General features: G+C 38.2%; 6 protein-coding genes across 7 annotated transcripts in view; 4 read left to right on the forward strand and 2 right to left on the reverse strand.

Moving 5' to 3' along the window:
* The first annotated feature begins 31,126 nt into the window (after nucleotides 1-31,126).
* On the forward strand, nucleotides 31,127-33,842 carry LOC104443656. The gene is made up of 3 exons (XM_010057158.3): nucleotides 31,127-31,643; nucleotides 31,734-32,060; nucleotides 32,720-33,842. The coding sequence occupies exons 1-3, from the start codon at nucleotides 31,263-31,265 to the stop codon at nucleotides 33,566-33,568; spliced, it is 1,557 nt and encodes a 518-aa protein (XP_010055460.3). The 5' UTR covers nucleotides 31,127-31,262; the 3' UTR covers nucleotides 33,569-33,842.
* A 2,645-nt stretch (nucleotides 33,843-36,487) lies between these two features.
* On the forward strand, nucleotides 36,488-40,301 carry LOC120293556. The gene is made up of 2 exons (XM_039313226.1): nucleotides 36,488-38,989; nucleotides 39,384-40,301. The coding sequence occupies exons 1-2, from the start codon at nucleotides 36,488-36,490 to the stop codon at nucleotides 40,299-40,301; spliced, it is 3,420 nt and encodes a 1,139-aa protein (XP_039169160.1).
* Nucleotides 40,302-42,636: 2,335 nt separating this feature from the next.
* On the forward strand, nucleotides 42,637-48,583 carry LOC104443658 (palmitoyl-protein thioesterase 1). The gene is made up of 12 exons (XM_010057160.3): nucleotides 42,637-43,003; nucleotides 43,640-43,724; nucleotides 44,692-44,743; nucleotides 44,834-44,854; nucleotides 44,945-44,998; nucleotides 45,536-45,586; nucleotides 45,974-46,036; nucleotides 46,213-46,278; nucleotides 46,444-46,482; nucleotides 47,558-47,680; nucleotides 47,792-47,884; nucleotides 48,022-48,583. The coding sequence occupies exons 1-12, from the start codon at nucleotides 42,916-42,918 to the stop codon at nucleotides 48,307-48,309; spliced, it is 1,023 nt and encodes a 340-aa protein (XP_010055462.2). The 5' UTR covers nucleotides 42,637-42,915; the 3' UTR covers nucleotides 48,310-48,583.
* Nucleotides 48,584-49,666: 1,083 nt separating this feature from the next.
* On the reverse strand, nucleotides 49,667-53,377 carry LOC104443659 (phosphatidylglycerophosphate phosphatase PTPMT1). Its single transcript, XM_039313216.1, has 6 exons — nucleotides 52,485-53,377; nucleotides 51,745-51,867; nucleotides 51,477-51,570; nucleotides 50,971-51,053; nucleotides 50,760-50,849; nucleotides 49,667-50,309 (listed from the first exon to the last, which is right to left on the reverse strand). Exons 1-6 carry the CDS (start codon nucleotides 52,773-52,775, stop codon nucleotides 49,923-49,925), a joined length of 1,068 nt encoding a protein of 355 aa, XP_039169150.1. The 5' UTR covers nucleotides 52,776-53,377; the 3' UTR covers nucleotides 49,667-49,922.
* A 3,694-nt stretch (nucleotides 53,378-57,071) lies between these two features.
* Nucleotides 57,072-62,878, reverse strand: LOC104443660 (pentatricopeptide repeat-containing protein At5g47360). 2 transcript variants are annotated; one of them, XM_010057163.3, is made up of 3 exons: nucleotides 61,096-62,878; nucleotides 60,834-60,971; nucleotides 57,072-57,489 (listed from the first exon to the last, which is right to left on the reverse strand). In XM_010057163.3, exon 1 carries the CDS (start codon nucleotides 62,578-62,580, stop codon nucleotides 61,153-61,155), a length of 1,428 nt encoding a protein of 475 aa, XP_010055465.2. In that variant the 5' UTR covers nucleotides 62,581-62,878; the 3' UTR covers nucleotides 57,072-57,489; nucleotides 60,834-60,971; nucleotides 61,096-61,152. The 2 variants fall into 2 exon arrangements, with proteins under 2 accessions (XP_010055465.2, XP_010055464.2); XM_010057162.3 differs by having other exon boundaries at nucleotides 60,834-62,878.
* A 7,211-nt stretch (nucleotides 62,879-70,089) lies between these two features.
* LOC104443661 (uncharacterized protein DDB_G0284459) overlaps nucleotides 70,090-71,148 on the forward strand; it is a 2,464-nt gene continuing 1,405 nt past the window's right edge. The window contains exon 1 of the mRNA XM_010057164.3: nucleotides 70,090-71,148. This exon is cut by the window's right edge and continues 1,405 nt beyond it. Coding sequence (XP_010055466.1) covers nucleotides 70,617-71,148 — 532 coding nt within the window. The 5' untranslated portion in view covers nucleotides 70,090-70,616.

Below are 71,148 nucleotides of genomic sequence, written 5' to 3' on the forward strand. Positions count from 1 at the left end.
GATTATGAATAAAAAATTTTCTCTTGTAATGAGATTTACCTCAATTAGCCTTATTCTAGTAATAGTGGCAAATATTGATCTTGAATTACATTAAATGGATGTAAAAACTGTTTTTCTCAATGGAGAACTAGAAGAAGAAATTTACATGGAACAACCCGACGGTTTCATTTCAAAAAGTCAAAAACAAAAGGCATATCAACTTCTAAGATCGATATATGGCCTTAAGCAATCTTTAAGACAATGGTATATACATTTATAATGCCATGGTGGCATATGATTTTACAATGATTGATAAAGATCATGGTGTATATATATCAAAAGATCCAAAAATTAATTTGTGATCTCATCATTATATGTGGATGATTTACTAATTGCTAAAAGCAATATGGAATTTACAAATACTTTTGAAAATGGTTATCTTCCAACGTCGAGATAAAATATATGGGTGAAGCTGTATATATACTTAGAGTTAAGATTTCAAAGATCGTTCAAAGAGGTCATTGTCTCTTCTCTTTCGCAAGAGACGTATATAAAGAAAATTCTTAGACGATTTCATATGCAAGACTATAAATCCATAGATACTCATATTGCAAAAGGTGAAGGATTGAGCTATAGACTATGTCCCAAGAATCCACAAGAAAATAAATAAATAAAACGTGTTCCTTATGCTAATGTTATTGAAAGCTTAATGTACGTTATGATATGTATAAAACCTGACATATGTTTTACAATCAGAATGATAAGTAGATACCATCAAATCCAAGTCAAGCACATTGGATTACCATTAAAAGTGATAGTGCTAGTAAGAACACCTAGAGGGGGGTGAATAGGTGTTAAAAGTAATTTTCGCAGGACTTAATAAATTAGCTCATCTTTAGATGATAATAGACTGAAGATGTAAACAACTATAAGCAGTTATATAAAGCTACGAGTTAAAGTAAAGAGTTTAGGGAAAGAAAATAGAAACACAAAGTGTATAGTGGTTCGGCTTAGATCAAGCCTACGTCCACTTTCCCACACTGACAGCCCACTGGCTAGATTTCACTAAGAACTAAAAGAGATTTTACAATCTCACGTTGTTGACCCCACAGTGTAAAAACTCTACTACACTTCCTCAAGATCTCACAAGTGTTTGTTATCTCTTTTGAGTACAAAATAAGCTCAACAATTGAAATAACAAAGAATTAAAAGTTTCAGACTTTAGAATTTTTCTTTCACGCACACACTCGAATAACTTAAGCATCTTCCCTATATACTCATTCATGCCTCTACAACCGTTGGCACTTTCCAAATGAGTTCTTCCAATCATTGGACAGAATCAATCAATGAGATCTCGAGTCATTTAAGAAATGTGATGATAGCTCACCAGTCCTGCTCGCCTATACAATCAGGATTTAGGTTTTCATAAGTAGAACCTTCCAAGTATACTTCGCCTTTCAAAAGATCTGATTATCCAAACTGATTCCAATAAGAATAATTGATCACTATGTGCTATCTCCAATCGTAAGATCTTCTTCAACCGTACGAATCAAATCCTTGAAAGATAAACTTGCATCTGGATAAGTCTTCTCTTCGATGGTCTGGAATCTGTCAGTGAGGTCAGACTTTATGAATAAAGTCTAATCAGTCTTCAGACTTTGACAGATGATTCTTGAATTCTTCAGACTATAACACTTGAGTCTACAAGTCTTCAGACTAGACTTTTGGAAAGGTTTTGTCAACTTCAAAAAAATTAAGAGTTTTCTTTAACAGTCTCCCCCTTTTTTTTATGGTAACAAAACTTTCCTGCAGATTTGCAAAATTTTAACTTGCAATACTTAAAAAAATTGTGATATCTTATAAAGACAAATTAAGGCCTAGATAGTATTGATTCTACAACCATAGAAAACATGTTAATACTGCATAATAAATAACTATCCATCCATAGTCAAAATCACAATCTTAGTTGCTACAAGAAAATTCAAATCCAAATAACAGTCAAATATCTCAAGTCCATCAGTCCAAAAGCAAACCAATCAAACCAAGTTGTTAAAAGAAAGTCCTCAAAAGATAATTTAAATTTGTACAAACTTTCTCCCCCTTTTTGTCAACAGCAAAAAGTGGAGAACATGAAAAAGGTTTGAATAAAATCAAGGTTGCTTGGGGATGCGAACGAGCTGGAAATCCCCCATAGACTTGACATTCTCCTCTAGTTTCCTCAAATCCTCCTTCAGTTGTCTAATATCTTCACCCTTTGCAGTTGCTTAAACTTGAAGATTAAGGGCTTGTACTTGGTCGTGCAAAGAAATTGAAGTGGCTTGATGAGTGGACTGCATGTTCTTAAATTCACACTTTAATCCATAAACCTGAGCTTTGATATCCACAAGAAGCTCAAGCAATATCTTAAAGTCTGCTGTATTACCGGTTTAAGTACTTGCTTCAGCACGATCGGTTTGAGGAGTGTTGATTGATGATGGAACTTCAGCACGATCATCCAGACTTGGAGATGAAGCCTCATTACCATCTTTAGGAAATTGAGAGGCATACACATCCTCTAGATTGGCAGGAGATCGACTAACATCATCACTAGTAAAGGCAAGTGAAGAAGTACCTCTTTTTTCAGCAGTTCCCTATGTTTCAGTGCCTTCGGGTGAAGAAAAGTATTTTTCTTCTTGCTCTTCCTCTTCTTCATTATCTTAGGGATGTTGTCATTCTTCCTCTGCATGAGAATCACCATGATCCTCTTCTGCGGCTTGTTCTCTTCCTCGCTCTTCTTCTTTTGTTCTTCCTTCCTCTTCCTCTATCCTCATTGCTTCTCTTTCTTCATCTCTCTGCTTTGTCTCTTCCCTATCTTGGTTCTCTCGATCCCTTGTCTTTGGAAAGTTAACAAAACCCTGTAAATTCTTCAAGGCAAAAGCGGAGAGAGTGATGTCATCCTCATCTTCTTCATCCTGCAAGATGAGTGCTCTCCTCTTTTTAGATGATTCTGTCATGGGCTCTTTGCATTTCCTTTTTCCTACTATAGAGTCTTGTCTTGCCTTGACAGGGGTCTTCACCTTAATGCTCTCCAAAACCTTGTTTAGCTCCTTCAGACGCATCTTGGAAACCATCTTCAGTCCCACTACCATTAGATCAATCGTTCGAACACATAGAATTTTGGGAGGCTGAATGTTAAAGTGTCTAAACAACCAAGTGACTAGAGCAAAATAAGGTAGTTGCCCCTTGTCCTTCACCATAGTCCTATACATGTGCATAAGGATAGTGTGAGACAGAGAGAACTTGTAACCAATGTTAATGGTGTACATCAGTTTCACTTCAGAGTTTGAGACATCAGTCTTTGATGTGGATTTGGGTCTGAGACAATTAATCACAATCTTATGGAGCAAGATGTTGGAGGCATTCATTCTGGAGTAAGAAATTCGGCCTTCAGCAATTCTATCTTGAATAAGCTTCAAAGTAATGTGAGCAACAGACACACTGATCGATCAGAAACTCCCTCTTTCCACTCCAATCACATCAACTAGAGTATCCATATTGACCACAAAATCCTTATCTCTAATAGTAAACGAAAATCTATTCACATCTTAAAAAGATAGATTGGAATAGAAATAAGTTGTAAGTTCTGGGTGAGCAACAGTCGTCTCAAAGCAAAAACGTTCAAGTTGAAGGAGTGCAAACTTCTCCCTCAGTTTCACGTTCAACGAATCAAGAAAGTCAAAATCTACACTCTTAGGGTTCATCACCCCTCACTTCAATAGTTTAGAATAAGTTCTCTTGTGATCCTTAGAATGAAAAAGATCCGTCCTTTCACCACGAATGTTCGCTGTGACACCCATCTTAGGCTTAAAATGTGTGAACATTCTCTCATCGTCATCTTTCCCTTCAGGTTGATTAAATTATCCATACCGTGGTTCACTTGGGAAATTCGCAAAGGCCCTTTCTACCGAACCAGCAGATGCAATACCCATACTTTCCATCGTCCTCAAAAAATGAGTTTCATTTCTATACCCTTTCTCGCTCAAGAACTCATCTATGAAGGACATTGCAATACCACCTTCCTTCAAAGCGGTGTACAGTTTGAAAAGAAATTCGGGCTTAAGAGTCCTTACAGGTTCCACATTTTCGATGATTTCTTCCTCTGCTTGTTGTTGCGGAGGCACTTGAGTTCTAGGTTGAGAGGAATGGTGCGATTGAGAATGTTGTTGTTGACTTTGCTGCTGCTACTGTGGAGAGTCTTTTTTCTCGGTTAGATCAAAGTGCGTAGGACCCTCATGAATATGCCGTGGTCCCCTGCTTGCAATTCTAGAGGACTTTCTTTGGGAAGACATTGTCACAGTCTTTAAGCAATTTATCGAACTCGATTCGCAAAAAAGATGAGAACTTTATGGATTAAACTAGAGAGAAAAAGTAAGAAAGTGAAGTTCTGTATTCTAGGATTTTTTAGTGAAAACGAAAAAGAAAAACAGCAGTATATAAAGCAGATGAAACAAAGTATACAGATCGTCGTAAAGGAAAAATAAAAACTGCCTTTTTGAAAATTTTTATAAAAAAAAACTTCCATTTATTTAAGATAATTGCTAAAAATAAGTAACGATTCAAAAAGGTAAACATACATTTTCAAATTTTCACCTAGAAACTTAAATTACTAACACAGGATTAGCTTACAGTCGCCACTTTTGGCTGATCTAAGTTTGATCATCTTCATACTTTAACTGATAAAGAAATAATGTTCAGTTTGGTACAAATAGACTCAAATAGATTTTTCTCCAGCGGCTTTGTAAATATGTCTACCAATTGATTCTTCGAGTCGATGAACTGTATCATGACTTCTCCATTCTGAACATGATCTCTGATGAAATGATGTCGAATTTCTATGTGTTTTGCTTTTAAATGAAGAATTGGATTCTTTTTTAGATTGATTACACTAGTGTTGTTGCATTTGATCTCAGTGCATGAGTCTTCGATTACAAAGTCTCTCAGCCGTTGCTTTATCCACAAGATTTGAGAACAACAACTTCCAAGAGCCACGTACTCAGCTTCTGCTGTTGAAAGAGCTACAGTACTCTGCTTTCTTGAAAACCAAGATACTGTCCTGTTTCCCAGCAATTGACAAGTGCCAGAGGTACTTTTTCTATAAACTCTGTAACCTGCTAAATCTGCATTTGAATATCCAATGAGAGTATAGTCTCCTTTTTTAAGATACCACAGACCTAACTTTAAGAAGTTGCAACGTATTTGATAATACGTTTTGCAACACTTAAATGAGATTCTTTGGGATCTTATTGAAATCTAGCACAAATGTAAATACTAAACAAAATGTCAGGTCTAGAAATAGTAAGATAAAGAAGTGAGCCAATAATACTCCTGCAGAGCTTCTGGTCAACTTTCTTTTCTCCTTCGTCTTTGTCCAGCTTTGAAGAACTTGACATTGGTATCTTAGTCTTTTTACAATTCTGTAATCCAAACTTCTTGACAAGGTCTTTTGCATATTTTTCTTGGTGAATGAAAATTCCTTCCTTCAATTGTTTCACTTGTAATCCGAGAAAAAAAGATAATTCACCCATCATGCTCATCTCAAATTCATCCTGCATAGACTTAGAAAACTTCTTACACAGGTTTTCATTAGATGATCAAAATATGATATCATCAACATAGATTTGAACGAGTAGAAAATGTTTACCCTATCTTTTAATAAACAAAGTAGTATCCACTTTTCCTTTAACAAAATCATTTTGAATTAGAAACTTACTTAACATGCCGTACCATACTCGAGGTGCTTGCTTTAATCCATATAAAGCATTTTTCAGTCTGAAAAACTGAGTCTGGTCTTTTTGGATCTTCAAATCCAGGTGGTTGTTCCACATAGACTTCTTCTTGAATAAATCCATTTGGGAATGCACTTTTGACGTCCATTTGAAATAACCTGAAATTTTTATAGCAGGCAAAAGCAAGTAATAATCTAATTGTTTTTAACCTTGCCACTGTTGCATAGATCTCATCATAGTCTATCCCTTCTTCTTGCATATATCATTTGGCCACGAGTCTTGCTTTGTTTCTGACCACTTTTCCTTTCTCATCCATCTTGTTCCTGAAAACCCATTTAGCTCCAATAATGGATTTACCATTTGGTTTAGGAATTAGTTCTCAAACATCGTTAATGCTGAACTGTCTAAGTTCTTCTTGCATAGCTTCAATCCAACTTTCGTCAGCTAAGGCTTCTTCTATGCTTTTGGGTTCTATTTCATAAATAAGTGCCAGAGCACTAGACTCTTCTCGCATTTTGGATCTGGTGCGAATCCCCTCATCAATATTGCCGATGATGAGTTCCTTGAGATGACTAGACTTATGCTTCCAGTTACTGATCGGTTTGACAATCTGCTGATCTTCTACTTCAGTTGAGTCTTCAATTTCTATTCGTTGTTGTTCTTCAAAAGTCTGAACCACTTTAGGGGAGGTAGACTTTGTAAAGTTTGGAGCAGGTTCCGGTTCTTTGAGTTGAGTCTAATTCAATTGATTCTGCATAGAGTCTTTGAATTTGACGTTCACAGATTCTTTCACAGATTCTTCCACAGATTGAGTCTTTTTGTTAAACATCATGTAGGCTTTGCGTGTGGTTGAATATCCAATAAAGATTCCTTCATATGATTTCTCCTCAAACTTACCAGTTCGATCATTTGCATTTTTCAAAACAAAACATTTACAACCAAATACATGAAAATACGAGACATTTGGCTTTTTCCCTTTAAATGCCTCATAAGGAGTTTTCTCTATAATAGGTCTTAAAAATACTCTATTGTTAATATAGCAAGCTGTAGAAACTGCTTCAGCCTAAAAACGAGAAGAAACATTACTTTCAATTAAAAGAGTTATTGCTATTTCCTGCAAAGTTCTATTCTTTCTTTCCACAACCCCATTATGGTCTAGAGTGTATGAAGAGGAGAAAACATGCTAAAAACCATATTCATCATAGAATTTGGCAAAGTCTTGATTTTCAAACTCACCTTCATGGTATGTACGTATGCTTGAAATAGCATATCCTTTTTCATTCTGAACTTTCTTGGTGAACTTTGAAAAGTGAGAAAATGTTTTAGATTTACTTGCCAGAAAATAAACCCAGGTAAATTGAGAATAATCATCCACGATTACTATGTAGTATCTCTTTCCTCCAATGCTTTGAGTTCTAGTTGGTCTAAAGAGATCCATATGCAGAAGCTGCAGAACACGATTAGTAGAAACTTAACTTATAGGTTTATAAGAACTTCTAACATGTTTTCCCAAAACACATGGTGTGCATAGATCAAACTTTTGATAAGTCAGACTGGGAGGTCCATGAACAAGTTTCTTAGAAGAGAACTTGGCAATCTGCTTCATATTAACATGGTCAAGCTTTCGATGCCAAAGGCTCACTTCATCTTGAATGGATATTAGACACTGAGAACTCTTTGGTTTTATATCCAGAAGATAAATATTTCCATATCTTCGTCCAATGAAGGATTAAGACAAATCCTTACTAATTCCCGAACAAATACCTTCTTGGAAATTAATTTTGAATCCAGTGTCACATAATTGACTAATGCTGAATAGATTGTAATTTAATCCTTCCACCAAAGAGACGTTATTGATTGTGAGACTTCCAATTTTTACAGTTCCACACCCAACAATTCTTCCTTTGTTGTTTCCACCAAAAGAGACTTTTCCACCATTTAATTGCGCAAGCTTTATAAAATAATTTGAATCTCTTGTCATGTACCTCGAGTAGCCACTATCCAAATACCATTTGATCTTTTTCTTGATAGTGACCTCAATTTCATTGTCTGAGTTTAAGTATAAATATGTTCCAAAGTCTGAGTCTGATTCCAAGTTTGCCATTAGACATATGTTGGCATTCTCCTCATCACTTTCCTCACATTTTGTATCACTCCATGTTTCTACTTTGAGAGCCTTTTTGAATTTTTCAGTTCTTGTTTTCTTCTTCTTCAAGAAAGGGCAGTTAGGTCTGATGTGTCATTTTCTCGTACATTCAAAACAGACTACATCTTTGATGACCCCGTCATCCTCAGTTGATTTGTTCTAGAATTTCTGAGTGCCTTGCTTCTTCCAATTAAATATTCTTCCCTTTCTATTCAGTTTACTGAATCTCCTTATCATGAGTGCTAGCTCTTCATCATCCATGTCATCTTCAGAATCTGTATCATCAGAATCATCGTTAGTTTTTAAAACAATTGACTTCTTACCTTTGGGATCTTCTTCCTCATTGAGTTGCTCCACTTCGTATGACTAAAGTATGCCTACAAGTTCATCAACTGTAAGAGGCATTATCCTTTGGGTTTCTTTTATTGAAGTCTTTACATGATTCCAATCTTTGGAGAGTCCTCGCAGCAGTTTATTGACCTTCATTGGTCTTGAGATTAGATGTCCCTAATATGATAGACCATTTACAATTTCTGTAAAACGACTAACATTTACAATTTCTATAAAACGACTAAACATGTCAGTGATAGATTCCCCTAGCTTCATCTTGAAGGCTTCATACTATCCAAGTAAAATATTGATTTTTGTTTCTTTAACTCGATCAGTTCCTTTATAGGTAACGTGCAACCTATCCCAGATTTCTTTGGCTATTTCACAAGATTAAATTATGTTATACTTAGTAGGAGATAAAGCATAATATAAAGAGTAGATAGCTTTAGCATCAAGAGCTTGTCTCTTGGTTCTTTCTTCTTGTCCTATTTCGCCAGCATCTACAACTTCTTTTCCTCTTTCTGAGGTTGATGTAGCTTTAGGAATGATCCATTTATCTACTACATCCCATTCCAGGGGATCTTTCGATCTCAGGAATGCCTTCATCTTGTTTTTCCACACATTGTATTCTTTCCCATCAAAGTAAGGAGGTCTGGTGTTGCTCTGGCCTTCAACCAAACCTAGAGTCAAAATACTAATTATAAATCTTTAACTCATAAGAAAAACACTTCAATAAAATGAGCACACGAGCTCTGATACCAATTGATAATGCTAGTAAAAACACATAGAGAGGGTAAATAAGTGTTAAAAGAAATTTTCGCAAGACTTAAAAAATTAGCTCATCTTTAGAGGATAATAGACTGAAGATGTAAACAACTATAAGCAGTTATATAAAGCTACGAATTAAAGTAAGGAGTTTAGGGAAAGATAATAGAAACACAAAGTTTATAGTGGTTCGGCTTAGATCAAGCCTACGTCCACTCTCCCGCACTAACAGCACACTGGCTGGATTCACTAAGAACCAAAAGAGATTTTACAGTCTCACGTTCTTGACCCACAATGTAGAAACTCTACTATACTTCATCAAGGTCTCACAAGTGTTTAATCTCTCTTTTGAGTACAAAATAAGCTCAATGATTGAAATAGCAAAGAACTAAAAGCTTCAGACTTTGGAATTTTTCGTTCACGCACACACTCGAATAACTTGAGCGTCTTCATTATATACTCCTTCATGCCTCTACAACCATTGGCACTTTCCAAAGAAATTCTTCCAATCTACCCGTTGCACAAAATCAATCAAGGAGATCTCGAGTTATTTAAGAAATGTGATGATAGCCCACCAATCATGCTCACACATACAATCAAGATCTAGGTTTCCATAAGTAGAACCTTCCAAGTATACTTCGCCTTTCAAAAGATCTGATTATCCAAATTGATTCCCATAAGAATAATTGATCACTAGGTATTATCTCCAGCCGTAAGATCTTCTTCAACCGTACGAACCAAATCCTTGAAAGATAAACTTGCATCTAGATAAGCCTTCTCTTCGATGGTCTAAAATCTGTCAGTGAGGTCAGACTTTGTGAATAAAGTCTAATCAGTCTTCAGACTTTGACAGATGAGTCTAGAATTCTTCAAACTATAACACTTGAGTCTACAAGTCTTCAAACTAGACTTTTGGAAAGGTTTTGTCAGCTTCAAAATAATGAAGGAGTTTTCTCTAACAAAAAGAACCTTAAGATATATGAAGGGTACTACTAAATATACACTAAGTTATCAAGAAAGGGATTTACGGCTTGAAGGCTATTCAAATACTAACTGGGGAAGAAATTTAGATGAAAGGAAATTTATCTATGGATTTGTATTCTTAATTAATAACGGCACCATATCTTGGAAGAGTAAGAAACAAACATGTATAACCTTATCCACGTTGGAAGTCAAGTTCATAGCATTATCAGCAGCAGTACAAGAAAGTGTTTGGTTTAAGAGATTTTAGGATTATTTTGGTGTTGTTAAGAATGATGCAAGCTCATTGTTGTTTAATTGTGATAATCAAATAGGGATAATTCACACCAAGGATCTAAAATGTCATTGCAAAATCAAACATATAGATACCAAATACAACGTTATCAAAGATATGATTGCACTAAAAGATGTGGACTTGCAGTATATATCTACGCATAGAATGATAGCAGATCATCTAACGAAGCCAATTCCTAAAGATATTATTATGGTCATGTGAAATCTCTAGAACTACATAAAGTTTGATCTACTTAATATTTTAATTTCCCTAAGTGTTCACCATTGATGAAGTCTTCTGTCATCATTAATGCCTAGCAGTTTATTGATATTTACACATCTTGATGCTTAGTGCATTTATATTGAGAAAGTATATTGGACAAATAGGAGATCAGATCACTCACACGGATAATCGTATATATTTACTATGTGATAAATAGAGATAAGACAACTTTAAGCTTTATATATAGGAGATAATTGAGAGCTCAAGCTTAAAATATAGATGTCTCATTAACTTAGTGTTGAGATGATGTCATAAAATTTATTATGTCCAAATGTAAAATGACCCACATATTTTATTTTATCCTTCTTTAATGCTAGATGTGAGTTCCGGTGGATTCTTTAAAGAGAGTAGATTTGTGAGCTCAAGTTAGATATTTGGTATATTTGAACTATAATTTGTACTAGTATTTAATGCAAAGACATACGCTCTTTGGGAAAAACGTTAATGCCGTAATGCGTTCCTCATACTACATATGCATAAGACAACCATTAACAGTTGGGAAAAGTTTTGATCTCAACTTTCAAACCGTGTGAGACTCTTGAGAATAAAAGTTCCTCAATTAAGTGCCCTTAGGACTCTTACTTATTCTCAAAATTTCTATTCAATGTTTGTTATCTTAGAATATTGCTAATGATCATGGATTGATTCAATAAAATAAAACAATTCTAGAAAAGCAAATTGAACTGAAATTGAGAGTTTTAAAGGAAGAGAAAATTTAGTTTATTGTTGGTGTCACATTCTGTTTTGTATTTTGTTTAATTGTACAATTTATGTATATAAGAGATCAAGAGAGATATAAATGTGACTGATTGATCTAGAGTACAACATACAATATCTACTTTTAATGATTATGCGTAATTTGAGCTACTATATATTCCTAATAAATGTATGACAATGAGCTCTCATAATATGCTGGTCATATGGATTATTTAGTAGTATGAATATTGCAAAGAAGATAGAGCAATTTTTAGCCCATCATGGGTGAGTGGAAGATGACAGGTTTTATTATTATTATTGGACCGCCCACATTAGCCCATAACTCAAAAGGGCCCATAGCCCACAATTCAAAGAAAATAACTATCAAGGAAATTATTTTGAGGGTTACTTCTTTAAAAGATTAAAAAAAATGTATTTTTTCTCTAAGTGTGGAAGTATAGAATTGTGTATTCTAAAAGTAAAAGAAGAAGAAGAAGAATGAAAAGGCCCTCTTCCAATGAAGAAAATTGTTTCCACTCGATCTCTTTCACAACTTTACAATAGGTGCATTTAATCCGTGAAAAACAAAGTACATTCCGTTGCATGATATACTTTCCAATCAGTGATTCAAGGCCCCTTTTTGTATGCAATTTGACTCAATAGTTCGAGTTTAGAATTTTGGAATTCCTTTCCTTCACTAACTTATAAATAATAAAAGCTACTGACGATTTCCAAAATTTGCCCTTCACCTTAACCTGTCACTAAAGTCAACAAAAAAATTTAACAATGAAAGCATTGAAGTAGAAGTTTTGTCATAAAAATAGCTACTTAAAAATGTGGAAAACTTACTATTTTAATATATTGCAATTTACTTTTTTCACGTGGAAAAAATACTGACGACATTTAAGAGTCACTAGCTATATATAATAGTTGTAAAAGTAACTCGAGACTTTGAGAAGTTACCAAACACCAATTACTTCGCCCGCATTATGTGCGAGCATAACTGTACGCAAACTTTTTTTATCATTAGTAATCCATCAATGTGAAATGTGACATAAGAGAAAAAGATGAGATTTCATATAAAATTCCAGCCAAGTGAATATGGGATCATAGAAATGCCCCCATTTGAAAGGTACACTCTATAATGACCCTTTACAAGGTGTATGAATTCTAAAACTTTTGTGCATAAAAGAAACATTAAACAAAGACATTTTAATTAACAAGGCATTTCCCCAATTAGATCTCTCTTTATCAAAATGCACAATTTATTTATTAACTTTATTATATTCTAGGACAATTCAAATTCCATTTTAAAGGGGAAAAGCATGGCATCATTCACTTTTAGGAAATATCTAGGGCAAGTGATGAAGACCGTTGTATGGAGAGGCAGGAGATTGTGAAATAATTGATCAACATTTGTGGGATTAGGTTTCTATATTCAAGTGCAAGTGGCTTGAACCCGAATCATCTAAACATGCGAGGCACGATATGCATCAGAATCCAATGTCTATGCTATAGTAGGTCACGGAAATTGAACCCAACTGAAAGGACAATGCACCCATTTGAGCTTGATGACGACTTCATGGTACCTCAGTGAAAAGGATGCAGATATCTCGGGAAAACACGGTTGCTTGTGTTGACTTTGATAAGTCATGCAAATATCACATAGTTAAGACCCCAAAATATTTTGTGATACCTCATTTGATTAAAGCTGAATTTATTTCTCGATGATAATTTTTGTTGAAATGAGAAATTCTTGATACAGTGAATGTGAAATTGCATATGCAGTTGTAAATTTCCCTAACGATCACACTTCATAGGCGTTATCTAATGGATGTAACCACATTTTCCGCTGAATAATTCGTCATCCTCCATTTAAAAAAGTATTGGGTGCTTCGAGAGAATCTTTTAATATTTTGGTTCTTTCGATAAAATGAAGCATCTTCTTGAAGATAAAAATTGGAAAAGTTGAATAACTTGACAAATCATTAAAAAAAATTGATGAATTAGATTCTTCAAGAGAATCTTTTTAATTTTTAATGTCTTTCGATCAGATGAAGCATTTTCTTGAAGATAAAATATGGTGAATTTGAATAATTTGATAGACCGGTTAAAAATGATAAATTAGAGCTTCAACAGAATTTTTTAATCTTTAGTCTCTTACGAAAAGATGAAGCATTTTCTTGAAGATAAATTGACACAATGGCTTATGTGTTGAATAACTTGAAAAAATGTATAAAAAAAAAATAACGAATTAAATGCTTCAAGAAAAAGAAAATAGTATTTAATCTTTTTTGATAAGATGAAGCGTTTTCTTGAAGATTAAAAAAATGGAAAACTTAAATAACTTGACAAACCAGTTAAAAAATGACGAATTAGATGCTTCAAGAGAATCTTTTTAATCTTTAGTCTCTTTTGAAAAGATGAAGCATTTTCTTGAAGATAAAAAGTGGAAAACTTGAATAACTTAACAGACTAGCTTATGCGTTGAATAATGGTCAGATCGTTAAAAAATGACGAATTAGATGCTTCAAGAGAATCTGTGTAATTTTTAATCTCTTTCAATAAGATAAAGCAATTTCTTGAAGATAAAAAGTGGAAAGCTTGAATAACTTGACTAACCGGTTGAAAAGGACAAATTAGGGCTTCAAGATGAAGCATTTTTTATTTTTTTTGGTGAAGTTCAAGATGAAGCATTTTCTTGAAGATAAAAAGTGGAAAACTTGAATAACTTGATAGACTAGCTTATGCATGAATAACTTGACATATTGTTAAAAAAAATGACGAATGATGCTTCAAGAGAATATTTTCAATTTTTAATCTCTTTAAATAAGATGAAGCATTTTCTTGAAGATAAAAAAAATGGAAAATTTGAATAACTTGACAAACCAATTAAAAATGATACATTAGATGCTTCAAGAGAATCTTTTTAACCTTTAGTCTCTTTCAAAAAGATGAAACATTTTCTTAAAGATAAAAAGTGGAAAACTTGAATAACTTGACAGATTGGCTTATGCATTAAACAACTTGACAAATCTTTAAAAAATGACAATTTAGATGCTCTAAGAGAATCTTTTTAATTTTTAATTTCTTTCGATAAGATGAAGCATTTTCTTGAAGATAAAAAATGGAAAACTTGAATAACTTGACAGACCGATTAAAAATGACAAATTAGATGCTTCACGAGAATCATTTTAATCTTTAGCCTCTTTTGAAAAGATTAAACTTTTTCTTGAAGATAAAAGGTGGAAAACTTGAATAACTTGATAAGCTGGCTTATGCATTGAATAACTTGACAGATCGTTAAAAAATGATGAACTGAATGCTTCAAGAGAATCTTTTTAATTTTTAACCTGTTTCAACAAGAAGAAGCATTTTCTTGAAGATAAAAAAATGGAAAACTTGAATAACTTAATAGACTGGTTAAAAATGACAAATTAGAGCTTCAAGAGAATCTTTTTAATATTTAGTCTCTTTCGAAAAGATGAAGCGTTTTCTTGAAGATAAAAAGTGGAAAACTTGGATAACTTGACAAACTGGCTTATTCAATAAATAAATCAACAAACCATTAAAAAATGACAAATTAGATGTTTCAAGAGAATCTTTTTAATTTTTAATATCTTTAGATAAGATGAAGCATTTTCTTGAAGATAAAAATGGAAAACTTGAATAACTTGATAGTCCGGTTAAAGATGACAAATTGGATTCTTCAACAGAATCTCTTTAATCTTTAGTGTCTTTTGAAAAGATTGAGGCATTTTCTAGGAGATAAAAAGTGGAAAACTTGAATAAATTGACAAACTAGCTTATGTGTTTGAATAATTTGACAGATTGTTAAAAAATGACGAATTAAATGCTTCAAGAGAATATTGTTAATGTTTAATCTTTTTCCATAAGATGAAGCATATTCTTGAAGATAAAAAAAAAAATGGAAAACTTATCTTACCAAAAAAAAATGGAAAACTTAAATAACTTGACAGACCGGTTAAAAATGACGAATTATATGCCTCAAGAGAATCTTTTCAATCTTTATTCTCTTTCAAAAAGATGAAGCATTTTGTTGAAGATAAAAAGTGGCAAACTTAAATAACTTGACAGACCAGTTTATGCGTTGAATAGTTTGATAAATCGTTAAAAAACGAAGAATTAGATGCTTCAAGAGAATCTTCTTAATTTTTATTTTTTTACTCTCTTTTGATAAGATGAAGCTTTTTTTTAAGATAAAAAATGGAAAAGTTGAATAACTTGACAAACCGGTTTAAAAATGACAAATTAGATGATTCAAGAGAATCTCTTTAAGCTTTAGTCTCTTTCGAAAAATGAAGCATTTTCTTGAAGATAAAAAGTGAAAAAATTGAATAACTTGACAGACTTACTTACGTTTAAAATGGCTTATGCTATTATTATTCATAACCCAAGAAGACATTCTGGATGCCATTATTAGCCGACGGGTATCTGTAAGGTATCGAGATCAGCCTTGATCATGACTGAAAGATTAATAGTGATGGGAGCTTGTTTTGTAAGCATAATCTCATTAAAAGTTTAGTCCAATATGTGGCATGAGCTTCTCTTCATTACCAATTTTCTCAGAATGAGGTCACCTGGATTCCCTTTTTACCTTCTAGCTCCAGTGTCTTCTTTCCTTTTCATCACAACAGTCCACTTACTTACACTAAAGTTTGCAGCATTCATAGCTTTCAAAAGCTTCCGGCCACAAAATAGGCGGCCGATGAGTCTATGACTCACCCCGAAACACCTCTTGCATGGACCGAGTGTGCAATCCCATCAATTGTTTATTTAAAGCCACTTATACATTGTGTATGTTCTCAAATGTATTATTTAGATTACCAAAAATGATCGCATTCTTAACGCAGTTATTCTATTTTGGAAAACAAAGAAGAAATTGCTTGACCTTTTACCAAAGCTCGTGATTGAGGTTGTTGGGCCGACAACATCGATTCCTTGTCCCACTTTCTTATTTGGGCCTTTCAGATGTCACGACCCGACCTTGGTGCCACGGCCCGTCTATTAAAGGAAACTGGGCATAAGATGAGTTTAGAGATATTTGTCCAAGTGACAGTCCTCGCACAAAGAAAGCTCGATCACATCATCTTTGATGCTTGTCCAAGATGTCCATTATTCAAGGACATGAGCTCTCCCAAACTCATACCTCACACGATAATGGGTTTATTTTAAGGCACATACCTCACTTGTGTTCAAAAGCAGTGGTCATATCAATAGATCCTTAAATTGGGGTCTAAAGTTTTCCTAAGGCTTCCCACGTACATGCATTGGCCCTAACATCCATCTAATAATCACACACATGAAAAATAAAATAGGCATTCAGACCAAATGGTCTTGTTTCTCAAGCAATCAAGCCAAGTGAGTGAACCCAAAATAGGATCACTTATTCGTTAAGTTGGAAATTCGGGTCAATTAGTTTTGAAATTAATTGACCAAGCAAACGATCATCAATGAAGTCATTCAGGAATGGATAGAAAGCTTAAGATGTCCTCTTCAAAAGTCATGAAGACCATTTAAACCAATTCTGAACCGAAAGACCCGAATTCGAACGAATCAACCTGGCGGTCTAGATCTGGACCCAGTTTTGACCCTTGAAATCAAAAAATGCTGGAAAAATAGTAAAAAAAGTATATAAAAAAAAAGCACAAAAAATTTTGTGTAGTTAGAAAAAAGCGTTTAGAACAAGTTTCATCTTTGAGCTTTCACTGATTCGCGACGGAACATTCTGGAAAAATCGGTTAATTTCTAGTTGTCACAACTGAATCAGTTTCAGGGCCAGCTCAGACCTTATCCGAATTGTTTGCAATTAACCCCTCCAAAACTTGCAACTAGGTGCCGAAATTTTGCATATTTCTAAATAAGACCCTGATGAAAACTTCTAAATTTTGACAATTTGCAAATAAGGACCTCAACTTCATCAAAATTGCAAAATAAGCCCGAACGTTCTTGGGAGACAACTCCAGGATCTGGGCGCAGATTGGTCAGACGCCTTGATGAGATCCTTTGAACGACCAAACTCACTTCGATTCGAATGAAATTGAGGTCAAGTTAAAGCTTGAAATGTGAGCTTGAACTTTTTTGAAGAAATTGTTTTAAAAAATTTTAGCACAAAATTTTATAAAAATAATGGAACGTGCAAAGATTAGTCTGGAAAACGATTTTCGAAACTTAAATTGGAACTTGTGAGATTGACGAAAAATATTAAATGAAGTCCTTTCAAACTGAAAATTTGATATGCTATAGATCTAGCGTGATCTACAAATTTCATGAAGAAAGTTTTGCAAAATTTTAAACGTATGAATTTATGAAAATCGTGAACAACAGAACATTCCTCAAAAACAAAGCAACATGCAGAACAACGTCAGTTTTCTTGATCTGTACAGGAGATTACAACTTGATATTGACATAGCAAACGATATCATATCAAAGCTCGTAATATGTCCAAAAAAAAAAAAAAGCTTAAGATGTCTCCTCAAACTCTCTAGAACATGCTTTTACGAAATAACATCATCTAGCAGCTCATATCATCATACTAAAAATATCGGGCTGATGAACATCCAAAATTCCAGAATCACGGAATCATTCATTATTGATCCTCAGCCCACCATCTCAGGCCATTCAAGCAAACATTCCAACCATTTATAACTAAGTCCTAGCCCTGATCACGATATCGCTTCATCAGACCAAAGTAAAAGAGTTCTATGCAACCTACCTTAGTTGCTAGTTCGGCCACCGGAAATGTTTTTGGCTGCACCAAGAATAGCTCTCCAAATCTCTTAATCAAAATCACGGGGATCAACGTGAGAAAATGACCAAATCAGCTTAAAACGAGCACTAGTCAAAAAAAATCAGCAAGTTAGAGGGAATCGGCAAAGTGCTGGCTAAGCTCCGATTGTAATGGCCTCGAAGACTAGTCAGAGATCGGTGTTGCAAGGATCGGAGCAGTTAGGGGGACCGTCGGATTGGCCAGCCAAAGTCGCCAGTTGAATCTGTAATAGTGGGACATTTTTTTACCAAGTCAAAAAGTGGTGGGGCCCACTTATTTTTTTTATTAAAAAGGGAAAAGAGGGTTGAAAAGTCAAATTGAAAGAGAAAAAGAAGAGAGCAAGTGCACGCTCACTCTTTTATAGTAGCCAAAGCAGTTCGGAGAAAGAGAGAGAAAAGGGAGACAAAGGAAAAGAAGGAGAAGAGGAGGAGGAGGAGGAAAGGAAAGGGTGTTTTATATATGCACGTTAATGGGATCTTGCCAAGTCAAATCGACTACGTAACGCAACACACGGTAAGTGCTCGCACCCCTCATTCGTCCAATCAGAGTAATTTTTGGATTTTTGGCTTAAATTCAAAATTTTAGGAAATTTGAGCTCCGTAATCTAATCTTTGAGTTGTGGAGTTTCAGGATCTCATTGAATTGGTGGTTTATGGTGTTGTGGAGTCATGAGATTTGATGAGAGTCATTTACAAGCAACAATTTGTTTCAGTGAGAATATTAGGATTTTGCATGCAATCTCCACAGTGCGAACAGCTTGAATAATTACTTTGAGTATGCAATAGTTTAGCATGATGAAGTCATGTTGTTAATGTTTAGGCATAATATAGCCACTTCATAGTTATTGTAGCGTCACTCAATTTTAACATTATTTCTCACTTATTTAATAGGATCACGAGATCGGCAGTTCGAGTAACATTTGTTATTTTGTTTTGGGGCTTCCCCAAGTAAGTGGTATTGATATCTTCCTTGGTTTTGGTAAAACTCATGTACTGAGGTAATGGTAACTCGATATATATGAAAGTAAGAACATACTTGTTGTATAAAGCTGGATAGAGTGTTTGGTACTTTTGAGTTATTGTGTGATGGTTTACCTAACTTGAAGGGCTATGCATACTACTTTGTGCAGTTGGTTTACGAGGTAACTCTTGGAAGATTATATGTTTTGAGTTAGGAAACCAATGGTGATGTGTGTAATAAAGGACTAAGTGTTACGCGATAACATAATTTCGTGGGAATCACCTCTAAAGCCTTATACTATCAATATGTGTTGGCTAAGGATTAAGTGCTACACGATAACATAACTTTGTGGGAACCACCTCTAAAGCATTGTACTATTGATATGTGTTAGTTAAGGACTAAGTGCTACAAGAATTAAGTGTTACACGATAACATCACTTCGTGGGACCCACCTCTAAGGCCTTATAGTCAAGAACTAAGTACTACATGTTAACATAATTTCATGAAAGCCACTTCTAATGCCTTGTACTATTAATATGTGTTGGTCAAGAGCTAAGTGCTACACAGTAATATGATCATGTGGGAGCCACCTCTACAACCTTGATATGTAAGTGGTACTATATCTTTTTTGAATTTGTAAAACTCATGTTCCGAAAATATTATTGATTATATAATATGAATTATGAAATGGCATTGTTGTTACATAAAAAGCTGGATCAAGTATTTACTTGTGATATCCTGATTTTTCGCTTTTGTTTTCAATTGAGTGAGTCGGGCTTTTCATCAACGCGCCTATAGCCATTTTCTCTAAGTTGGCCACTCACGAGTTAACTAATCTATCAGGTGAAGCCGTTAAGGAATTTTAACGCTACAAACTCGAGAATTCGACTAGAAACCGACTACTCGACCGTGCTAACCTACAATGGTCAATACAGCACTATCAAAATCGATCAGAGATTAGAGATATGTCGATTCAACTGAGATATGTGATCGGTGTGTGGATGATTCCACCTAATTGCAAAATTCTCGTCAAACGACACTGGACTGATTATTCTATCTTTTCTATACCCTATGTCTGTATTTGAAACCTCAATATCTCAACGACAACCAAGAGTCACCAATGTGTCAAAGATGTACATTGTGGCTCGAAAATAACCAACCACAGGTCAAATGCACTAAAAATTCCCAAAAATTACCTAGTAGATTAAGACATGCTAAAATCGCGCTAGATTGAAATTAACCGCGAATTTAAACCCGATTTCAGAAATTGAAAGTTCCATAATGTCACATTCATTTTAAGAATGTCGACTCATCCTCAGAAGATTTTTCTACAAAACGAGATTTTCGGCGAAAAATCAAAGTATGGGTATTTTGGATCGGGAAATTCGTAGGCCCGCATTTGGTCGCGTTTTTGGGATACAAGTTGGTTCAATGGACAAGGAAAAATGTGGATTTAAGTGAGGACACCTTGGATGGATTTATAGGCTTTGATTTGAGCTCAATTGGATGAGAATTAAAGGGGAATTGATGAAATTGGAGGGGAATGTTACAAAATTCGTATGACATGGGGGGAGCAACCTTTTGGACTACTTCAATGGCTTCTTGAGGAAGATTGAGGAGATAGAATGGCTGAGGATGAAGGTTGATGGCTAGTGGGGGTAGCTCTCAAGTGTTTTGGCCAAATGTTGAAGGTTTAAGAGGCCAAAGGGGACCCTTCTATCTTCATCAACTTCTTCTTCATTTGGCTTCACTTTATACATTGTTGAGGAGTTGAGAGAGCTTGAGAGAACCAGAGGAAGCCAGCTAAGCCAGCCCCACCGTCACACACCCGCCGAACCAGCCGAGCCCGCTGTTTCCCTCTCTATTTTCTCTTCTGCCTGTTTCTACTCCAACTAACCTTCCTGTGAAAACCTGAGTTAAAATTTATCTTCCCATGCGAATCGGCTCTCGTACCACCCACCATCATCTTCAGGACATCCAAACCGTACAGGAGCACCTTGCCGTTCGCTAAATGGAGCCGCCGGCCAACCCGTTCGCCGGCCCAAAGCCATCGCTCGCCGGACTACCTAGAGCGCACTCTTTCGCGTTTTCAGCATGTTTCCTCCCATTTCAACCCTACCTCCACCCATACCAACCACCAACAAGTCCCCCTTGACCCCCGAGTGTCGTCGGTTGCCGGCCACCCGCTCGCCAGAGCTCTGATCAGCCTTTCCTCGCCGTTTCAGCCACTGATTCTTTCTCTCGGTCCAGCCAAGAACAAAAGCATAAAACCAGCAAGGCTTTGAGACTTCAAGGCTCATTTTCAAGCCCTTCCCGGCCTTGGTTGGTGTCGCCGCTTGGAGGTTTGTCGCCCGCCTCAGTGTTGCCGTCGCCAAGGACTCACCGAAACGCTAAACCGGTAAGTTTACTCACTAAACCTTGCTTAGGAGGTTAATTATGCTTAAGGGATGTTTAGATTAAGCTAAGTATGGTTATGTGGTTAGATTATTTTATTTAATTTTTAATTAGACTAAGGGATGTAATTAGTTTAGTGGATAATTAATTAAGGCTAATTAGGTTATTAATTTAGTGTAATCTTGATTATGCCATTAATTAATTATTTTAAGTTAATTAATTATTTCGAATTTATAAATATTATTTTATTAAATTATATTATATTAATATAATACATTATTTATTTATTTATTTTCGGAATATATTTAATTATTTATTATTTTCCGAAAATTAGACCAGGGATAGCTTCAGTGACCGGAATTTCATGCTGACTGATGTGGTATGTTCAGATTATACATTTGATGGTTGGATTGTGCAAATTGAGTGATGATTGTGAAAGTATGGAAATTATTCAAAAAATCCCAGGTGTTGGGTTTTAACACCGAAAATGAATTTTAAATACTATATCTAATAGTGGGGTTTGAAAAAGGAAAGGTGTCAGTTTTTTTGGTTTGAATTGACCGTGTACCCGCGCATGACTACTTTCCAAATGTTTTTAATACGAAGAAAATAAGCCAGGATTACTATTTTGATTGAGGCATTTGAGTGTAATACACGGTGTCATGGGCCGAGATTGAATGGTCGTGTGTTGGTTAAGAGAACCCGTCCCCGAATCGAGTCAAATGGACGTTACCCTATATGGGTTACTCACTCATTAGGTTTCGAGTCGCAGTAGATTATGGACCTATGCTCCTTCGCGAAAGCCATCTTTGAGATACGCAGCCATGCTCAATGGAGAAAAGACGATGCCTGGCTACGCCAGTAGACCGCCGAACATAGGAGTCAGCAATACCCTATAGGGGTTTAATTAACAATTGGAACGCATGACTAGTTGAGTTTAATATACCTGATTATAAGACAAAACTATGTGGCATGGTATGGGACGTGTCATAATGGTTTGGCCTTATAATCTAGACCCTTGTGATCAATTGAGTTGTTGAGGCATTTCAATTTTTATATGCATTAATTATATGCATTGTGTTATGAACTGTGCCGACATGCAGGAAGAAACTGAGGCGAGGTAAGCCCTATGTTCTAATTGTGTGGATGTGTGGCTAGAGCACCTTGATGGCATATTTTCTTCCTAATAGGAGTTTAGGGGGTGGACTTGCTAAGACATTGTCTCGCCCCATCATGGGCTAAATTTTCAGGTCCTTAGATGGTGGTTGTGGAGGACCAATAGCACCAGAGTCTATGGAGGTGGAGTCCAAAGGATCGGCATATGTGTTCGACTAGTGTATCGTAGGACAGCTTCTTTTTTAGAGCTGACCTTTTTGTAGACTTTTGACCAGACTCATATTTGTATCTAAACCCATTGTTATAAAAGTTGGCTTTTGTGAAATGTGTCTTGCTTTCCTATCCCATGCTGTTTGTTGTCAGGGGTATTTAGACGCTACCGCATGTATATTAAAATGAATGGGTCAGCGACACGTCCTGGGAACATCGCATTTGTATCAACCGCAAAGGGATGTGTGCGCACTCGAGGTTCGAGGCATTGACATTACTACTGTTTAGAAATGGCATTTGGTTGTTTACAAATGATTAGAAAGTATGTGCGCGCGCTCGAGGTTCGGGGCATTGACATTACTACTATTTAGAAATGGCATTTGGTTGTTTACAAATGGTTAGAAAGTGTGCTATGCAAAGTATTGTGAAGTGTGTGTGTGTGCGCACTCGAGGTTCGAGGCATTGACATTACTACTGTTTAGAAATGGCATTTGGTTGTTTACAAATGATTAGAAAGTATGTGCGCGCGCTCGAGGTTCGGGGCATTGACATTACTACTATTTAGAAATGGCATTTGGTTGTTTACAAATGGTTAGAAAGTGTGCTATGCAAAGTATTGTGAAGTGTGTGTGTGTGTGTGTGTGTGTGTGTGTGTGTGTGTGTGTGTGTGTGTTGAAAAATGGATGAGAAGTGATGGATGGGCTATGTTGCTAAAAGTATTTGCTTAGTTTTTGAGATTATTTTCTAGATTGGATAATGGTATAGATGATAGTTATTTATACTCAATATGACCGTGAACTCGATTAGAGGTTTGTGGAAATATATACGGGGCTTAGGATATATCTTTCTAAGTCGAGCCACCGGCTCTGTAAGTAGAGGTCTTGTCAAAGAGGGAATCTTGATCTCATTGTCACCAAGTATTATGTCGTGACCATGGTTTGATATTGAGCAAAAGAGTGATCAATCGATAGACTATCGACGTGTGTTTCATTATGAGACCATTGATGTTTGAATGTGATAATGGTATAAATGAGTTTTTCATATTAGTATAAAGCTTGTTGAAATGAAACGATTCATATATGATGTACTACTCACTGAGCTATGATTGTTCACTCGTTTCTTTCCCAATCTTTTTAGATCCATCGGTGAATGATTAATAGAGCGAGAGCGATATTGATGGGGACTTTTGGGTGGTTAGGGATTGTGTCCTTTGGGTGGAAGAAAGGCTATGTCACCCCTATTCCTATACGATTTGAAGTGTGACAAAATCACTCATGTGGAGCACGGCAATAAGCCCAAAAAAGAAAACAACACTGAATAAGAGGCCCTAGTGAGGATTTGCAATGGCCAAGCTTGTAACCGACTAAGAGAGAGTTTGATGGTAGTCGAAGGGGTTGTGGTTCACTACTGAGAGGCGGCAATAGGCTAGTGGGTGGTAAGCAAGGCTGCGAGAGAGAGAGAGACTGAAAATGAGCCCCCTTCAAATTTTTGAGGGAAAAGCTTATATACCATCCTCAAAATTGAATCTTAATCCCTGGATTAATCAACTAGCTAGGATTTGATCTCTTAGACTATGTTTGGTCGTCTAGATTTTTAATCAGAATGGGACTAGATAGGATATGATATAAAATCTATTGAATTTTGCTATATCTTATCAACTGTTTGGTAATTATAGTAACAAAGTCGGATATATTCACATCATATCATATATATTGTTTAGTACAAATAGCATATTAATATAAATGAATGACAAATCTTACAAACGAATATAGTAAAAACCTCTCGCGACCCTTTTGTCTACTTCATTTATATTTTATTTTCCTTTCTTAATTTATTTTTTATTTTTTCTTTCCCTTCCATCATTCTCTAATAATTTTTTTATTAAATAGAAAATTATTCTAATAGACCTAAAATACTAGAACACCTCAAATATATAATAAATATATATTTATATATTTAATTTATATTATAAGATAAAATTAAATTCAAATATATAAATAAAAATAAGAATAAATTAAAAAGCTAAATTATTATTTTGAATTTCTTATATTAGAATTCAAATATCATTTATATCAAAATATAATTTTAAATGTGTTAATTTAAGAAGTTTGTTATTTAAGCAAAATAACTTTCCTACTTTGAATACTAGAAATCCTATCTATCTTTATTCTACCTCATCCATAGAATAATTTTATCCGACTATATCCCCCTTATATGCAACTTTATCCTATTTTGAACAGGTACCAAATGCAAAATAGGATAAACTATATCTTATTCCGAATTTTATCCTGACCGCCAAACGCAACCTTAAGGATTAAGCAAATCCCTTAATAGCTAAGTAATTTTGTGATTGGCTAGAAATTAATCACTGGATTGCTGAGTCATATTATTCAATAGCAAAGATGACAGTATTAATGGATGGTCAAGATTTAATCTCTCTTGAATTTATGATTAGGCAAGGGCATTTTGGTAATTTCGCACCCTGGCCACCGACCATCGGAACATTGGCCAAAAATGGTGGCCGGTCAAAGTCAGTCAAAAGCTAGTTGAACTGGTTCAATCTTAGTCCTAATTTTGTTCTAATTTTCTGATTTTGTCCAATTAAAATGAAATTGAAATTTTTTTATGTGAATTGGACACAATCGAATGTAATTGAATTGGCCAATTAGTTATGCACAAAATACTTAAATTCATTGAATTTCAATCTTAATGATACTACAAGCTACACTCATGTTTGTAACTATACTTCAAAAAAAAAAAATTAAAAATAGCATGTCAATGTTGGCCGGCACCACCTAGTGTCCACATCAACGCCTACCAATTAAAATTGGCCGAATGGACCGAATTAAAACAAATGCAAAAGGTTTAAAATTGAATTGACAAAATTGCAATTAGTAGTAATTTTTCCTATGTTTAGATAATCAGCTTTAGCTTCCACTTGCGCTTGCATTTAGAAAACTATTCCCCATCCCATTGATGGTGATCAATATTCTCACATCTGCTACCTCTCCATGCAACAATCTGTGTCATTTCAGGTAGATTTTTCCTGAAAGTAACAGATGCCATTTTTCCCTTTTAGAATGGAATTAAAATTTGTCCTAGAATAGCATGAAGTTAACAAATCAATTGAGCTTTTTTACCTGTTAAAAGAGAAGACCAGCAAGTAGTACTCTATTAGTATCGGATCAGCAAAAGTTTTGTCCATTGTGATAATGATTTGATTCTTCCCGTTTTCTTCACACAAGTCCATGCTAACAAATACTAAGGACGAATGTATTTCGCAAAAAATGAATGATGATGATATATTTTTTTAAAATTATTCGCTTGCACCATTTATAAAAATAAACGAACAAAAAATATTTTCATTGTCAATAAAAATATGTAAACTTGAAGTTTTCATTAACTAATTATTTTAAGAGATAATTATGATTATTTTTATAATAATAATTTTTAAAGCATTCATTATTCATGAAGCAAATGAAGCTTGAGATTAAATTAATCTTGGGATAACGTGGATGTTGACAAACCAACATTCCTAAACTAATGACATCCAGACCCCTAGAGTACCAAACCTTGATAGGAGAAGGCACTAAAATGCCAAAAAATTAGGAAAGGTATATTTAAATGCCAAAATCGAAGCAAAATGAATCAATGAAATGCCTACAACGAGAAAATTCGGCCAAAATGCTAACATGGCATTTTTCTAATGAAACAAGTGCAAAATGTTGTCATTTTACACAATAGCGTGGCTTAATAAGCAAAAAAACGATGTCGTTTTGCATTGGATTTGAATTTTAATATAAATATTAATTAAGTTAAATTTAAAAATAAATTATTTAAAAAAAAACAAGAAGAAGTTGTATAAGGCAATCGAGGGTTATGCAAGCCCTTGTCGCCACCTCAACACCAGCTAGACCTGTTAAACGAGTGGGTCGGGTCGGGTTTGAGTCGGGTCATAAATGGTCTGACCCAAATTAACCCATTTAACCTGTCTATAATCCATTTATTGCAATACAAAAATTTTGACCCATATGGGCCATACTCGACCCGACCTATACTCGACCCATACCCAACCCATTTAACTAATCCTAAGAAAGTTTATTTCTTAAATATATATATATGGTATTGCTAAAATAGTTTTATACAACACAAATTTAATGGACAATTTTTATAATTTTTAAAATAATTATTTTAAAAAAATCTATTTTTTATTTTTTTTATTTTTTTATTATTTTTATTTTTATTAAGAATATAATTTTTAATTTTCTTTTTCTTTTTCTTTTTTTCTTTGGCCAGCCCGCCGGCCACGACAACAGCCGGCGACCGGCCATAGGCGAGCCTCGAGCTCGCCCGACGCCAATGAGTTCGAGTCTCGCTGGCCGGTTGCCGGCCACCGTAAAGAGGAAGAAGAAAGAAAAAAAAAAAGGAAAGAAAATTAAAATAAAAAATAATTATAATTTCGATTTTTATAAATATATATATTGTAAAGTTAAAGAGAAAAGAGAAAAATTGTGAGGTTTTGGTTGAAAATGAGTTCTAAATCTAACCCATTTAAGACCCTCTTAAGACCCACAAATCTTAAGTCTTTAATTGTTAAACTCATTTAACTAGTTTCTTCACAAAATAAGTGACTCATATATGACCATTTATGATTTAAATGGGTCATATGTGGGTCTAAGACCCATTTTGCCACCTCTACCACTAGCCAAGGGCTAGCGACGATGGGGAGAAGGTCGACTAGGGTCGCCACACCCCTGCCAAGGGCCAACGGCCCTGGCCAACCGACGACAAGGGCTTGCAAGCCCTCACCCAAATCTAAGGCGAGGATCGTGGCCCTCCTCCAAATCTGGCAAGGGTCGCCAAACCTTGCCCAATTAGGCCAAGGTCCGCTACTAGCAAAGGGGTCACCAGATCTAGGCAAGGGCTTGCAAGCCCTCACCGTTGGTCAACTAGGGTTGCTAACCCTTTGTTAGGGCCTGGCAACCTTGGCCAATCCTCCTCCCTTCATTGCCGACCCTTCCTAGCAATGATGGGGAGGCAACCGCAAGGGCTTGCACAGCGCTTGCTCGCCTTTTGCAACCTCTTCTTCATTCTTTTTTAATAATTTAGTTTTAAATATAATTAATATTTATATTAAAATTCAAATAAGAGGCAAAACGACGTCATTTTGGTTCTTCTTTGCTAACTCAGCTCTCTGGTGAGTCACATAAGCGAGCTATATTAATAAAAATTGCCACATAGGATTTCCAGCTAGGATCGTTGAATTTAGCACTCAAGTGACTTAATTTTCAAAAAAAAAAAGTGGTACTTAAGTGTACCTTTCATAACTTTTGAAACTTAAGTGTCTCTCATGCCAAGTTTTGGCACTTGCGATGTATTTCTGATTTGAACTAATAAAGAGAGTAGTCGAGAAAAGGTAATCAATCGTTTATAGTTTTCCTTGCATATGTTAACAAAAGATTTCTTTTTTTGCCACGAATCACTTAAAGCAGTTACTATCGCTTACAATCAAATTCGTTAAATATGAGATTGAAAAATGATTGGATTAGATTAATATATGGATCAAAATAATAATAATAATAATAATAATTCCACATATATACTTTATGGAACCTCTTTCTTCAATTACATTATTTAGTTTATCTACCTTTTGTAAATTTACAATCACATATGTAGGGATGAAACCAAGTCAATTTGTGAGTAACTCACACCCAACTCAGTAATTTTTGGAGTTCCAATTGTCTTATTTCAAATTGAAATCGGGCTTACACGAGCAACTTGTCGAGTTAAACTCAACCTCATGAATACTCAAATCAAGAAGCTCACGAATCTAGTAGGATTTTTTTAAATATTTAAAGTCTACAAAAAAAAAAAACACAAACCTCTTTAAAATTAGACAATATAACCACATGATATAAATGAACTTGCAATCACCCGTGTCTCTCTCTCTTTTCTAAGTTTCAGCCTTTCTTCACTTCTTCAATTTCTAGAGAAGAGGGATTAGACCAAGATCTCCCCTTCCCCTTCCTTTTTAGTTGCTTTTCCTTTTAGTTTTCTCTTGTTTTTCCCCTTACTCCTCCAAATTAGATCTAGACGTGGGAGCCTTGCTCTGCCATTCTTAGATTTGGGAGCTTTTCTTTCTTGATCTAGATCTAGATGTAGGAGTTTTAATGAATAAGTACTCGGCTTTTAGTTTCAATGATTTTCACAATAATTTCGATGTCAAATCTATACTTATTCAACCTATTTTCATTAGAAGTTCTAGCATCTCACACTTACTAAGGGGTTTGCTCTCGTCTAGATTTGTTTAACATGTCTTTGCTGTCTCCATATAGTGATGCTGTTAAGGATGTCAAACCTAAGCACATGCCATCAAAAGGCAAACCATGACTACTAATAAAGATATTGGCATATGATCATCACCAATGATGATGTCAGATCCAGTTGCCAATCCTTTTGTTTGAATGCTATCACAAATCTGTTCTTGAAAGACAGGTGTGTGCTTACCTCTACCAACCATACTATGATGATATATCTTGATGAACTTGTTGTAGTGATTTCTACATTTCCCATGGATCCTTTCGTGTATCATTTTGGTAATGTATGGAAATTTTCTTTGATTGAAAAAGAAAAAAAAAACCACATTACTAGGCTTGAGGTCATTAAAACTTGAATATTATTAAACCGAGCTGAATCTAGATAGTTTTTAAAGATTATAACTTTTAATCATTATTTTTTGTGAACTTTTATGTGAGATGGTTTTGTTTTAAAGAATTTTACTTTTCTTATTTATTATTTTATAATTATATCACTAATTTCATGTTTTTATGTGGCAGATAAAAAGAATATTAAGTCAATTCCCTTCCACTGAAAACTAGACACCCATCACATATCCCATTGTGATTTCTTTGGTTAGTCCATAATATATGAGTTAAACTAACCATCTATGTGTTTGTCTTTGTGTAGAATCTGAGCTAGGTAAGCTTGGAAGTTCACTTCTACTCATATACTTACGAATAACAGCTAGCTACTAATGAGGGAAACTGTTGTTTGACTCCGTTCAAGAATCTTATACTAGTAAATAGACTGAGGCTAGGAAGCACCAACACTTTTCGAAAACCTTCATGTCATGTCAAATACTTTGACATGTGTCCGACACTCTCCAACACTCTCAAACACTCTCTAACACTCGGTCAACACGTTTCGGAAAATCTAACACCTGATCAATTTTTTCAACGCTCTTTGACACTTGAGTCGGAATTCCGACATACGAGTTTTCGACACACATTCCAACATGCGAAGTCAATTTTAAAAATTTTCAATAAATGAATGGTCAAAATAAATATATATGTGAAAAAAATAAAAATCAATAATAAAAATAACAAATTAGGAAAGAAGAAAAATTTAATATTTTTTCTCTTCTCTTTTAATTCTCACTTTCCGTAATACACAATTTACCCTCAAGTTTTTTCTTCTTTCTTTCTACACGTCGACATGCAAGTCTAGATACGAATTACTTGTTTTTTTCTTTCCAAGTTTATGGATTTATTGAAATGAAGTTGAATTTGTCAAATTGAAGCAATGAAGAATATTAATAAATGGTGGATTGATGTTTTTAGTGTAAATTTATTATAGGATTGTTTTTATTATTTCTTTATTTGTGAATTTGAATCATATTACTTTGATTGAAATAATCATAAAAATAATAATTTATTATGTATATATAAAATATAAATTTAATATAGAACGTGCCCAACATATCGGAATTCTTTATTTTTTGAGAAACAACGTGTCAACGTGTCGTGTCGTCTCGTGTCGCGTGTCGCATATCGGTATCGGTGTCGGTGCTACTTAGGACTAAGGAGCATTATATATGATTTCACTTTTACATTTATAAAAAGAAGTAAACAATTTACATTTTCTATTAATTATAATTACATAAGTAAAGAAAATTAAATACAATACTATTGATCTCCAGGCCGTCAAACCTGTTTTCTTTGATTATTTAAATAATTCCACGTGAAATCTTTTATGCGATGGTGCTAAATATTAATTTTGTGAATGTTTTGCCTAATATTTAACTTTATAATTACATTTAACTTCCATATTATTTCATTGTCGTTCATTTTGCTTTTTCATCTTTATTGATGAATGCAGTGTAAAGTTTTGATTGCGCTTGTTTCATTCCTGCACCCTAAATGAAATTGCCAAGTGGCAAAATGAAAGAAAAAACCCCTTAAAGCCTTCAAAATTATATATTCTTATAGATAGATAGATGTGGGTGCTGCATCATATCTTAATTTAAGGAATTTGCGTGTTTTTATAACCGTAGATTGTTTTTTTTTTTAATTGATGTATAAGATGGGTCAGCGTGTCCGTTTAGCTGAGCATCGGCGCCTCTCAAGCCACTCGAGTAGATGGTGTCATAATCATCGAGTGAGCCGAAGGCAATACTTAAAAGACATCTTCAGCCTCCTCTCCACCTCCAGCACATCCATCGGTACTCGTTCATGGGAAAGTGGCAGTGATCATCACTTACATAGGCACGGTAACCGGTTGCCGTCACCGTCGGCCATGGGGTACAACCACCCCAGCCACCCGAAGCATGCGCTGGTGATTTGCGCGAAGGGCGACTACGAGCAAGCCCATTGCACGGCCTGCAACGCCAGGTGCACCGGCATGACCTATGGCTGCAAGGAATGCAACTTCTTCATCCACTATTCCTGCCTTGACCTCCCTGGGAAGGTCTCGCACCCCAGCCACCCTACCCACCCCCTCGGCCTCATCTCTGAGCCTGCCCCCTTCACCTGCGCCGTCTGCCTCACCCAGCGTGGCGGCTTCCGCTTCCGCTGCCTCGACCCGGCCTGCTTCTTCACCATCGATGTCCGCTGCGCCTTACCCTCCCCCCTGATCGTCCTCCACAGTCACCGCCACCTCCTCCGTTTCTTCGACCAGGTAAAAAGAAGCCCCAAATCCACCGTCCATTTGTTTTGTCTTATGGATTCAATTTCTATTCACGAATGACACGGTCCTGTGTCGGAGTAGGTAGGCGGGGAGACGGTTGAGCCTCGTCTGTGCGACACTTGCCACCAGCCTTGCCAATCGTCCGTCATGTGCTGCCTGAAGGTGGACTGCCACTTCGCCTTGCACTTGCTGTGTGGGTGCTCGTCGTGCCTATTCCAGCACCCATCCTGCCACCGGGAACTGCTCAAGCTCAGGGCTCCGATGAAGCAAGAGGAGGAGGATGACAACAACGACAACGACTTAGTTGAATACTGTAAAGTTTGTGATGAGGAAATAGAAGCTCCAATTCCGGTTTTCCATTGTGACCGCTGCAAGTACATTGCTCATGTGAAATGCTTATTCTCACAGGTACGTAAATGTGACGTTCGGAATACTTGTCAGATTCCTCTGTTGTGTTTGCTCTAGCTTTCCTGATTTATTCTTATCCAGTAGCAAGCTATATTGTTCTTCCATTTTTTTGTCTTGACTTGTGGGATTATCTAATTGCCTGCTGCGTCGGCTCTCAAACAAGATCCATGGAGTCTTAAGCATCGTCATATTATGTCACATCATCTCATGAAAATGAAAGGCACTTGAATTGACTCGAAGGGGGAAAAAGACACTAAAATTGGTAACACCGCCTGGAATTAGTTTCACCGTTAAACTATATACTTTCTCTTCCTTGATGACCTCATCGGATTTGCTACTTTTATCTCACACGTTGCCTGTTGAACTTGTTAAATCTGTGATTGAGATGGTTTTAGCTTTGCAAGTTCGCACGAGGTTTGTATTTACAGTAGTCATCTGAATCATTAAACATGGGACTAGATATGCATAGGATCCTATGAATTTTCAATTTACATGTCTTCGATAAGGAACTTTTTTCTTCCTCTATTACCAGTCATTGGATCAATACTTCTTTCAAGAACGAGGATCCATTTTCTTTTTGTTGGTTTGGTAGTCCTTTAATTCATTCTGTGCCACCGTCCTATTTTGGACAATTAGTTTTGTAATGTTTTTCAATGAAGGCAAAGCGTGTAGGGATGAAGTTGAAGATTGCATCTACAGAAGCACAAGATGGTGAGAAAGAAGTTAAGTTAGATACTGAGGAGGAGAAAGAGCACGTTCGAACATTTGGAGATTTTGTTAAATCTTTCAAATATAGGGAAAAATCGGAATTGGAGGATGTCTGCAAAAAAAGAGTGGCAGAAATTATTAAAGTACTAGCCTGGCGAAAGAATGTCGAGTGTAGCTTTAGCAATTCAAATTCACCCTTTCTGGACGAGGCGTTCTTGGAGTTCAGGAATAATCTTCAACTTGGCATCGAACACTCTACTTCGCTTGCAGTGGCATCTGAAAATGACAGGATTGTTGAGATGGTAGAGTATAAGGTGACCCAGAAGCTGGCACCTGTCCTAGAAGAGGTGTTCGCAAATTACGGAGATGTTAGCGCAGAAGCCATAATTAGTTCAAAGGCGAAGAACATGGTCTTCATCATGTTGTGCGGCACCATATACAGCATGGCCACTACCAAAATAGCCGATGTCTCAGAGAGTTTGCTATACAACTGGTGGAAGTACATTATTTTCGTGCATCTGTCAAAGTTCAAGATCCAGTTTGCCATTGATCGGTTGAAAGTGGTCATGCGTGCTCATTACAATCTCCAGGATAGGAACAACTCCGTAGCGAAAACAGAAAAAAAGATCACGGATCTTTCTGAGGAGATCAAGGTAAATAAGAAGAAGTTGAAGGAATTGGAAACGAAATTGGAGAAAAAAAAAATGAAGGTAAAGCGGGAAAGGGGAGAGCTTCCAGTGGATGAAAACCTAATGGAAGCATATTCAAACAACGCATCAGCTTGGAAATGGGAACTGTGAGCAAACTTAAAACTTCGCCAGATGAGGAGTAAAATTTTCTCTGCATTCTGAAGTGTCTTGCAGATCCACCCGTTCGGAGTCTATTAATACGCTGGAGACCATATATTGTGCATGACTTTGACAACTATGGCTGCTACAGTAGCAGCATGGTTTTTGTAGAAAGCATTGTCGTACGTAGATTTCATAATGTGAGCCTGTGAGGTGCGTGGAGCTCAGTGGTTCTGGTATGTACATTATAGTGTAAAACTGTGATATGAAAGACACCATGGATAAATTCTGCCCTAAGTTCCCGTTATTGCGTCAAGATCGGTTTTCATTCCTCTCTCTCTCTCTCTCTCTCTCTCTCTCTCTCTCTCAAATGGCAATCAAACTCATTTTTTTACCTGCAATCGATGTAGAACTCCTTGTACAATTCATTGTCTATCCCTTGCTGTTGTGCTCTGCAATATTGCCTCCTTGAGGAAGTTAGGAAGCCTACGAGGATGGATGACCTCCTAGAAAAAGTGCTTATCTATACACCAAAAAACAAAACTGTGAGGCTCGATACAAAACATGCCTAAACAAGTAACACTTCAAATTAGTTAATTTAGGGATGTCACATATCATGAGCATAGACTCACCGTCCATACAATCAATGACCATTTAACAATATGCAGATGAAGAAGGATGTGGCTAGACAATAATAATGTCACGCGAGCACATTTATATGAAGGCACACATCATTCATGGGACAAAGAACATCCTTAAAATCATGCCTCATATATGCCAGCTTGCTACTAAAGGGATTGGGGTGGTGGGGTCAAAGAATACCAAGTCCTAGGTCTGATCTCTGTGAGCACCACACACATATTTACATAGAAGAGAGTGAAATCAAAAAAATCTCAGATATGTGAGAAGCACAAATGAGAAGAGTTTGCCGGGGTGTTAAGTGAGGTTAATGCTACTAGCAAAAGAAAAATAGTTTTGAACTGACTTAAAATAGAAAAAGAATGAAAACATAATCATGAAGGAATGGCAGTTAAATAGTTTGTCATTTAATGTGAAAATGATTCATCAATCGCATGATTCTACTTGACAAAAAAAAACACACATACTTTTAGAGGTTTTTTCAGGACCCTCTGTTCTTCAACTATAAAAACACAATCTTTTAATACACGTAACTCGTTGAGTTTTCTTCTGACATGAGTACAACAATGTAAAAATTGAATCATTTTATTTTAAATTTGTTTAATAAGTGTCCTTATGCTCTTCATGAAACGAAGCAATCAATAAACCCTCAAAAAGAAAATATATTAAACATGGGATTTAACCGGATTTAAAGGAGACTTAGTGTTTGCAATTGGTCAAAGAATTTCAATAAGAAAATGACAAAAGAAAAGGTGTGACACACAACCATCACAGAGAATATGATGCGGGAGGATCGGGTCCTGATCTTTATCCTTGGCCAGTGGCAAGTCTTTAGGCTTTAATGGTGATTGTAATCTATCATAAATCCCATCATTTATCACTTAAAACACATTCACCCATCCTGCGCCCCATCAGGATACAAATCAAACTAATCTTTTTCTTATTCACTTTCCACTTCATTTCTGGCTATTGACGATGCCCGATGAGTCAAAGAGTGGACAAGCAACTTTGAGGCATTAGTAGGCAAATTTGTCTCTCTTTCTTATCCTCTTGATTTTGATGTTTTCCTGGATCACGTCTCTAATCATCTACAATTTTTTTATGTTGGCGCAATCTAGTTGATTTCTACTACACTGAGGGACCTGAAAAAATTTTCCAAGAAAAAATTCTAGCAAGTTCAATGGAATGAGTAGAAAATACGAGTTAGAGAAGATTTTATAGCTCATATACGTGGAGAGAGAGAGAGAAAGGGCGCTCTAGACTTATCTCCTTTGTGCTGCCATTTTTAATTATCATCATGGATGCTGGTGTTCATCAAATTAAGCTGAGAAAAGGCATATTGAGAAGTTTAACGGGCTGGTTTTCAATTTTCCCTCGCTCCGGTTGCGCGTTTTGATGTAAACTCGGCGTCTCATCAGATATACGTTGCTCTCAATCACGTGAAATTATCATGCTGGCGTGGCATATCATGTTCATTAGTTGAGCGGAGAAGCTGAAACTCCGAGCCACTTAATGTGGGTTTGGGCTTTGACATTCTGGCTTGAAAAGGGTTTTCTTTTTGCAACATCGGAGCTTCTTTCATGTAGTACTAGATGTTCAGTGGAAGTAGAGCCATAGGAAAGGTTTTTTTTTCTTTTTACGGTTGTGATCGAGGCACATCCCTTGCTCTTGCCCTATAGATTTTTTAAGATGGTAGTACTGGTTTTCTTCCATCTTAGCCTCAATCTTTGTTGAGTCTATGGAGGTGTTGGTAGATTTGTGCGGTGTGTTTGAATCGGGGATAAGATATGTTGCTCTTGTCGTAGCTCTTCCTTAAGATTGAGCTTCATGAATCTGCAGTTGCCTCTCTCTCACTCTCTCCATCTGTCTCTCTCTCTCTCCCCCCCAATAAGAACAATGCTTTCTTGTGTCATATCTTGTGAGTTTCCCGACGTTGTGCGTGTCACCAGCATGATACCTAACTCAGATGGAGGAATGGTCCTGTAATTTGTCACATGAAAATAATAACTGGCAAACATTCATATGTCCACATAAACAGGCTGAAGTGGAATTGCGCAATCAAGTTATCAACGTATTAATTTGATATGTGGAAACCAGTAATGGTTTGATGGATATTCATGGTAGACAACAGGTTCTTCTATTGTACATTTTCTTGATAGAATTGATTTTCTTGATTCAGAAAGCTGGATGGATGAGAGAAGAGTAATGACAATCTGAAACACTGATGAACGTTCTATAAATCTTTTTGAGTGTCGGCTCAGAGATCAAGTCAGTGTTTCACCTGAACTGAACATGGAGACCATTGCACATTTCAGCCACCAACACCTGCTGACAACATGTGAGATCGGGGAGCATAAAGAAGTTAACTGCGGGGCATGCGAGAAGCACTGCTCCAATCAATCTTACTGTTGCAAAGAATGTAAATTTTTCCTCCATAAATCCTGTGCTGAGCTCTCGAGAGAGCTCAAACACTATTTACATCCTCACAATTTGACCCTCTGTGATACGGCAAACTTGGGCTGCCGCTACTGTGATTCCTGTGGGAAGAGATTCCGTGGCTTCACCTACCGATGTCAGATGTGCAACTTTGATCTCGATATTGAATGTGCTCGGAAGTCCACCAATGGTTCCAAAGTCAAGAAGCAAATTCAGCACTTCAGCCATGGCGACCCCTTGATATTGGAGGAGGTGATTGATGAGGACAAAGAACGATGGTGCAGAGCTTGTGAAAGACGCTGCTTGACCAACACGTATTACTGTGGCTCATGTCAATTTTTTATCCACAAGCCATGTGCGGAGTTGCAGCAAGAGCTCCATCACCCAGCACATTTGCATACCCTAAAGCTTTGCCCAACTGTAGATGATGATGCGGGATTATCGTGTGATTTCTGCGGAGAAATCTTTCATGGCTTTGTGTACCAGTGTAATGAATGTCAGTTTCACCTGGATGTGATATGTGCACAACAACTGCCTTCCAGTGAAACTAGGGGTCAGAAGCAGACAGACCATTTTGGTCACAGGCACCCCTTGACTCTTCGCTTGAGGGATGACGAAGATGATATTTTTAAATGCAGAGCATGTGATGAGAGGTGCTTAGGTCCAGTCTACGGTTGTGATCAGTGCAAGTATTTTCTCCACGAGTCTTGTGCAGAATTACCGTTGGAGCGGGGACACTTCTATCACGAACAGCATCCCCTGAAACTTCAGGTTGCAAAGTACCACAACTGTGCTCTCTGTGGTAACAGAATTGAAGGCTACACGTACCGCTGCGAGCAATGTGACTTTGACCTGGACGTTTTATGTGCTCAGATGACCTCCATGAGACCTGGAGAAGGAAGAGTGACACGTCCGAGGAAACAAGTCGAAGACATAAAAAAGCAACATTTCTGTCATGAACATGTGTTGACAGGTAGCGAGAAGAGCGAAGAGGATAGAGTTTTTTGCAGCGGATGCAAGAAACAGTGCTCCGGTCTAACATATGCATGTGACACGTGTAAGTTTTATCTCCATGAAGCGTGCTCTGAGTTACCCAGAGAGTACGAACACTTCTTCCATCCGCTCCACAAGCTCACCCTCCAGAATAGCCATTCGGGGGTTTACTGTAGAGCCTGTGAAAAAAAGTGCCGTGGCTTTACTTTCTCTTGCAGGGAATGCAATTTCCATCTGGATGTTGTGTGCGCTATGAAGGCCGAAAAGGTAACTCGCGATCCGGCTTGCTATATTCCACACTTCAGTCATGGGCATCCCCTAAAGATCACTGATGAGGAGTGGAACACTACGTGTTTAGCTTGCAGTAAACAGCGCTTGGACTCAGGCCTAATATATGGTTGCAAGAAGTGCAGGGTGTGGCTTCATAAGTCATGCGCTGAATTACCGCAGAAGATCAATCACTTCTTTCATAAAGAATGCACGGGTCAACTCAACTTGGAAGTTCGATCCACCCTGGAGCCCAGGCTAAGAAAGGTAAAGTGCCGGGCCTGTCACAAAGAATGCCAGGGGTTTATATTCCGCTGTGAGCTCTGTCGGTTCAAGTTGGACGTAGAATGCGCTTTAATGCCCTCTATCGTTCCTGAAGGTACACAGACAAAATGTTTTTCTGGCCATGGGCACCCTTTACAGCTACGTCAAATCAATGGAGATGCTACAGTTCGCTGGTGCTCTGTATGCGAGAATCGTTGTGTCAATGCAACTTATGAGTGCAGTCAATGCGAGTTCTTCGTCCATGAATCCTGCACAGAACTGACCCCAGTAATCTTTCAACCCTCTCACCCTTTTCATCCTAAACACAAGTTGGAGCTGCGCATCAAAGACAGATTTACGTGTGAAGCCTGTCTTAAAGAAAGTTCTGGCTTCACTTATGATTGCCGTTCATGCCCCTTCAGCCTCCATGTTGGCTGTGCAAATCTAAAGCCCAAAATACAATTTGATGCTCACGACCACTACCTTTGTTTCTTTGACAGTCTATATGCCAAAGTTAGGTGCAATGCCTGCAGAAGAGAAATAGTCCCATGTTCCAGCAAGAAAAACAAAGGGGAAATGGAAAGCAAAGGGGAAGTAGTTCGCTGTGTTCGTTGTAATTACAATCGACATCTTGTATGTGGTCCATTGCCTTGTGCAATCAAATCTGAGGACCACAAACATGACATCCAACTTGAGGATGAGCTTCGTGAAGACGAGTCAGGCCTATACTATTGTGATGCTTGTGAGAGAAAAAGGAATCCAGAAGAGAGCGTCTACAGATGTACACGAGCACAATGCCCATATGTTGCTCATTTTCATTGTATGAAATCTGAGGTATTTCTAGTCCTTTTATAGCTCAAGATTTGTGTAACTTGCTGGAAAACGTGATATTTAAGCCAGAAGCCCAGAATCAGATGTTTTATGCAATTTTCATTCTGAATTAAATCTACATAATCCAACTTAAGAGTAAACGTCAAGAACAAGATAAGCATATTACAATGAACGATGGTATGTTGGAAAACTGTGAGAAGCTGAAGCACATGGCCATAAGGAGAAAGAAACAATGTAAATATCCCCATAAGATCCAAGCTATATATTAGAATAGACCAGTAGACCTGTTTGGAAGTAAACAGTCTTCCTCTTCACATGATGTTCAATTATTTTTCCTTCTTTTGTGATGCCATAATATGCTTAGCTCGTGTTGCCTTTAATTGTGTTTGCTTGTCAGGTCACATTTTTATTGAAGGGTGTGCAGAAAGAAATAGAGTTAAGAACCCTTGGCACACGCATTTCTGGGAAACTAATTAGTGAAGACCAGGAGATAATTGAGTCCAAACCTCATAGTCGGATCGATTTTGGAAGGGAAATGGGCACCGAGGATGTCCCCACATTGGAGAATTTGCTAGATGCTTTCCTTGAAGAGGAGCAAATGAAATTCCCAGATGCTTTTCAGATCTTGACGAAGGAAATGTGTGGGTTAGGACTCGAATCTTTCTGGGAGCCGCTGAAAGGTAAGGACGCAATTCCAAAAGTTTCCCCATTTTCGCATCAAGCTTTCTCCCAGTTCAAGAACATGCTAAAGCCTGAGACAGGGAACTCACATTTCTCGATGATATTTTTTGAAAACGAGGTGCTTGTTGACGTTGAGGGACTCATGGTCGTCCAGAGCCTAGCCCCAGTCCTAAAAAATTTGCTGGAGAAGCGTGGAGATATAAGCACGAAATCTCGGTTGAGTTCAAATTCAAAGAACCTGATCTTCACTATGCTTTGTGGGGCAATAAGGAGCATGTCCAGCACAAAAGTTGACCACCCCTTTTTCGAGACCTTGTTCTGTAATTGGTGGAACCATGTTACAATGGCCAAGCACGCTGGGTTCGAAACCCGGTTTTTCTTGGGTCATTTGGACAAAATCTTGCGAGCTCGCTTTGCTGTCCAAGCAGACAAAGTTCAGGAAGAGAAGCTGAAAGAGTTGGCTGGTCAAATTAAAAGATGTCAGGCATCCTCGGAGGAATGGACAACGAAAGCAGCAGAACTGACCGATGCACGCAGGCGGTATCGTGAATCTGCAGAATCAAGCTTAATAAAGGTGATGTCGATTGAGGCAGAGAGACTTGAGGGCAACACGGTCGGCTCTGCTCTGTTGTAATGCTGTCCCCACCAAATTGTGGCAACTCTTATTTCACATCATGTCGTGAGTAGCTTCGGAAGCAGTAATCCTTTTCTTCTTCTTTTGACTCGAGCAAAAAATTAGCTGTCTGGATATTTGGCTGTTGGTGAGACATGTTGCAGATATTGCTGTTTAATGATATGGTTTGCCTTCACCTGAATTAATTATCCATCCATTACACCATATATGGAATCAGATGACTACTCTATTTCACATCTTACTCCTTAATTCGATGAGTGGAAGATTGAATGCAGAACCATCGGACACGTTTATCTAGGCTCAACAGTTACCCTGAGCCGGTAGCTATTAAGACTATAAATAATATATATCAATTCACATAACTTACCAATTTTTTTGCGGAATAACTCAAGTTATTGACAAACGAAAGTTTGATACTATCATATGCAAGATGCTTATCATATAAATAGTAAAATAAGACAACATAGAAGATGGTGCAAGCAAATTTTATAAGGGTTCAGCTTAAATTAAGCTTACGTCCATTCTCCCAAACTAACAACCAATAATATGCTGAATCCACTAATAATCATATAAATAATTACAACAATGTAACTATTACTTTTACCCGAAACTGAAAGATCCCACTATCAATTAACAAGTACTGTTACATCCTCAAACCACAAATGACAATAACAATAAATCTTAGAAGAGTGAAACACAAGTAAGTAGAATCATGATTTTAGAAAGAAAGAAAAAATGTGACAATATCAGCATTTGTAGCTTTCCCCATTTTTCATACTTCCTTCAGCATGTATGAAGTCTCTTGTATAATCTTCAATCTCCAATTTAACTTTTGGATAATCTCATTGGAAATGATTACTAGAGACTCGTTTGCCCATGCAATCATATTTCCTTGGTAACAATGAGATTTTCCCTGATAGAGTAAGCTATACTTGACAATTATCTATTCCTCTAATTGAGTGAATAAAAATAGGCAAGATTTCAGAATTCTAAATTCTGAAGCTAGCTATTATTCCTTTTGAGTTATAAATTTAGTCAAAGGAGTAAAGGGAGTTGCCTTTATCAGCAATCCAATGAGTCTATCCAAGGTGCCCGTTAGTAATTTACTTACAAATCTCTATCCATTGATTTCCTAAATTTATTAGTAATCAATACTTTACTTAGTAACCCACCCCGCGGTGGACGAGTTGGTTTGTATCTTGACCCCTCAACCAGAAGGGTAGAGGTTCAAAACTTCTCGCCCCCATTACACGACTTACCTGTGACACTGTGGGAGGTGGGTTCCGGGGTGGACACTGTGGGAGGTGGATCCCTGCGGTGCCACCTCGGATTTGTGTCGCCAGCTATACGACGGTTCCCATCACCATATTATTGTCCCTCCAAGTCTCCACAAACTCCCGTTTCTTCTAGACTTATTCATCATTGTCAAGGTTCATCCCACTTTTAAGCACTATACCCCACTTTTAAGCACTATACGAAGACGTGGGACAAACATGTAATCAAATGTAAAAGAGGAAGAATTCATATGACATGGGTAGAAGAAAAACTAAAATAATATGATGCATACGATGAACAATTTTAATCAATAAGAAAAAGAATAAATATCTCATTCACTCGTTACCCTTGACTAACAAATTATACCCTTATCTGAATAAATCAGAATAACGGCCGTGAGAGATGACTAAAATGAGCAACAAATTCAAGTAAGAAAAAGCAAAGGCCGTTGATGAAATTTTGTAACATTGTACGGGAAAAAAATAGATGCAACTTATAGGAATAGGGAAAAATGATATAAATGTTCATTGAACTTTAATTCAACATATAATGTCATTTATAAATTTTTAATTTGTTCAATATGATCCATGAATTTTTGTATATATTCAATTTATTCCCTAGCATATATGAAATGTTAAATATTATTCTTCGATTAATTCAAGTTAACGGAATTTACTGATTTGACTCCTAATCCAGTAAGTTTGAATAGTAGACAAAAAAATCATATTAAACGTAAATAAATCATGTAACATATTTAATTTAAATCAAGATATAATAATCCATACTATCAGTTAATATGGATATTCCTCTTTTTTTCAAATTGAACAAATTAAATAATTAAAATTATTATTATATTTTAATCGGAAATTGAATCTCTCGCGTGAGTAATACACGTATGACATTTTTTTTTCGTCCACCGTTGAAACGTATCGCTTTGGACCCAAGAAAAGCAAGAAAAAAGACGAGAGACAACCAAATCAGCCAATAAAAAAAAAGGAAAACAAAAACAAAAACCCACCTGATAAATAATTATGATATTATCGAACCAATACGACGTACCGCATCATCAATCAGAACGTCCGCCACCAAAACGACACAAGTCTCTCTCTCTCTCTCTATCTCTAGAGAAGTAGTTGCAGAGAGGAAGCGATTGGTGGGAGGTTGAAGAAGCAAAGCAAAGCAAAGCTTGATTGATTGCGCGTCTCGTGGGATGACTCCTTCGTCGCCAATGGTCGAGCTCCGCCTGCTTCACTGATCTCACGCCTCCTCTTCAGAAGCTCTCGGGGACCTCTCTCGCCGCCGGCGACGACGACGGCGACGGATCAAAAGGACTCGATCCATGGCCTCCGCCGCCGCCGCCCTGTCGGTCGTTCTCGCCTTCTCGATCTTCGCGGCGTCGCACTCCGTGCCCTTCATCGTCTTGCATGGTAATTCGGTCCGCAACGTCGCCTCCCGTTCGACGGGACTGCTTGTGTGCTTGGAGCTTGTCGCGCGGTGGAATTGACGGGTCGAATGATGTTTTGGGTGTTGCCTATTTCGATTATGGCCGCTTGTCATGCTTGCTTTTTGGGTGGGAGAGCGACTCTCGAGGATACCTCGAGCGAATTTTGCGTCTTTGATGATTTCTAGCTCACTTGAAATAGGAAGGAAGAAGTCGAAAGCACGAAACTTGGTGCCCCGTCGAGAAGTTAAGGGAGTAGGAATCGTGTCGTTTCATTTCATGTTGGTTTGTTCAGTTAGGAGCGAACCCTTTTATTAAGTAAATCATTTGGGATGTCGGTTTCGACCTTTTGTATGTGTACACCAACTGTTATTTGGCGGATTGCTGAATGGTCTGTCATCGGCAGTCTGATTCTCTAAGGGTCTAATTGGATTTTGTGTATTGTCGGCAGTTGGATAGAACGGATGGTGCTGTAACTGGAAGCAAATTCTGCTGCTTATTAGAAGAATTTTCGAGTTTTGGTTCATTAGATTGCATGGTTTACTCTGTTCTTGTGCCTAATCCATCTCTCTTCTCTAATGAACTTTTACACTGGTTCTGTTTCCCTTTTGAATTTTGGCAGGCATCGGGGATCAGTGCTCCAATCGAGGGGTTACACAGTTCACTAACCTTTTGAGCGAATACTCTGGTGCTGAAGGGTTTTGCATGTATGCCCGTATAATCTCTTCATATCCTTTTTTCCGTAGCCGGGTTACTTAAATTGATCTTCTCATCAATGTGATCACCTCTCTATAGTTGGTTTTTTTGTACTTTGTGAGATTTATTTAGAATTCCTTCGTGCTACTTTATATGTCTTGCTCAGACTGGATTACTACACTCTATGAAAAGATTTCAAGTATTTGCTAATTCCATAAACCAAAAGATTGTAAAGTTTGATTTGACATTGAAGAGAGAGCACACTTAGGTTAAGACCTGAATTTGTTTTGGAAGCTGGATGCCCTCAGGATTGTTTCCTTAGAGATACATCTATGACATTATGAGTGAGACCTTCTTCGCCCAATTAACACATAGACGTCCATCAGAAGTGCATCTGAAGAGATTTTATGTAATAAATATCAGGTCGCTACTCTCCTATGAGTACGACGAGCATGTTCATTCCATTGTGCATAATCTTTGTCCATCATAGTGTGCAATTGCTAGTCTTATTACTGACTTCTGCTCCTTTTCTGAGACAACTTACAGCTATTTTTTTTTTTGGTAAGGAACTTACGGCTATTTTTATATCTGCAGAATTTTATTTTCTTTCTTATATAGCAAAAATCATTGGTCAATTATGCCTGACTCGATATTAACTGGATTGAAGAAATTATCAGTCATTCAAACTGCATAATGATAAATGTCTGTGACACGCATAATTTCCTTAACTGTTATTATTCTCGATAAAGTCTATATTGGCGATGCTGTCCTATTCTATTCATGTCATCTTCATCCTTCTGTAAAATCTGTTTTATCAAGCCATTTTTTTTATAGATAAATTTCCTAGGAATATGGCCTCATGTTGCTTTGCTTTTCTCCTCTTGTTGTATGATGATAATTTCTTTCTGAAGAAGCTTAGTATTCTGGTTTTGCATAACTTGTTTGAACGCTAGCTTCACCTGTCTAATTTTACTGCAGAGAAATTGGGGATGGAGCATGGGATTCATGGTTTATGCCTCTTGACGAGCAGGTACTGTGCAGTCTGCATTAATGTCTGCTTTATACAATCCAAATCTGCAACTTGCTACCATGTAATGTGACTTTTGTTCTGTTATTGCAGGCTGGAGTTGTTTGTGACCAGGTAGTACACCTCTGTGAGATGGTCGTTGTGGCACAGCTTTCTGATTATTTCTGCTGTTAGACCTTGTATGATTTGCCAGAGTCTTTGCAGGTGAAAGAAATGAAAGAACTAAGCCAGGGTTACAACATAGTTGGTCTCTCTCAGGTGATTTCATGAAAATTTAGCTACTTTTAAAATGGTTTTCAGCAAACATTAGTTTGGTCATCTGTTTACTATTTGAGTGAGAACCTATTCAAAAATGTAGGTCATGTTACTGAGAAGCCATACGATCATTGGTTACTGGCTAGCTGAATATACCCGACTTTTTAGCTACTACATCAAGTTTCTGATAATGGCAGGATTCATGAATTTGACATGGTAGACAGGATCGTGTACATTGAAGCCATCTATTGTTGTCTACAAATTCCTTTTTCTTTTTCTTTTTCTTTTTTCAGTTAAAGTTATTTAAGAATTTGCTACCATGGTTTTGACCATATATCAAACGAAGTCTACTCTTATGGAACCAAAGAGATAGATTAGAGTTTGTTTGTCATATTAGAATTTATTCCTTTTTTCCTAAAATTCTTTCAAGCAGACATTTATTAAGATTGTGTTTAGGACTGATGGTCAGTAACTACATTCACTGTTAATGGTTCTAATCCAATCTGTGAAACTTTTTCTTACTTTTCTTTCTTTTGACAGGGAAACTTGATAGGCCGGGGTGTTATTGAGTTCTGCGATGGAGGACCGCCTGTAAGAAATAGCTTAAAGGACAATTGCTTTTGCAATCTTTGATATTACTCCTCTGTGACTCAGTATTCTGATATTTTTCTGCTTGGGCCGGCGCTTTTTCCCCTCTTAAGAGCGTAGATTTTTCTGCCTGATTATTCATAGTTAGGGTTAACTGTTTGTAATATGCTAGGCTGAAATTCAAACAAATCCTTTGCAGGACTTGGTAGTTGTTACAACGCAGTTGAAGTTCAGTCCTATGTATATTAGTATTTGTTGTCCTTTAATAAATGAGCTTACTTCCATGTACAGACGCTCATCTCTATAACCGTTCGCAATTCCATGCTTCTACTTTTTTGAAAGAAAAAGAAGAGATGCGATCATTAATTCTTGTCCCTCTTGATTAAGCAGGTTAAGAATTTTATCTCCTTAGGAGGACCACATGCTGGTACTGCTTCTGTTCCTCTATGTGGTGTAAGTATTTTCATGGTATCGTTATCATGGTCATAGCAATTGTCAAAGACCTGAACCATAAGTTTTTGTCTACACCATAAATATCGTTTCATCCTTCGGGAATCAAGATGAGGGTTGACTGCTTGTTTTTTAGATTAATTCGTCCTCTGTTGAATAATTTTCTCTTGCTTCTTCAGACCGGTCCGCTATGCATTATTGCTGACCGACTTATCAAGTCCCACATATACAGTGATTATATTCAGGTAATCCTTTGAATTTCTTCAGATCTTTTACTTTGCTTTTAATGTTCAGAACTTTGACAGTCCGTAATCTAGTCCAAAGATTCTTATTCCACTCTCTTGACTTATTTCATTTGATTGTGGAGGCCTGTGATAAATATTCAAATTGATTTGATATGTGAATTGCAGGCTCATTTGGCTCCTAGTGGTTATCTCAAACTACCAAATGTGAGTGATGTCTTCTCATTGAGCATCCCTGCCCTTCAGTTGCTATTACGTAATCATCCTTAATTTTTTTTACCAGATCGTTGGCTGTGAATTTGCACTGCTAGTAGCCTTCTCTTTTGACTGCAATTGTTCTGGTTATGCATTCAGATTTGGCATGGATTGGATTTAGGCTCTATTCGTTTTGCGAAAATGTGGCATTTCTAAGAAATATTTTCTAGAAAAATAACAATATTTTCTGGTGTTAGGTTAAAATTTGAAAACGAATTATTAAAATATTTTTTGCCGTTTGGCATGAAAAATTTGATTTGATTTTCCTCTGTACACTCCTTTCAATAATTTCTTTTTTTTTTCTTTTTTTTTCTTTAAAAAAATTGAATTTTTTATTTTTTATTTTTATCTCTTTTATGTTTTTCTTTTTCTTTTTCTTTCTATTGTTTTCCTTTTTCTTTTATATTTTTTCTTTACTGCCTCCGTTGATCGCCGGCCATGGCAATAGCTAGCAACTGGCCAAAGGCGACCTTCGAGGCTCACCGACGAGCCAGATTCCTGGGAGCTTCAGGCTCGCTTCGAAAAGGTTCTCTAATCTGAAGAGGCCCAAGGCTGGCGAGCTCGACACTCACACTCGCCAATCTGGCAAATGGCCAACTCAAGGTTGACGAGGCCTCAAGCTCGCTGTGGCCTGTTGCTGGCCATTGCGGTGGCTGGAGATCGGCCCAGAGAGAAGGAAATAAAAAGAAAGAAATAATTTTAAATTCCAATTAAAAGAAAGAGAGAGAGAGAGAGAGAGAGGGAGCTTGCTGCGTTGACATGGGAGAGTGAGATAAGAGAGAATGAGCAAGGGAAATGTTTTCCTATACTTGAAAAGCGGAAAACATTTTCCGCTATTATAGAAGAATGGAAAATGTTTTCCTTGACTTGTTCATATTCCATGAAACAAACGTCAAAAAATCCAGTAGATGTTTTCCTGAAAATTGTTTTTTGCAAAATGAAGGAAGCCTTAGTCTCTGATTGGTTGCTCTATCCTTAACATTCCAATGGCACAACTAATAAACCGCAACATTGATTTGAACTCCAGGCTATTTCAGACTATTTGGCCAAATGTAGGTTTCTTCCGAAGCTTAACAACGAACTCCCTGATGAGAGAAATTCCACTTACAAGGAACGGTTTAGTAGCTTGGAGAACTTGGTGCTTATAATGGTGAGTTGGAATAGTATGATCTGTTTCGTCTTTTATACCACTTATTCACATATTGAAAAGAAAAAAAAAATTGCTTGTGTAATCTCATCATCGATGTTGCATGATGGACAGTTTGAACACGACACAGTTTTGATCCCAAAGGAAACTTCCTGGTTTGGATATTATCCAGATGGCGCATTCAATCCAATAATGTTTCCAAATGAGGTGACTTAATGCACTTGTAATTTTTGTTTGTCATTTATCGACTCTATTCAAGCTGAAATAATTGAACTCACGACATTTTCTTCATATTTTCCTGCTCGAGAGCAACTCAAAATATTTTTCCTGTGATTCAAATGCAGACACAACTTTACATGGAGGACTGGATTGGTTTAAGAAGTTTGGACGAAGCTGGGAGGGTTCACTACGTTAGCGTCCCAGGAAACCATCTCGGAATATCCAGAGGCGATATGAAAAAGTATGTCGTCCCTTACTTGGAAGAACAGAAAACAGGAACCCGCGATGGGCTCGGGGACAGAGAATCAGCTGGAAAGCCACTTCTTCAGAGATTGTCATGGCCATCCTCACTCGAGAGTTTCTTCAGGAAATTGCTTGAACTCACTGAGGAGAAGCCATTAGCAAGCCATTGATTCAGATGGATACATGATACGGTAGTCACACCACCTTACGATGATGGTGTTACAAAAGAGAACTGTCGGATTGCTTGTTCCATTGTATTGTAAGGGTAATTGCACTCGAAACCGTTCTTGGTCGTGTGGTATCTACGGTCCTGTAATTCTTATGAGATACGAGACGGACAGTGGAGAGGCATCTCCGGTCGTCATTACAAGATGCTTTGCTGGTATACTCGTCTGATTTGTAAGATGGACAGTCTTGTATTTGTACACAAAGCAGTTGTCTCTCCCTCTCGCATCTTCATGTCTCCCTTACCGCGTTAGAAAACCAATTCACAAGTCTTCGATAGGCTCGACCGGTAAAAGGTTGGACAACCTCTTCAAGAGGGTAGTGCACGACTATGGCCCCGTTTGGTTCAACTTTGGGGAAATGGAAAGCCATTTCCCCCGAGTATCCTTGAGAGTATCCTTGAGAGAATGAGCTTTTTGGGAAGGGAAGTATGTTTTGCAAAGCTATTTCAAAGTAAAAAGAAAAATGACAAAAAGAAAAGGGAGGAGGAGATGCAGGTGATCGTGGGGGTACGGGTGGTGGCGGTGGCACTGGTGGTGGTGAGGAGGCAGTGGCAGTGGCGGGGAGCAGCTCGCCTGAGGTCGCCTCGACGACGCCCTGGGTGGCACCAACCTGGTCGCGCGGCCTCAGGCGACGCTGCCTAAGGTCCAGCGCCCCAGGGTGTCGCCTAAGGTCGCAACGGCGCCTGGGTCGCTCGACCCAAGCGATGCCCGAGGTTGCCTGGGTCGCTCGACCCAAGCGATGCCCGAGATCGCCAGACCTCAAGCCACCTCGCCTGAGGTTGCGCGACCTCAAGCGAGGCATCCCGGCAGCCTGCTTGCAGCTGAGCGCCGTCAACTGCGAAACTCGGCCGACTCTTAGGCAGGGGAAGAAGAACCGAACGGGGAAGAAGACGGCGGGGAAGAAGAATGAACAGTGACTCGGGCTTTCAGCTTGTGGAATGCCCACATTCCACCAAGGAGCATTCAAAAGTTTTGCCAAACACAAAAATTTTCCCCCAAGGGGCTTTCGGGGCCCAAAGCCCCTTGGGAAAGTCCAACCAAACGGGGCCTATGACACCCAAATAAAAAAGGGCAGCGCACGACAACTCCGTACGTTTGAAGGACTTTGGTTGCGGTTCTGCCACCAACTGCACCGCCCTCACTTCGGCACAGCAAATATAAATATTTTTAAAGCCCGAAATTTCCTTTGTCTCCAGACAAGAATAGAAACCGTCGCAGTCCAGCAAAGTCATAACAGCTGAGTTAATTTGGCGACTACCGAAACCCCGATATCTACTTTGCTTGGAGGGAAATGCCCATAAAACATGGAAGAGGAGCAAGGAAATTTCCTTTGTACATTTCTATGCGCATAAAGCTCATCTTTTCTTAGCTTCAATTCAAGAGAAACGAGTATAAACTTTACATTCAAAGTGGGGGAAAGTAGGAAAAAGAAAAGGAGATCACAGCTCTTGCCTAGTGAAGCATTCCTTATTTATCTATGCATGTACCAACCAGTAGAGGAAATTTCACTTACGAGGGTAGAAAGCCGCTTTGTCACCATGCCGTAGTATCACTTCTTAGTAGACATGAATGTCCACACTAATGCCACTGAGATGATTACTCCCGATCGCGCGGCCACTGTCCATAACCAGCTTCTCTCCAGAAACCTTCTCCTGTGCACGACACCGTAGCCAGAGGCATGATATTCTCGCTAGTGCTTTTTGACCAGCATAGCGAACCCGGCAGACAACTCTCAGATCTGCCCATATCTCCGATTTAACATCACATTCAAGAGAGGGGTCATATCCAGTAAGATCTGATTCGGTTACCACAACTACAGAGCCATCATCAAATGGCAACCGTTCTCGTTGGATCTTTGCCACACTGGTTTTGAAAACTAGATCAGACAGGTGACTGCGGAGGTCAACTTTCTTCACCTTCAGATAATAGAATTGCTGAACAGCCTGCATTGCATTTCATAAATATTAGCATTTAAATACTAGGCTACACGTGAACCTCTGCTTGCTAGCTTAATCTTTTAGATGGGTGGCACTCATCTTCCTATATTCAGCATCATATCAATGCAAGATCCAGATGGCCAGGTGCTCACCTCTACAACACCCCAAAAAATAGAAAACGACCAAGTTGCATCTTCAAAAAAGAAAAAAATGTTCCCAGCTTTAGGATACCCCAATTGGACTACTACCATTAAGAGTGTTCAAAATTCCACCAACACCTTTATTTAATAAATTAAGCTTACAGGTGAGCTGGCACTATAAACCACAGAGCATAAGTAGTTTTTGGGGAGCCCTGCTACATGAGCCCTTGCTTCCACATGATTACTTTTAAATCAAAAAGATGGAATCCTACATTAGACCTAAATATTGACAAGCTCTCCCAATTTGGTATAATACCTGCCACTGAGCTGTGGCTAGAAGCACTCTTGGTCTGATCGACTTCACATAGGCATATGCAGCATCAGGGGTCATATCCTTGTGTTGCACCTATAAGAAAGAGAGAGCTCAGTAAAGGCAAAAACTTCTCAACTATTTCAAGGCTTTTAAATTTGGCATACGCTTCAACCCAAATAAATAAATAAATAAATAAAAAATTGGGCATACACACCAGGTAGCATATCACGATGGTCGTACTACGGCCCCGGCCAGCTTTACAGTGAACGTATGTAGTTCTTCCGCATGATGCATTTTCTACAACAGACAGCATCAAGAAAAACATAAAACTAATTAATTCTTATTTGACAATAAAAGAGCAAATTAGAATCCAAAGATAAGGCTTTCATATGCATCAAAGAATTTTTATTCACGTTTCCTCCTGAAGAGTTCAAAATCTTCAATCTACTTCATTGATATTATTCCTAGCATTTCCATTGTAAGCAAAAGAACAAAATAAATAGGAGGAATTTAACATTTGCAATTTGTCCTATATCCTTCTCTGACTTATTGAAAAGGACAATTAAGACACTCAGAAATCCAACAAAATACATGGTCAATAACTTTGTTTTTCTAATTATAAATGGTACACCTCATACACTTAGCACACAAACTTTATTCCAACATCCGTTGTTGCAGCGGTACAGCAAACAGGCATAATACGTCTCAATAAATGCTTACTGTGAATAAACTCTACAGCTTGGCATATAGAGTGCAGGGACGGAGCAAAGCAATAGTCTCTTGTGGGAATCACCAGATGATTGATGCCATACGCCTATGAAAAAGAAAATTCAAAATGGTATTATTGCCATAATACTATTTTGCAGAAAACTGAAAAACAGAAAGAAGATCTTTCAATATATGAATGACATTAAAAGGACTTAGCCACTGCTCTTAGGATTCCCAGCAGATAAGGAAGCCACAGCAAGTATGCAAAAGTCATACTCACCTTATAGAGTGCTGTTGGAACCAAAGTTTCATACGGCTCGTTCAGAGTAACCACTCCATCGACACCGAGCTTTTTTAGGCATGGAACATCAGAAGGAAACGGAACGGCACCCAACAGTATAAACTGAAAACAAGAAGATGTGAATGACCGAGAAAAGAATTACTTGAGCCTGATAAAGAAAACTCTTATGGCTAATGAATCCATCCAGAACAGGAGCCTTCCAGATCAATTCTTTCTTGATAATATAGGCACAAAACAAAAGGAAACTGATCTACTCCTTGATAAAACTTTTCTCTAACAGATCCAGAAAACTATCGCAGCCAAATAACAATCTCAATAGCATTAAACGAACGTGCTGATCAACCTTCATCGACCTTAGGATATGCTCTAAACAGCAAATGATGAAGTAAATCATTGTACAGTCGACTTTATCCATGATAGTTCAGCAGAATCCCCATTCTGCAATCAAATTTTTGTTATAAAACACACTATGCAAAAGATAGCTAGCACAATTTAAGCCGCTACATCAATTTTTATTTTTATTTTTTTTAAATTGTTCACAGCTTAAACAGTCACTGCTGTCAACTTGCGGATAACAAGAAAATAAACTGCCCAGAAGAGCAATACTGCAGAAAAAATTATTTTAAGCATGGTAGCAACATGCATAGCGCAGAAGCCAAAATGAAATCGCCGATCAAGCAAAAATAGAACATCCAAAAGTTAACAATTGAACTTTATACCTCACCGATGCGGTCCCACCACCTGAACTCAACCTGCATCCGGTTCCTCACGACGTTGTAAAGCAGCGTCGGGTAGAACAGAGCGCGAGCGCCAGCTCCGATCACCGCTCTCTTCACATGAACCGGCACGATGCTCTCCCCTCCGTTCCCCAGCACAATCTCCCCGTCGGCACGCCGCCCCTCCTCCACTCCACCACCAACGCCGGCACCGGCCCCCACCTCTCCTCCTCCTCCTCCTCCTCCTCCTCCTCCTCCTCCTCCTCCTCCTTCCTCGAATTCCTCAATATGCATATCCCCCGAAATCAACAGACCTAAACGAATCGGGGAAAAGAAACAAAAAAACCTCCCCCACACCGACCAGAAATGAAATCTACCGCTACACGAAATCAAGAAAAAAAAAAAATCAACGCGAGCGAATCTCTATCCCGATGCAACCTAGGTCAACCGTCGGAGAGACGACAGGGATTACGCGAAGGAGCGGGTGGTCGAGCATCCAGCGACGGACGATTCTCAGAGCGGCGATTCCTCCGGGAGACGACCACAAGCATGACGTCCCGAGGGGAGGAAAGAGGATCGGGACCGATCGGGGACGATGATCACAAGGCGAGGAAGAGGAAGGCCGATCGAAGCTCGTCGAAGGGACGCGATCGAGAGGGCGAGGTCGAAGATCCGCAACGATCCGATCGAATTTCCTTCCTCCTTCGTTCTTCGTTCTTCGTTCTTCGTCTTCTTGCTTTCGAGCTTTTTCTTTTGGCCGATTTTACCTTGAATGATGGGCAAACGAGATAGGAGAGAGAATGACGCAGATGCTACTCCATCCCCCTCACCCGGTTTGTGATCGCCAACAACTTCCTAGAGAGAGAAAGAGAGGGGTAGAGAGAGAAAGAGATAGGGGGTACGGATAACGTGACCGACGGTTTAGGAAGGAAAGGGGCCAGGGGCGGAAAGGTTGTGGTGAGTAGCTGCCACGTGGGAAGCAGCTGCGGGATGATGATGATGCTTGCAGTGGGGCCCCCCCGCCTGGGAATTTTAATTTTACGGGGGCACGCGTAGTACTTTTTCTTTCTTTTTTAAAATTTTCATGCGTAGTGCTGGCGGGGTGATCGTCCTTCTTTTATCTCTCCACTAACTGTCCTTTTTTTCCCTTCTTATTTTTTCATAAATAATAATATCTATATCATTAAAAAACCTTAAACTTGTACATATGTGATAAATCTATCTTGAATTAATTTTTTGATCATAAAAAATTTCAAATCAATATAGCTATGACATATTTACCCTAAATCAATTTTTTAATCATTAAAAATCACAAGCTAATACACCCGTGATAAATTTATTCCGAACTAATTTTTTCACCAAAAACCATATATTGATACACTTATAATAAATTTATATTACATTAGCGTCCGTCAAATTTAGAATTTAAATTTGATATCACGAAAATTCTCGAATTAGTACACATTTGACAAATTTAATAGTACTCAATACACATGTGGCAAATGAGGGATTCTACATTGTATTAACTTATGGATTTTCAAACCACTCGTGGTGGTGGCGTAGTGGTTGGGCGCCGATTCCTTTCGCGAGAGATCCAGTGTTCGAATCCTTACGTCATCTGCCTTGTTCAAAAGGAACCCACAACTTACCCAGGAAGCAAGGGTAGTGGCCCGTGGTGGAGCCGTAATGGTTGGGAGCAAGGGCGGTGGCCCGTGGTGGCCCGTGGTGGGAACCACTGTTGGGAGCAAGGGTGGCGGCCCATGGTGGCAACGTAGTGGTTGGGTGCTAGTTCCTTTCGCGGTAGTGACTCTACTTCCTCTAGGGTTTACTCCAACTGCGAAGCGGCGCACGGAGGTTCCATGTTTTACCAAAAAAAAAAAAAACTTTATGGATTTTCACATGAACTTGTCATGTCACAATAACATATCACCATGTATCATAAATTTAATGGTAGAATTTAACAAAAGCTAAGAGAATGTAAATTTGTCATAAACTGGATTACCAAAAAAAAGAACCTTATGGATTTTCACCACCCGTGATGGCAGCATAGTGGTTGGGTGCTGGTGACTTTCGTGGTGGTGACTCTACTCCCTCTAGGGTTTACTCCAACTGCAAAGTAGCGCACGAAGGTTCCGTGGGTTACCAAAAAAAAAAAAAAAACCTTTATGGATTTTCATGTGAACTTGTCATGTCACAATAACATATCACCATGTATCATTCACATTAGTAAATTTAACGGTAAAATTTAACAAAAGCTAATAGAATGTAAATTTTGTCATAAATGCACCAGTTTAAGATTTTTTATGATCAAAAAATTAATTTGAGTAAATTTATGATAGGTATACCAGTTTGGGATTTTTTATACTCAAAAAATTAATTTATGATACAATTGCCTACGGTGGCCTAGTTGAATAAGAGCTCCTATAAAGTCTACCCAGGACGGAGGAGTTCAAATCCCGTAGGACCCAGGTTTACTCCAATTCTTAGGTTGTATGAAGTTTCTGGGCATAAAAAAAAATTAATTTATGAAATATATCAATTTTTAATTTTTTTGTCAAAAAATTAATTTGGAGTAAATTTGTCATAAATGTATCAATTTGGGATTTTTCAAGATATTGATCCTAAATAATAAAGGTCATGTTCAACTTCGAAAATATCATTCCACCGAAAAAGAGAACTTCAAAATATTGACTTATCATAAGACTACATATTTTCTTCAATAAATCACCTTATAATATACCGTAGAAAGGTTACTCGAATCGAGTTTTATATTCTTTTGACGAGTTATGGGAAAGTTTCATGACCGATTCAACATGCAACATTTGACTTGAAATATTAACATTAAATTTCTCTACCAAGATGGAAAAAAAGAAGAAGAAGAAGATATATCTCGTATGATTATTAGAAATTCATGGACTATTTTATATATTGTTGTTTGTATGGCATAATAAATACATTGTGAATAGTCCACCTCAAAATTTAAATATCCAAAAAACAAATTGCTACAAGATAGGCATTGATGGATCAACATTGATTTGATTCTTTGGATCTGATCAGCACTAATTAGATTCTTTCAACATTTTGCCAATATAAACATACTTCATAATCACCGCCCGCGGTGGCACAGCTGGCTCTGGGCTCTCTCCCCCTCACGAAGGGGAGGAGTTCGAATTCTAGAGGCGTCGCCTTCGCGCGACTCACCGCGGCTGGGTCTGTGGTGGTGGCTCAGTCCATCCCGGATTTACGTTGCCAACTGCCGGCTGTACGGTGGTTCGCCTACAAAAGGTGTTATAAGATTTTACTAGGGTTTGATTCGGAATCGATCGAACTTCATGTTTCCTTTTAGCATAATTCCGATTTTTTCTGAATTTTGCAACCTCTTTGTTCCATGCACCAAAGTCCATTTTTCAACTTGGATTTTATCTGGGGACAGTAATCTGAAAACCTTAATTAGAACTCACCTACCTATAAAAAAGGAAATAAAAATTTATAATGGATCCACAAAGAATTAAACATCGAGGTAAATATATTTCTTACGTATATTTGACGTCACCCCCCACGCAGGAACTAAAAAGTACGCGTGCGACCTGAATTTGTGAATTTCCTAATTAACCCACAATTGTTCGCCCATCGATTTCTCCCGGCACCGTCCCACTATCTATATGTACGAATCTCCCCTTATCCCATCAATCCAATCAATTACGTTTTTTTTTTTTTTGTTGGTCAGTATCCAATCAATTACTTTATTGATTCAGAAATAGACCGGTTATTTTAAAGGGTTAATAGTTAATACGGTAAAAAATCTCAAACCATATCTATTTATTATATAATTATTTCAAATTTTTATGTCATTAAAAATTTTAAATTTATCCATTATAATAAATTAAAGGGATTTTAGTAATAAAAAAATTTGAGGCATTTATAAATGTAGTTTGAATTTCTTTTGTGATGTTTGCCTTATTTTAAATTATTAAAAATGGAAATATCCCCATTCCGAATTCCAATATGTTCTCTAAAAAGCATCTGAAATCACCCGATTTATATCAGCCACGTCTCTTTTTTTTTCCTAGCACATCCTAGCATCTTCAGGAGGAATAAAGAGGAATATGCTTGGTACAGGACGAAGCGCATTCGACCAGGAGAAAAGCGAAGGGCATTCTCGACTTGCAGAGACCACAGGAACGCGGAATTGACCGCTCTTGATTCTGAATATGCCATCAATATGCCATCAGGTTGCATACACATAAAGAAGCATATCCTCTCTAGCAGGACCGCCGAGGGACCATCCGGAGGGACCAGTCTCCGATCGCAGCATCGCTGCGTCGCTTTCGCATGGTTTTTTTCTATCGAAACTCCGACATAGATTGCTCTTATATAAAATCACCGAAAGATTGAGCCGGAGATTTTACTTCTGGAACCGGGTGCAGGAAAGTGGTCCAATTGTCTACTACCACTCTCTGGCTACTTCCCGTTAAAAGTTTCTAAAGGTGCCTACTTTGGTGGGATCTGTGCCAGCATCTGTAGAGCCCCCCGTTTCTTCACATAGCCAGGAATGAACAGAGTAATTGATGCACCAGAAAGTCAATGGCAGAGGCAAATCGTCAACGGGAAAAATTCATGCTTCCAAGTTCAACTTTACATCACCAAAGTTAATGTAGAGAGAGAGAGAGGGGGAGAGAGCATGTAGTAAGCAAATGGGTCATTGATGTGTTGTTACAACAACCCCACTAAACATCCCCTTTCAGCTGTGACGATCGAGCTGCTTTTCATAGTGTCAAACATCCACTCAATGGATGAACGGTTGCAAATTTGGGTTAAGACCAGCGACACTCAAACCACTACTTTCATCTACCAACCAATGAGCAAAGAAGATGATGGAATCAACAGGCACAAGGATCCAATCAGATGGCCGATCGTCCTGAATCGTCATGCATGAGCTGTCCGAGGAGTTTCAAAGTAAGCGGAAATTTCCTATCCGGGGGACACGATCCACGGAGGACGAGAATTCCTGCATGGAAAACGGAATTGAAGCACTAAATGAATATCATGAGTACAGAATGAATTTCTCGGGCAAGAAAGGATCAAAGGGCGAGAGAAATAATCAAGTCCGCAAGAGAATACATGCCCCTCTGTTAGCTAATAAAAGCTGCTTGCATAGTTTCAATTTGGTCCAAGAATTGAAAAGCAACAGACGCATAGTTTCAATTTGGTCCAAGAATTGAAAAGCAACAGATTGAACATCTAGGATCTTAGGGTGCGCGCAAGCATTTCTTTTCAGAAATAATTATTTTTTATTTCTACTTCGGGAAACAATTTCCGAATAAAATAACGTGTTTAGTAACTACACAAAGTTTCTATTATTGAAAAAAACATATATATAAATGCATTCGGTACGATTTTTTTTTTATTCGTTTTTTTATTTTTGCTCACGGACCATTGACCACCGCCCATTACAATGGGGCAACAGAAACGGCGGTTGGTGGCGGTTGTTAGCGTTCGAGGGTGGCCAGTGAGCTGTGGGCAGCAGCGACGAAGATCAGGCAGCGGCGACAACCATTGTCGCTAACAGTGGCCGCGGCGCGGCTGGAGGTGGCCAACGGTTGGCAAGCAGCCGCCAGAGCCACAGCAAGCAAGAAGAACAAAAGAAAAAAAAAAAAAAAATTGACTTATTTCTAGAAATTGTTCCGAGAACAAAAGTTACTTTTTTTTGTTTTTTTGTTTCTGTTCCAAATATATTTCTTGGCTACTTTTCTATTTCGGGGAATAGAAAAATAAGTTGGTGTGTTACCAAATAAATTTCTATTATTTTTTTGTTTCAGGGACCAAAAGAACAAAAATTGGGAAGAACAGAAATGTTACCATACAGGCCCTTATAGTATTGTAATGAGTTATATGAGTGAATTTGATTTTTAATTGAGATAGATGGGTCGCAATATATCCGATACCCTTATTACAAAAACTCATGATAAGAGGTTCGGAGGGTATTTATAAATACTGAACCGGCAAGAAAACAAAGAAACAAACCACGAAAGCCTTCTCTGCACAATTAAAGAATCAGCACAAATCCTATATGGTCCTCTGAATCATCCACAACAACTTGTTATCAGGGGCGCAATCCATGTCCGACACATTGAAGTCAGCAAAAAAGGATGTGAAAGCTATAAATATTTTTCCATCATATATAGCAGTAAAAATTTCAGGCTAGTTATAGCCTAGAGGTACTTCATTTGATTTACCATCAAAAAAGAACCAGTGCTCCTTTGTTGAGCACAAACTGAGCAACACTAAACCAGATATTTCTGCAAGTGTTTAGCTATTAGTACAAAAACATGGCCTGTTTCAATATGAAGCAGCATGATGGCATGATTGCTAGCAGCATGATGACATGATTATTGAGTGGACCAAAGCAAGGGCTAGCTTCCAATCAAAATAGCCCCATCCTGAAGTGCGAGGATGAGCGACCAGCAACCTTAACCTCTAAGATAAGATCATTAAATTAAGTATCACTCTGAAGCCAGCAAGAGGAGTCAACTTCAATGAGGTTGAGTGGGTGCTCGGTGTTACTTTTGCTTTTCATTTTCATTTTAATTTTTTTTAATGTATAAAATTTGAAATAGGACTTTTGTTTAATGGTGCATACCCATAGGCAAAATCAGTTTAAGTCACCTTAAATTTTTTCACAACTTTTCAAATTTTATATTTATATTTTTGGCTTTGGTGAGACATTCAAACCAGGCTTTCTGGTTTCAAAAACCACAACAAACGATGCCTTGAAATTGTGAACATCTAGGATCTTATAGTATTGTAATGAGTTAGATGAGTGAATTCGATTTTTAATCGAGTTCGATGGGTCGCAAAATATCCGATACCCTTATTACAAAACTCATGATAAGACGTTTGGAGGGTATTAATAAATCTTGAACCAGCAATAAAACAAAGCCACAAACCACGAAAGCCTTCACTGCACAATTAAGAATTGGCACAAATCCTATATGGTCCGCAGGATCATCCATGTCGGAAGCATCATAGTCAGCAAAAAAGGATGCAAAAGCTACAAATATTTTTCTATCATAAATAGCAGTAAAAATTTCAGGCTAGCTATAGCCTTAGAGGTGCTTCATTTGATTTACCACCAAAAAAGAAACAGTGCTCCTTTGTTGAGCACAAACGAAGCAACACTAGACCAGATATTTCTCCAAGCGTTTAGCTATCAGTACAAAAACATAGCCTGTTTCAATATGAAGCAGCATGATGACATGATTACTAGTAGCATGATGACATGATTACCGAGTGGACAAGGGCAATCAAGTTCCAATCAAAATAGCCCCATCCTGAAGTGCAAGGACAACCGACCAGCAACCTTAACCTCCAGGATAAATTCATTAATCAAGCATCACTCTGACGCCTGCAAGAGGAGTCCACTCCAATGAGGTTGAGTGGATCCTCAGTGTCACTTCTGCTTTCCATTTTCCTTTTTTTTTTAAACATATAAAGTTTGAAATAGGACCTTTGTTTAATGGTATGACCCGTAGGCAACATCATTTTAAGTCACCTTAGATTTTTTCACTACTTTTCAATTTTCATATTTATGTTTTTGGCTTTGGCGAGAAATTCAAACCAGGCTATTGGTTTTGAAAACCCCAACAAACAATGCCTTGAAATTTTGTTGTCTGTATCCCATAGAATATCATAAACTGGGTCTCACATAGAATACAATAAACTGGGTAATATCAGGTGCAAATACTTATCTAGCTCCAAGAATAGATGGCAACTAATAAACTACAGCAATATCCTAGGAAAAGAATGCTTCTAGGTACTGGACCGTTAACATCTACATGAAACAACACAGGATCCAAAATTAAGATATCAGTCATCATATACGCGTCTAATATGTTTTTGCAAAACCAAAGGCCAGAAGAGAATTTTCAGCTCTAGCTCACAAAGATAACCCCAGCAATAAGAAAATTGCTACAGAACAGGAAAAACTTTCTCGGTTTATTAGCAAGCTGATGTGCAGGAAAACCACTTTCCAATTCCAGGTGTTTTTCTCATTTTCTTAACCCATTCACAACCCATCTACATCAAGTAGGAACTTCAAGAGGTGCTTTTAAACCTCTTAAGATTCAGCATAAACCTCATCAGGGAATACATCCCTCCACCTTGCATATACCAAACCATACATCTCCAAGCAAGATAAACTCTTATTCATGATTAGTGACAATCACACCAGTTCCCCACCCAAAGCAAAAACACACAAAAATAAAAAAAATAAAAAAAAATCAATAAGAAGTTAACCAAAATAGTGCAAGCTTGGTAAATTCTCCAAGGATTCAAGGAAAGAAATCACCATACCAGTGGTCAAGAGTCAAGAAAAGTTGCAATTGGCCGATACTTGAACTCTGAAAGGTTCAAGAGCGTTTGCTCCAGAATGCTCAGAAAGAAGGTCGATACATAACAGGCAGAACCATCATCAATAGGAGCTTGAACTGCCTGGAAGCATAAACATATGAAAGGGACGTTATGATGGTCAGTTCCATGATTTGCAAACATCTTCTGGACTTTTCAATCCCATTCTATGCACAATTAGACAGCTAGTCGCCTAGTCCTCGCGCACCTTTGTAACAAGCAATCTAATTTAGCATTTAATACACTGGACTTCCTGTTCTGCAGATCACCTTAATCTCTCACTCAAGAGAGATACAAGCTCATTGTCACCACATTTCTGCAGATGTTTGACTATGTCATCAGCATATAAAGCTTGCAGGCGTACACCTTTATCAAGCATCGTCCTCGTAACCTTGGTAGCCTCAATCATATGGTTATGCAGACAAAGCCAGTGTAAAAGAACAGAATACACATCAGAATCAATTGAAAGCAAGCACCCCATTTTCTCAATCTCATCAAAAAATTGAAATCCGTCCAACCCCCTTCCCTCAGTACAAAGCTCCTTTATGATAAGGCTAGAAGCCAAACCATCAGGTTTCAACCCACAATCCAACAATCTTTTAAAAAGCATTACTGCCTCATCAAAAAATTTGTATCTCATCAGAGACACCACCATAGAACTATAACACTCCCCATTTGGAACAGAACCTTCTGAGACAACTTTATCAATCAACTTATAAGCCTCCTCCAATTGGCCTTTCTTGCAAAGGCCCTCAAGTAGAGCAGCAACTGTAACTCTGTTAGGGGCACAACCACAAGCTATCATTCTATCCAATATTCCCAGTGCCTCCTTCGTCAAACCACGGTTACAAAAGCTCTGAATAACTGAAGTATAAGTAACCACATTTGGACTGCAATGACCGCCATCTTTCTCCATCTCCGTCAATAATTCCAATGTCCTATCCATATTTCCATTCCTACACACACCATCAAGAAGAGCCGAGTAAACCACCACGTTCGGTACACAGCCATGTCCCCTCATAAGCTTGATCAGCTGGTAAGCATTTTCCAACCTACCCACATTGCAAAACCCTTTAACCATCTCCACAAAGGTGATCATATCAGAGTACAGGCCGACCTCGCTCATCTCTCTCATCAATTTTTCTGCACTATCCATATCCTCCTTTTGACAGAACAACTTAATAACAATATTGTGAGCCGTCGTATCGGCCCTCAGATTGAATTCGGGCATCTTTCTGAGCACCCATAAGGCTTCCTCAGCAAGCTTGGCTTCCTTGCACAAATTCAAAACTACCTTAACCGCCTTGACACTAAGTGGACACTCCTCAACACCGTAAGACTCGATAACATCCCGAATGACTCGCGGGTTTCGTCTAATTTCAAAGATTTCGCAAGCTTTAGCATACATGTAAGAGCTGTGCCGGTAACCCGGCTGAAGACCAGACCACACGAAGAACCTCAGACCCAAAAGAGATTGTTCAGTGGAGCACCTGGTCAACACTTCACCGACGCACGAAGGGTCGAGATGGGCTCGGACGGCGGCGAGGGCTTTCTCGATGTTGCCCCCATTTTGCCGAACGCGAGAGTAAAATTTCTCGGCGGCGGAGGCTGCGGACGGCTGCAAGGTCGAAAATTTGTGGACTCTGGAGGTGATCGAGACCGAAATCATGCGAGCAACGGACGAGCGGGACATGGGTTGCGGAAAAAAAGAAGGTTGGAGGTATTCCCCCGCCGCCGCGGCCGGCGAGGCGACGGTTGCGGATCGAATGGGGTTCAAGATGCAACCTTCTGTTCGTCCGGTGCCCGCGATAGGTGGCGGAGAAGCGCGGGTTCTTTGGCTTTTGATCCTAAGGTCGCTCCCTCCTCCGCCGGTGGCCTGCCATGTGGCTGAATTTCGAGATCGCGTGCGGCCGGCGGCGGCGGCGGCGGCGGCGGCTTCCGACCGTGTTTTCCGCTTGTTCAGCTCCGCTTCTTAGAGCTCTGATACCAGCCTTACCAGGCAACGCTGAGGCTGCGAAAAGCGACGGTTATTTGCTTCGTTACGAGCCCGTGCAGGCCCACGGGCCTCGTGGGCCGTGCCGGACCGGCTCGACGTGGCCCATGGCGCATGGTCGGGCCAGCCCAGCACGTTCCACAGCCCGATCCCTCGTCGCCGGCCGTCGCTGCCGCCGTCCTTATCTGAAAGTGAGTGACCTCGGATGATATAAGGAAATAATTTGAGATTTTTTTTTTTCGGATCACCTTTTCTTTTAAGTTTAATTTAAATTGCAATGTTCCATCTCATTTCGTCGGTTAATTTAATGGGTTATTTTGGATGGCCACGAAAGCTTCCTAATGAGTCTTACTTAAATATTTTGTCGAAACAAAAAAATAATATTTATCTAAAATCTGTGAAAATATTTGATGATTTCTTCAAATATCTATTTATATTGGCTTTAAGATCAATCAGCTTGGACCTGAGCAAGTCCTTAAACTACTCCCCCTGGCAATGAAGGGGTTCCCGGGAGTCTTCCCACCGAGAAGAGGACCAATTGAGCCAGCCAGGGCCTTCATGGGGGTAGCCCCCGTAGCCCCATAAGGACGTTAAACAGGATTGGAGGTAGAGGTAACTCCCGTGCCTCGATAAATAGCGACTGGGCTTAATGCCCGTAAGACTTGGACTTGAGCAAGTCCTTAAACTACTCCCCCTAGCACTGAAGGGGTTCCTCGAGAGTCTTCCCACCGAGAAGTGGACCAGCCAAGCCAACGAGGGTTTTCATGGGGGTAGCCCCCGTAGCCCCATGAGGACGTTAAACAGGATCAGGGTAGAGGCAGCTCCCGTGCCTCGATAAATATGGCGGCTGGGTTTAATGTTCGTAAGATAGGACCTGAGCAAATCCTTAAACTACTCCGTCGAACTGGAGACGTAAACTCGAGTCGTTTCTCTTGGAGTCAACTCTCTAACGTAAAAAGAGAGTAATGATAAACAGCTGGGGGCTTAACCAAACTTGAATTGGACCCCTCGGGCCTGACTTCCACGACGCCCTTATCCTAGTAGACTAGGTCAATATTTTCTTTAAACATCGCAAGTGTAAACATACACTCTAATTCTCGAATAGATGGTATTCGATTAATTCAAATTATCAAGAAGCGATTCGGCATCCGTATCTGATCAATTGGAATATATGCTAGACAATAGATTCCACGATTGAGATTTCTCCTTAGAAACAAAGGAATATCAATTTTCTAGAGATGGTATTTCGTTTTGAGGAGTATACGATGAAGACAAGTAATTAAATTAGAATGCAAGATTTCTCAAATCTTAATATATATATATATATATATTCCTATCTCATCATGATTAATCAATTATGCACTTTTAACTCCCTCCCATCTCCAAAGTATCATGCATTTTACGCTAAGGAGTGATCCATTTTTTAAGGCAAGTCCTTGGTTAATGTTACAGAATTTCATAAATAACACGTACTATTAGAGTCCATTTTGTAATTATTCTATTCCCGAAAATAATTTTTGCATAGAAATGATTCTTTTTTATTGTGTTTCTTAAACAAATTTCTAAACATTTAAAGACATATGATAATTTATATTCCCAGAATAAAAATGCTTTTAATACAATCCTTAAATTTTTTTGACTTAAAATTTCTTTTAAATTTTTAATACTTTTATTATATTTTTCTCTCTTTCTTTTCTTTTTTTTCTTTTTCCTTCCCTCTTCTTCTTCTCTAACCGATCGCCGCCCACGACAACGATTAGCGACTGGCTGGGTGAGGTCCGATGACCTCGTTGGGCTAGCTTGCTTGGCCACTAGTGAGGCTCAATGACCTCATTTAGTTAGTCATCAGCCATTGTTGTAGCCGGCAACTAACAATGAGGAAGAGGAAGAGGAAGAGAAAAAGAAAGAAAAGAGAAAAAAAAAATGGTTTGCCTTGATTCTAGAGTTGTTCCCGAGAATAAAGGAGCAACTTTTTTTTTGCTTCTTAATTCTATTTCAAATCTATTCCCAGAAACAAAGAAGTTATCAAATTGATTTATGTTTTTTTTTTTTTTTAATTCGGGAAAAAAATAGAATCAAACTCTATTAGATACATTACCAAATAAGCCCTTAGAATAGTTAGAATTCAATGTGCACGATAGGCTGTTGATGATATTTCTTACTTGAATTACCTACATACGAATTGAACTCGTGGCAGGTTATGTATGAAATTGTTCTTTTCCATTTTTAACATGGCCTTAAATCTTAAATATGGGACTTCATCTGGTCGTATGGATTCGGATTATAATAGAATATGATAGGATAAAAGGGGATTTGAAATCCTCCTCTAAATATTATCTGGATTATAGAAATATCCAATCAAATGTTTGGTACAATTTAAAAAAGGATTGAAATCTTTAAATTACTTCTTAAAAAAAAAAAAAAACTCATACGGGGTCCTTGTGTACGTGAGGACTCAAACCCTCTCAAACACCATCGTCAATAAGAGGTTGACAGAATAATCTCTTCCATTATGCACAATTACGAACTAAAGGCGAGTCTGACCTCTCCCTTTGCATTTCATCAAACACTTAATGAACATTTAGTTCAAAGTTGACCAAGAAAGAGATCGTGGTACAATGGAGGCCGAGAATGAGTAATCAAATGTGAAGTAGAGAGAGGAACCGAGAAGCTGGAAAAGCGATTGAAAAGAGAGGAAAAGCTGGAAAACCAATTGAGAAAGAGGGAGAGCCATGAATGAAATGGTGAGCCCTAGCCTTCCAATTGGCCATGAGCAAGGGCGCTAGCGAGAATACTCAAGGTTGTCAAAGTGAAGAACCATCATAGTGGATAGTCACTAGAGTGGTGGTGGGGTGTTGCCGATCAGAAATGCCGAGGACTATGAGTTTGACTCGAGGTGGGGTTTTCCTGATAAGTAGGAATCGTTAAGTTTTAAAATTTTATATCCAATCTTGGTTTATCCCACCCTTACGCCAAATGTCTACCAATGTATCTAAGCTTATCCCGTCCGAAGAACATCACCAAATAATTTATTCGGACTCAAATACAAACCACCAAACACAATAGGAGAAAAATGTAGGTCAAGAAACCAAAGAGAAGATTGATTGGTCAACAAATATTCCTTCTTTCGTGCTTTCTTTGATTCACACTCCATTTGATAAATCGAAATAATATATCTCTACTTTAAAGAAATTCCATTTGAATAATTGCGAGAATTAGAACATGTACATCTATACGCTCCTGCGCACACCGAGCGGGCACATGACTAGCATGGAAAAAGGAATTTAAGATAATATCTTGTCGTAACGAAAAGGTCTTTCTATCAAAACTCCATACGATCCGAGAGGTCACCCATCAAGGCTCCGATTGATCAGCTTATAAAGGAGATCATAACTTTTTCTCGCCGTCCTATCACATGCACACGCAATTCATACGTGTAAAATCCACCAGGACTGAGCAAGGCATTCCAAAAAGATTTAAAAGCAATTCGGGGCCAAGTACAAGTTATCCGAATTGTATCATGCTTTAAAAAAGCAATATCTTGAAAAATTCATATCGATGACGACACTTATATCAATCAAAATCCTAATCGATTGATTTAATTGGGAGCTCGTTTTCCTTCCAAAAAATGAACACGACTTCCATCTTCACTATGAAAACCCATCTTACTGCTAAATCCATCAAACAAATGAATTAAATCGGGTTATAAATTATCCGATCCAAATGGATTTATGATCCCGTTTGATGGGTCTATTTATCGCATGCATACGTACTCATACGTTCTTTGAGCACAATCAACGCTTGGTCTTTCATACGGATGGGGAGTTGGGGAGTTGATTAGCGGTGGGGGGATTTGGGAAAAGGGGTGGTTTAAAAGAATAATTAAACGATGGAAAATGGGGGATGGAATCCGATCCGTTGTGTCAACGAGTCTTTCTGACGCAACGCTTTCGGCCACAAATTTGCTTTGGCAAAAGCGCAGATACCTTATCATCCAGCTTAAGCTGATGGCATTCCAGCACAGCAAATAAACATGATTAAGGTAACATTGGTCGCGAAAATTATCGATTCATGCATTGTCTTTACTGTCTTAACTGTCGATTGACTTAGTTTAGCGGTTGAACAAGAGAATCCGTGCATGTGTATGGATAAGGCGTGCGATGGGGATTCAATGTGTCATACTGCTTGAAAACAATTTCATATCGTGGGGATAATTATTCGAGTTTTTGGTTCGTATTTTATCCAATTCGCAAAAGCCACGTGGAACTTGACCCGGAATTTATTTATTTATTTATTTAAATGAGGTTGGTGCTGAAACAATAAAAGAAAAAAATAAAAAATGTCCTACTTACTTCAGCACTTGCCGCACCTAATTATCTGATCAGATGGTGATGGACGGTGGATAAAAGCATTCTTGTCGCTGGAGGATGTTTCTTTCTTCCGCCAAGAGGAATCTATAGAGGGGGTGGACAACTTAATTAAATTAAAACCTAGATATGCTTTAGATTCTATTATTGGATGGCAATAGGAACATTATTACTGAATGAAAACAAGATCTGGTCAATTTTTTTTTAAAATAAAAACTCCATTGGTTTCGTAAAAAGTGAACAATTTCTAAAATATTTAGACAATAATTATTGCACATAGTAAAATATCTTTTATAGTGATCCAAACTAGAGCTGTGTAATAGGATTCCTTCTACTTAGTAACCGGATTGAACTACCCTAAAAACCGACCCAATGCCAAGTTCCTATTTGGAACCAATTTAGTTCCAGATTCCGAGTGAAGAATCACTCGAGAATTTAAAAAAATTTGAAACCGATTTCATAAGACTTTATAATTCGAATTTTTCTTTTGGCATCTTTTTCTCTATCTCTCTCTTTTTCTTAGCTCTCTCCAACCTCACTTCGACACTTCACGACTGTTTCTCTCTCGCTTGTGACTCACCCTCCTCCTTGCTTGCTCGCTGCTTGTCCACGCTCATTCAAACCTCACAACCCTCACTCGTTCCTAACTCACTTTTGTTCGCTCGCCTTTATTCATTTTTTATTTTGAACTGTTTTGTTACTCATATTATTTTACTATAAAAGATGAAACCAAAAAAAGGAACAAAAAAAGACAGGTTCTTGCGTAGATTATGGAACAAAACTTAAAAAACATGATGAGTTTCAAGATCGGCTCCAACACAAATAGGACGAGTCTAGATTTTAAAAACTAGGAGCTGATTCTAATAAAGTAAATTCCAGCCTGGCCACTCTAAAACTATTCATCCATAATACAAAAGGTGATTTTGAAGAGAAGTTTTTCAAATCATTTACTTTTTGGCAAAACTAATGGAATGTAGGGTTTACATTAGGTGACCGATAAAGCCACCTTCGAAGCCCATTTTTCTTCACATGGCAGCTTTACTTGTTAATTCTTTTTGGAGTTTTTTTTTTTTTTTCTTGACCCCACGGGCCGCCGAATTCGATTTCCGGAATTTACGGGAGCGCTGATGCGCAAATTTTATAGTAGAAAACGTTAGAAGTGGGGACTAGTCAGCAAAGCACAAAAAGCGGCTCTTTATGCTGCGAGCATATTCCTCACCATGAACTACCGACCGCGTCCATCAAAATGGAACGCGGATGGCATAGGATCACTGGCGGATGCAAATGGCCACCGAATCAACCATACAACATATGGACATTGCGCTAGGAGAAAAAGAACGAATTAGGTACAATTGATTCGGACGTTGCCGAATTTCCAGCGCAGAAATTGAAGGCCGCTCGTTTGAATCATCCGACCACGTGCAAAGCACTTTAGATTCGGTGGCAGGACGAATGCCCAAATCGATTGCGAAATATTTCACAAGCTTCTAGATAAGGGGACTCTCCATATCCCTATCTCTATATTTTTATGATGCATTCGGTAACCATTCTATTCTAAAAAAATAATTTTCATTGAAAAATAATTTTTTTATCCTGTTCTCTAGACGAATATCTAAGCATAAAAAATTTCTAATTCCGAAATAGAATTACACGTTTAGTACGACTCTTAAATTTTTTTGTGACTTAGAATTTTTTTAAAATTTTTAATAACTTTATTGCATTTTACTCTCTTTTTTTCCTTCTTTTTCCTTTTCTTCTTCTTCTTCTTTTTTTAGTCAGTCGCCAACCTTGGCCATGACTGGTGATTGGCCAAACAAGGGCTGGCAACCTCGCTAGAGTGTCACCGGCCGGTGAGGTTGGCCCCAACAAGGTCGAGCCCACCAACGAGGTTCGACCTCATCAAGTCATGGCGACGTCGGCCTCGTCGAGAGTTAGTGACGCTTCGGCAACTAGTTAAAGGGAGAAGAATAAGAAAAGAAAAGAGAAATAAAGAACCAACTTTATTTTTTATTTTGTTCTAAATCTATCCCCAGAAATAAAAACCTTACCAAACAAGTTCTTATTCTTGCTTTTGTTTCAAGAAACAAAAGAACAAAAATAGTTATTATTTAGCCAATAATCAAACAGGTCCATGTTGTGCCCAATTAGTGGTGTCCAAAAAGTGTTCACACGCAAAAGTTTGATCACACCCATATGATGAATAGCTGTGAAAATTGGAACAATCTTCAAAGAAAACCCTAAAATCCACCATCTCATCTTTCTCTTTTCTAATCCAATAAAAAATAAATAAAGAATGTAGAGAACCTTATAATTTATGTATAGATGACTCAATTCAAATTTTAGAAATGGCCAATTAACAACATTATCAGCAGCAATAAAACACAAGCTGCGTGGCCCTTAAGAGCATCTAAGGATCATCTCCATTCTGGGACGAAGAAGTAGACTGGAAAAGGACTGGAAGATGAATCCGCTCGAAAGAAAAGCATTATCCCCTCTCCGAAAAGCGCCAAAAACATCTTGCGATTTAAATACGCACAAACAAATATTAAATTCATATTCTGAGACAAACAAATATTAAAAGGGTATATGACCCTCGGAGGAAAAGCTAGCGTACGCAGTCCAAAAGAAGAATCCTAACCACATCCACGCAACCTATATACTCTCAACTCATTCCCCCAATTTTGTCCTTTTATTTTCTCTTCCATTTTGCTCATCACTTGCATTGTCCCCCACTGAGATTCCCTGGGAATTTTTGGTTTTTTATTTTGGTTTTTGTTTTGGATTACATACTTTTGCATTCAGACCACATGTAAGCTGTCGATGGTTCGGTCACAAACTTAGGTCGTAGACATGTTCACATCGACAGAACTAAAAGAATCGCGAAGAAAATATCGTTTTTTGTTCCCTCGAGTGTTCAGGCATTCTTAAAATAAGATAAAGAGAAGGAGGAGGAGAAAGTGCCGGGGCCTATATGCTCATGCAAATTCGTTTCAGAACGAGGGCGCTTCCACAATCCTCCAATGCTCGGATTCTCGAGAGCCGGTGCGGTGACCATCGAATCGCAGGAGAATAAATTTCTTGGGTTATTTATTAAATTGTCTGAAGTTGCTCCCACAAATGACCCAAAAAAAACCCAGGAACGCTTGGCATAACGGTGATCATTAGCTTTGCTCTCCTCCCAAAACCTTTTCCTCTCCCTCTCTCTTTCTTTGCTTTCCTCTTTCTCCACTTTCCTTCCTTAACCCTTAAGTCTTCTTTGTCTCTGTCTCTGTCTCTGTCTCTCTTCATCTCCTTCCTCTTCATATCTTTGCAAGCACCAGTGATCAAGAAAAGACCCTCCATCAAGTACAGCAAATCCATCCCCCTGAAATGGCTGATGCAGACACCGGCACCAGGAAACAGGGCCTGGTCTCAGAGCAAAACCCAACAAGGACAAGTAAGTTCTTCACTCACTTCCTGTACAAAGCCCTCGTGGCCGTGGTCTTCCTCGTGATCCTCCCGCTCTTCCCTTCCGAAGCCCCCGAGTTCATAAACCAGACCGTGACCAACAGAAGCTGGGAGCTTCTGCACATCGTGGTCGTGGGCATTGCGGTCTCCTACGGCCTCTTCAGCAGGAGATCGAAGGAGGAGTTCGAGAAGGAGAACGGTCCCTCCAAATTCGATAGCGCGCAGTCCTATGTGTCTAGGTTCCTTCACGTGTCCTCTGTTTTTGACGACGAGGCCGATAGCCTGTCCGGGTCCGATGACAACAGGGTCCAGACCTGGAGCAGTCAGTATCTTAGGAATGAGCCGATGTTGGTTGTGGCTCCGGAGAGCAATTCCGTTGATGAGCAGATAAGTAAGAGCTCCAGGATCGGGGAAAAGCCGTTGCTTTTGCCCGTCCGGAGCTTGAAGTCGCGGG

This window comes from Eucalyptus grandis, chromosome 5 (genome assembly GCF_016545825.1).
Source record: "Eucalyptus grandis isolate ANBG69807.140 chromosome 5, ASM1654582v1, whole genome shotgun sequence".
NCBI classification, from domain to species: domain Eukaryota; kingdom Viridiplantae; phylum Streptophyta; class Magnoliopsida; order Myrtales; family Myrtaceae; genus Eucalyptus; species Eucalyptus grandis.

What these genes read in the sequence shown, in the direction of transcription:
- LOC104443656 (XM_010057158.3), top strand. Translation starts at nt 31,263, where the DNA reads ATGGGGTACAACCACCCCAGCCACCCGAAGCATGCGCTGGTGATTTGC. An exon ending in TCCTCCGTTTCTTCGACCAG is followed by an intron (nt 31,644 to 31,733) that starts GTAAAAAGAAGC and finishes GTGTCGGAGTAG; the next exon opens with GTAGGCGGGGAGACGGTTGA. An exon ending in TGAAATGCTTATTCTCACAG is followed by an intron (nt 32,061 to 32,719) that starts GTACGTAAATGT and finishes TTTTCAATGAAG; the next exon opens with GCAAAGCGTGTAGGGATGAA.
- LOC120293556 (XM_039313226.1), top strand. Translation starts at nt 36,488, where the DNA reads ATGGAGACCATTGCACATTTCAGCCACCAACACCTGCTGACAACATGT. An exon ending in TTCATTGTATGAAATCTGAG is followed by an intron (nt 38,990 to 39,383) that starts GTATTTCTAGTC and finishes TTTGCTTGTCAG; the next exon opens with GTCACATTTTTATTGAAGGG.
- LOC104443658 (XM_010057160.3), top strand. Translation starts at nt 42,916, where the DNA reads ATGGCCTCCGCCGCCGCCGCCCTGTCGGTCGTTCTCGCCTTCTCGATC. An exon ending in TCTGCGATGGAGGACCGCCT is followed by an intron (nt 45,587 to 45,973) that starts GTAAGAAATAGC and finishes TTGATTAAGCAG; the next exon opens with GTTAAGAATTTTATCTCCTT. An exon ending in GTTATCTCAAACTACCAAAT is followed by an intron (nt 46,483 to 47,557) that starts GTGAGTGATGTC and finishes TTTGAACTCCAG; the next exon opens with GCTATTTCAGACTATTTGGC.
- LOC104443659 (XM_039313216.1), bottom strand. Translation starts at nt 52,775, where the DNA reads ATGCATATTGAGGAATTCGAGGAAGGAGGAGGAGGAGGAGGAGGAGGA. An exon ending in TTCCAACAGCACTCTATAAG is followed by an intron (nt 51,571 to 51,744) that starts GTGAGTATGACT and finishes TCTTTTTCATAG; the next exon opens with GCGTATGGCATCAATCATCT. An exon ending in CCATCGTGATATGCTACCTG is followed by an intron (nt 50,850 to 50,970) that starts GTGTGTATGCCC and finishes TCTTTCTTATAG; the next exon opens with GTGCAACACAAGGATATGAC.
- LOC104443660 (XM_010057163.3), bottom strand. Translation starts at nt 62,580, where the DNA reads ATGTCCCGCTCGTCCGTTGCTCGCATGATTTCGGTCTCGATCACCTCC.